The sequence below is a fragment of the Durio zibethinus genome, chromosome 26 (assembly GCF_047325235.1).
Source record: "Durio zibethinus cultivar Kanyao isolate XHJ-2024 chromosome 26, ASM4732523v1, whole genome shotgun sequence".
Taxonomy (NCBI): Eukaryota; Viridiplantae; Streptophyta; class Magnoliopsida; order Malvales; family Malvaceae; genus Durio; species Durio zibethinus.
Window position 1 is genome coordinate 11,602,303 of NC_143187.1, and position 72,089 is coordinate 11,674,391.

At 32.8% G+C, this 72,089-nt stretch overlaps 4 protein-coding genes and 3 pseudogenes across 6 annotated transcripts in view; 1 reads left to right on the top strand and 6 right to left on the bottom strand.

The window, feature by feature from the left end:
• Nucleotides 1-7,979: 7,979 nt before the first annotated feature.
• Nucleotides 7,980-11,870, bottom strand: LOC111275156 (cysteine-rich receptor-like protein kinase 10; annotated as a pseudogene). Its single transcript, XR_016334416.1, has 7 exons — nt 10,980-11,870; nt 9,945-10,082; nt 9,709-9,828; nt 9,396-9,608; nt 8,921-9,158; nt 8,435-8,585; nt 7,980-8,352 (listed from the first exon to the last, which is right to left on the bottom strand). The product of XR_016334416.1 is annotated as a cysteine-rich receptor-like protein kinase 10 (transcript).
• A 3,301-nt stretch (nt 11,871-15,171) lies between these two features.
• On the bottom strand, nt 15,172-16,460 carry LOC111275155 (cysteine-rich receptor-like protein kinase 25; annotated as a pseudogene).
• An 892-nt stretch (nt 16,461-17,352) lies between these two features.
• On the bottom strand, nt 17,353-18,546 carry LOC149511346 (Protein kinase superfamily protein). The gene is made up of 2 exons (XM_089756006.1): nt 18,107-18,546; nt 17,353-17,926 (listed from the first exon to the last, which is right to left on the bottom strand). The coding sequence occupies exons 1-2, from the start codon at nt 18,248-18,250 to the stop codon at nt 17,594-17,596; spliced, it is 477 nt and encodes a 158-aa protein (XP_089612132.1). The 5' UTR covers nt 18,251-18,546; the 3' UTR covers nt 17,353-17,593.
• Nucleotides 18,547-18,562: 16 nt separating this feature from the next.
• On the bottom strand, nt 18,563-21,153 carry LOC111275153 (cysteine-rich receptor-like protein kinase 25; annotated as a pseudogene). The gene is made up of 5 exons (XR_016334415.1): nt 20,072-21,153; nt 19,495-19,632; nt 19,283-19,404; nt 18,924-19,134; nt 18,563-18,800 (listed from the first exon to the last, which is right to left on the bottom strand). The product of XR_016334415.1 is annotated as a cysteine-rich receptor-like protein kinase 25 (transcript).
• Nucleotides 21,154-51,309: 30,156 nt separating this feature from the next.
• Nucleotides 51,310-54,332, bottom strand: LOC111275151 (cysteine-rich receptor-like protein kinase 25). The gene is made up of 7 exons (XM_089755567.1): nt 53,474-54,332; nt 53,246-53,359; nt 52,922-53,127; nt 52,589-52,799; nt 52,236-52,473; nt 51,880-52,030; nt 51,310-51,786 (listed from the first exon to the last, which is right to left on the bottom strand). Exons 1-7 carry the CDS (start codon nt 54,264-54,266, stop codon nt 51,490-51,492), a joined length of 2,010 nt encoding a protein of 669 aa, XP_089611693.1. The 5' UTR covers nt 54,267-54,332; the 3' UTR covers nt 51,310-51,489.
• Nucleotides 54,333-65,753: 11,421 nt separating this feature from the next.
• LOC111275154 (cysteine-rich receptor-like protein kinase 15) lies at nt 65,754-68,857 on the bottom strand. The gene is made up of 7 exons (XM_089755568.1): nt 67,986-68,857; nt 67,555-67,671; nt 67,259-67,449; nt 66,947-67,157; nt 66,625-66,862; nt 66,389-66,539; nt 65,754-66,282 (listed from the first exon to the last, which is right to left on the bottom strand). The coding sequence occupies exons 1-7, from the start codon at nt 68,749-68,751 to the stop codon at nt 65,983-65,985; spliced, it is 1,974 nt and encodes a 657-aa protein (XP_089611694.1). The 5' UTR covers nt 68,752-68,857; the 3' UTR covers nt 65,754-65,982.
• A 2,347-nt stretch (nt 68,858-71,204) lies between these two features.
• LOC111318791 (putative UDP-3-O-acylglucosamine N-acyltransferase 2, mitochondrial) overlaps nt 71,205-72,089 on the top strand; it is a 2,606-nt gene continuing 1,721 nt past the window's right edge. The window contains exons 1-3 of the mRNA XM_022921657.2: nt 71,205-71,440; nt 71,559-71,769; nt 71,894-71,970. Of these exons, the coding sequence (XP_022777392.2) occupies nt 71,290-71,440; nt 71,559-71,769; nt 71,894-71,970 (439 nt within the window). The 5' untranslated portion in view covers nt 71,205-71,289. The remainder of the gene's footprint in view (nt 71,441-71,558; nt 71,770-71,893; nt 71,971-72,089) is intronic.

Genomic DNA, 72,089 nt, shown 5'->3' on the forward strand with positions numbered 1-72,089 from the left:
TATTGGTTATGAATGTTAAAAGCATTTTACAATATGCCCTTAATGCCATCTGCTATAAAAGGATCATGTTGGTATTGGAGAGCCATTGAAGTTGAAAAAACTCTAGTGGAAGACCTTGACAGTACAAACTTTCCATGAAAATAATAATTAACATATCTTGAAAGAAATTCAATACAAATTAAATGTTTAAAAACAACTTGACACATTTGCCAATCGATATTAGCATACTTTACACATGGGCATAAAATTATATTATCTTCACTTGTATTCTTAAATGCAAAATTAAGAAAAATTTTCACTCCATCTCTATACTCTTAACTTAATCTTGACCTTTTTATCAAACTCTTATCCATTTAGTACTTGCTAAATTATTAGACCAGATGTATATAAATAATTTATATGAAAACAAACATGTAACATACTTAAGTTTTCTATGTTTTAAACAAAAAATAATAACAAGACCAGTACTTATAAAAAATAAGAACTCTTTATTGTGAGGTATTTTATCAACTACCTGATATTATGAATGTTAAAATAGAGCTGCTAATGTAGATACTACCTAAAAGAATTTGTAGATGGGGTTGAAATAACGTAAAATAGGTACAAAAAAAACCTAGAAAATGAAAAAAAATGAAAGGGAAAGGGAAGTGGATGATGGATTACAAATGGGTATTTGAAGAAGATGAGTTTTGGAAAAAAAATTGTTTAAACAAAAAAAAAATCGTGAATCGCAAAAGCTGAAGGAATAGTCGAATGAAGTAACAGCTAAAGTAAATAACTAATGAATAGTCAAAATAGGTTCTAAAAGACAATACTCGAATACTAAAAGCTGAAGGAAAGAGAAAGTAAATTATAGTTGGTCTAAAAAAATAGTAAAATAATGAAAATAAAGCTTGAAGTTGGTGATTGGATGCACTAAGTTTGAAGACAATTTTATTGGACCTAATAATTGAAGACGTTCACTAAGAAAAATACCTTCAATACTTTTCTTCTAAATATTTTTTGAATATATTATAGGCACTTTCAATAAAGTCATAGTAGAATTGTTTTAGATTATTAAAGGTACTTACGCCCAAAAAATACCTTCACTAATTTCATCTAATTTTTATGGCGTATTTATTAAAGGCATTTTTTGCATAATACGCCTTTAATAATTCTCTCATTTTTATTTGTGAATATCAGTGAAGGCGATTTTCTACTAAAAACGTCTTCAATAATTTTCTTTTAAAAATTGTTTGAGATTATTAAAGGCATCATCTGTACAAAACGCCTTTAATATTACACTAGGCTAATTTTAAAAGGTTATTGAAGGCATTTATTCTAGAAAAATGCCTTGACTAATTCATTTTATTTTTTGAAAGAATTTATTGAAGACATCTTCTAGTGCAAAACACCTTCAATATTTTACTATTCAAATTTTAAAACGGTTAGTGAAGGCATTTATTTTTGAAAAATGCCTTCACTAATTCCTTTTAATTTATATACATAATTATTGAAAATAATTTTTTTAGAACAAACGCCTTCAATAAGTTCATTTTTAAAATTTTTGAGATTATTAAAGGCGTTTTTTAGTGAAAAACACTTTCAATATACCAATACTCAAATTTTAAGATGGTTAATGAAGGCATTTATTCCAGAAAAATACCTTCAATAATTTCTTTTAAATTTGTAAATAATTATTGAAGGCATTTTTTTAGAACAAACACCTTCAATAATTTTTTTTTAAAATTTTTAAGATTATTAAAGGCGTCTTTCAGTGAAAAGCGTCTTCAATATTTCACTACTCAAATTTTAAGATGGTTAGTAAAGATGTTTATTTTAGAAAAACACCTTCACTGATTCCATTTAATTTATGTACGCAATTATTAAAGGTATTTTTTTAGAACAAACGCCTTCAATAATTTCATTTTAAAAATTTTTGGGATTATTAAAGGCGTCTTCCAATGAAAAAAACCTTCAATATATCAGTACTCAAATTTTAAGACGATTAGAAAAGGCATTTATTCCAAAAAAATGCTTTCAATAATTCCTTATAAATTTTGTACATGATTATTGAAAGGCATTTTTTGAGAACAAACGCCTTCAATAATTTTTCTTTTAAAAATTTTTGAGATTATTAAAGGCATCTTCTAGTGAAAAACGATTTCAATATTCTACTAATCAAATTTTAAGACAATTAGTGAAGGCCTTTATTATAGAAAAACACCTTTACTAATTCGTTTTAATTTTTTACATAATTATTGAAGGTATTTTTTAGAACAAACGCCTTCAATAATTTTCTTTTAAAAATTTTTGAGATTATTAAAGGCATCTTCTAGTGAAAAATCTTCTAGTGAAAAATGCCTTCAATATTTCACTACTCAAAATTTAATACGGTTAGTGAAGACGTTTATTCTAAAAAAAATACATTCACTAATTCATTTTAATTTTTTTACGTAATTATTGAAGGTGTTTTCTGAGAACAAATGCCATTAATAATTTTCTTTTAAAAAGTTTTGAGATTATTAAATGCATCTTTTAGTATAAAATGCCTTTAATAATGTTAAGGGGATTTTTTAAGTTATTTTTTTTAGAAAAACGCCTTCAGTAATTTGTTATAATTTTTTCAAAGAATTTATTAAAGGCATTTTTTTGCATAATATGCCTTCAATAATTTCTTCCATTTTTATCATGGGAATATCATTGAAGGCAGTTTTTTACTAAAAATACCTTCAATAATTTATGTTCAAAATTATCAAAGGCATTTTTTAAGGAAAAACTCCTTTAATAATTTTCTTTCAAAATTATTTTTTGGATCACTAAATTCATCTTTTAGTAAAAAACGCCTTCAATAATCTCTAACTAAAATTTTAAGGGGATTATTGAAGGCATTTTTTCAAAAAAATACCTTTAATAATTTTTATATTCATTCTCCTATCTTGAACATCGAAATCGCAAACTGTTAGTACAGAGAATGATTAAAAGCTGCATTAATCAACCAAACCAAAGACATAAACATATTTCTATCAAACTTTTAGTTTCTTTATCCCTATCATCACCACCAACCTTCAACAAATCAACAGCGTGCACCTCTCTATTTATCGATATGTCTTTATTTTTTTACTGTATTATTTATATTATTTGATCGAGCTATTTTTTTATTGGTTCATTACTATTTACATATGCATAATTTTTTTTTATTAATTTCACTGTAAACATAGTCATCTAAGCACTTTTCATTGTATGTATGCTGTTTTTGTTAACTTTTCTTTAAATATTGTGGTTTACTGAACCTTGTGTGATATTGTTTTGCTAAATGGTATTATATGATATCAGTATGTTGAATGGTATTTTTGAATAGTTTGCTGAAAGATGTGTCTGAGCACATTACTGATTGGTTTACTAAATGGTGTTTCTATACATAGTATGGTATTAGTTGTATTTAATTACATATAGTGTTAAATTTATATGATCATTTTGTGTAATTTCTATAATTATGATCAAAATTGCATGTATTATGGACTCCAAACAACATCATTCTCTTTTTATTGAATGTGCACAAGACACATCTATGGCTAAAAAAGAAAGAGAAAATGCCCAAATAAACAAATTAAAGTGAATGATACAAAAATTCATGTTGACTTCAATCAAAGTGGGCAGCCTGTGTTTGAAGGAGCTGCTAAGTTAGCTACTCATATTAGAGTCATCGTTCGTAATAGGATTTCAATTACGTACATCAATTGGCAATGAGTTCCTGATGATCTAAAGGATGATATATGACAGTCGATTGTAGTATGTTTATTTAATTATTTCGTAAAATTTGTTAAATGATCATTTAATGAAAACTCAATGTGTTCATACTAATTGTGTTAAATTATTTAGGAATGGTTCGACGTCCCAATTGACTGTAAAAAAATTGTATTGCAATCTGCTGGAAAAGCATTCAGAGACTTTAAAAGTAGATAGACAACCCAATATATCTTACCGTTGGCTGATCAAGGTGATGTATTGATTATTCCACTTTCGTCGTATGTAGATGTAATAAGTGTTGAAGATTGGCCAAATTTGTTCGATATCAGCTTGTAGAAGATTTCTCAGTACGTAAACCCATTACCAAAAAAAATTGTTTATAAGTCTTTATGCAATATATCTTTTGATCTTCATTTGTGATTGACGTAATTTTTTTTTGTAGAAAATCAAAGAAAACCAACGAAACATTCAGGCCAAATAACAATATCACCATCGGACAGCGAGAAAGGGATATGTAAATGTGAAGTATGAGCTTATATGTATTCGCATACTTGTTTTATACTTATTAATGAATATTTATGAATATTCATTTCATACATTCTGATTTTTATATTACGATAATTTAAAACGAATTAGCGAGCTCTGACACTAAAGTTTCTAGATGGGATGTCTAGAAATAAGGACATCTACGAAATGATGGATCCTTTGCAGATGAAGCAACCGAAGAAATAGCAAAAAAGATTATATGTATAACTATTTTTTTAATATCATGTATGATTGGTATTGTGGTTGTATGCATGACTATATACTAGGTTGTATAGATTTATTACTACAGCCCATCTTATTATTGTCTTTCAGGATGGTTATGTTACCAAAGTCAAATATGGTGAACTGATAATCCAGTATGGTGAAGATCCATTGTCTTTAGCATTAGGTGCTAAAGAAAGGCCTGATCGGGTTCGTGGGGTTGGTAAATTTATCTTGCCATCAAAGTTTTTTAGTAATCAATCCAAAACCCCACAAATGAGAAATGCACAATATGAAACAATCATTGAGCAACAACAGCAACAAATTGATGACCAAGAATAACACCTCAATGAGCAACAGCAAAGACTAGCTATTTTAAAGGCCATGTTGGCAACAATGCAACATAGCATGCCAGTAGGTCAGTCTGATAGCATCGTCCATGTAGGATAAGCTTCTGTTGCAAGTTAAGCAACGAACTCATCCTCCATTACCACCCATGAAGTATGATTTTGTTTATAAGTTTAATATTAATTTGTTTATTATATTTATTGATTTGGTTTTAATACTTATATTTCATTAAATATTGTAGCAAGATGTTGAGACTTAGAGATTTCCATTGCTCAGGCTACCATGGATGAGTTATCTAATTATTCACTGAAGCATTTATTCAGAGAAAACTTCATAACCATTGAGTCTGAGGAAGGGTTATTTGATAAACCATCATTTTCTTTTATTAGTGTGGAAGAGGTTAAAGAATTTTGTGAACTGGATGGATTATCAGCTGTTGATATTGTTGCTTATATGAGGTTAGCTCATAAATACAAATTTGCACATTCAATATGTATTAATCTATATTACAGTGTAATATTAACTAGCATTGTTGATTGTTATCGTGCAGCTTCTTCTATAGAGAGCTCAAAGGGAGACAATTGGCCAACAGATTTAGATTCGTTGATCATAACTTCATTAATGAGCAGAATGGCACAGTCGCTTATCATGCTAATAATGTGATTGAATGCATGAAAAAATCAGCTGATTATTATTTGCTCCCGTATAATATGCAGTAAGTTATATTTCAATCTTAATTATTTCAACCTTATCCAAATCTGATATAATACGTAATCTAAGTATATCACTATTATTATTTTGCAGTCATCATTGGGTGCTTATTGTGATTGACACTAAATCCTTAACGCCATACTTACTTAATTCAATTAATCCAACGGTGATGCCTAACCCTAATATTCAAACTTTTATAAAGAGGTATTACACTTTATTATATTATATATCTTCTGTTTCTTCATAAGTAATTTTATTTTTGTATTAAGTAATTTTTTTCTTTTCAATTTAAGATAATATCTGCATTCGATAAGAAGACAAAAAAACAAAAATGGGTGTCATTACTGATAAATGTGAAATTTATTCTTTTATGCTGAGTTTATGTAGATAAATATTTCCTAAACTCACTCAATTTAATTTTCAAGTACTTCGTCAACCCAGTAATTCTAAATGTGGATATTATGTCCTTTATTTTATGCAGGAGATAGTTTTATATGATTTTATGACCACACCATTCAAGGTTAGTATAAATTTCATAAACTCGTTATATCTTCAAAAAAATAAAAAGCTAAATTATATTCTCATTTATTAACATTTACTTTTGATATTTTTTTTAGTGGGAGGGTAAAGAAAGCTTCACGGTAGAAGAACTAGATGAAGTCTGTAAAGAATGGCGTGAGTATGTATTATCATTTATCAATGTTGATAAACCTTGAGGTTAGACATTGTTGATTGAATGTAAATATACGAGAAACAAATTGTTATAATGTTTTTAACATGCCATGTTGAAAGAAAAATTTAAGTTTGTAAATTGGGGTGTTGGTTTAATATTATTGGTATACTTAATATAAATACACTATGTGTACTTAATACATTATTGAGTACGATTATTTCATAAAAGTATATTAATATGGCAACATTATCAATTCTAAATTCATATGTGTGATCAATTTATTGAAATACAATAATATTCATTATATAAATTCTAAAATGTAATTCGTAGTATCACATATATAAACCAAATGTTTTTTGAGCATAAATATACAACTGACTTCAAATGTTTTTCAAGCATAAACCTACAACTGACTTGACATATATAATATCAAAAATATTTTTTTGATGAGATTAATGAAGGCATTTTTAGCAAGAAAATGCCTTAAATCATCTCTAACAAAATGTTATTTAAGGCACTTTTAACCAAAATCGCCTTCAATAATACCACCTAAAAATTTATTGTGTGAAATATTAAAGGTGTTTTGGGCAAAAAAAATACCTTCAAGAATTCGTTCGAACTTTTTGGTATGGATTATTGAAAGCGTTTTGAAAAAAAATAAAACCACCTTCAATAATACCAACTAAAAATTAATTGAATGGATTATTGAAGGCGCTTTCGGCCAAAAATGCCTTCAATAATCCATTCCAACTTAATATATTAAAAGCGTTTTTGACCGAAAGCGCCTTCAATAATCCATTCCATATTTTTCATATGGATTATTAAGGGTGTTTTTCTGCTGGACACGCCTTAAATAATCCCTAACAAAATATCATTGAAGACGTTTTTAAAAAAAAAACTGCCTTCAATAATCCGATCATTCAAATTTATCGACTTAAATATTAAAGGTATTTTGAGCCAAAAACACCTTCAAGAATCTGTTCCAACTTTTGTGTATGGATTATTGAAGGTGTTTTTGACAAAAACCACCTTTAATAATCCAAACTAAAAATTTATTGATTGGATTATTGAAGGCGAGTTCGACCAAAAATGCCTTTAAAAATCGGTTCAATATTTTATCATATTGATTATTAAGGGTGTTTTCTCTATCAAAAACGTCTTCAATATTCTCTCCAAAAAATTTTAAAGCAATTGGTGAAGGCATTTGTGCCTAAAAAATGCCTAAAATAATCAATTACAAATAATTTCTACAAAAATCCAAAAAAGGCTAAAAGGAGGGATCAAACTTACCACCTTATGGTTAACATCCATATGATCCTAAAATTTTGATATGATATTTATTGAAGGCATTTTTGACTAAAAATGCCTTTAATAAGCCTGTGAAATTTTTTGGTGGAATTATTAAAGGTGTTTCTTGTAGAAACGCCATCAATAATCGCATACATTTTTTTATGAGTATATAATTATTGAAGGCGTTGTCTGCCAAAAACGCCTTCAATAATTTCCTATCAATTTTTTAATGGGATTATTCAAGCCGTTTTCTGCCAAAAACGCTTTTAGTATTCACTCAAATTTTTAAGACAGGATTATTCAAGGCATTTTAATTGATAAACGCCGCTAATATCAAATCTTGGATGACGTTTATAAATAACAATCATGCTATTTGAATATTTAGTGGCGTTTTGATAATAAACGCTTTAAGTTTTATAAAAACACAGAAGTTAGTAACGTTTATAAGTGAAACGCCACTACAAAACTACTACTAATCTTCCATTTTCTTGTAGCGAAAGCATAACTTACTAGCGAATGGTACATATTTTGTACAATCCAGAGTTTCTCTATCGAGGCTCTAATTCAGAAATTGACACTTCATTGACAGACAGTTGTTAGAGCCCCATTGTTTGTGGACTTTACTAAATTCTGCTACGAAGGAAAGATGCTGGTTTCTGGGGTAGTGGCAAAGAAACAGAGTAGCTGTCAAGCATGAGAACTACTCTTGTCATAGTAAGCCTACTAGCTGGCTCTTCTTGAACACATAATAGGCCTACATGGATACATCTAACAACTTCATTTCTTGAACAATTTTCTCTTAAATTGGAATCCATCAATTCCAAGGGATTTCCATCTCTCCGGTGCTTCCAAGACTGTAGCAATTTGTTAAGCAATGTCACATTTATGCCTTCAACACAACGAATGAAAGGTTGATGAACAAATAAATGTACTCACATAGCTTAGGAGGTCGTTAGCACCCTCTGATTGATAAAAGGAACTATTCTTTTTGCCACTTATAATTTCTAGTATTAAGACCCCAAAGCTAAAAACATCATACTTCACAGAAAACTGTCCATGCATTGCATACTCTGGCGACATATAACCACTACAAACAAGCAAGACAAATTAAGAAACTGAAATAACAGATGAACATTGAATTTCATGTTGCAGTATCTGCTGTTGAAACCAAGTTAATGCTCCATCATAAGATGATCTATACTATGTGATGCACAAATGTAAGCAACAAACCAGTCCAGCTATGTTTCACCAGGTTTTTACGCGAGTCAGAAGTCCAGGCTGAGGTTGGTGGAGGTAGCAAGATCAGACATCTTTATATTGTCTCAATTCCTTATACTATGGAGGTTATGGAAGAAACATAGCGAAAATTATCTATTGATAAATTTTCGGATAGGGGAAACATGATAGGATATTCAGACTTACAATGTTCCAACAATTCTTCTTGTGTTTGCTCGAGTTTGATCCACACCAAAAATTCTTGCCATGCCGAAATCTTAAATTTTTGCGTTCATATCCTCATCCAACAAAATATTGCTAGGTTTGAGATCACGATGGATGATCGTTAGCCTAGAATCTTCATGAAGATAAAGAAGTCCTCTAGCAATCTCTCCAATAATTTTGTATCGTCTTGACCAGTCCAAATTTCCTTGTCTTTCAGGGTCTGTACAACCACCAAGCTTAGATTGAAAGAAGCATGAAAGAAGACAGAACAATTAAGAGAAAATGGGATTGAAATTTTAAATTGAAAAGTTGATGCAAAATGACACTTTTTAAAATATTTTGATTCCTTAGATTTGATATTATTGACTTGGTTTATGAAAATTAAGGTCCATTTCTTGGTCATCAGACATTTTTGTTCCCTAACAGAATAGAAAGTTGAGTGTTCAGATGACCATACCAATTTCGAAACAGTCAAGGCTTTTGTTTGGCATATATTCATAAACGAGTAGTTTTTCTTCTCCATCCAAGCAAAATCCCAGTTGTCTCACAAGATTTCTGTGTTGAAGCTTGGCTAATAGTGCCAACTCATTCTTGAATTCTTCTGCTCCTTGATTAGAGCTCTTAAATAACTTCTTCACTGCTATTTCTTGTCCATTAGATAGTTTACCTTGACATTATATGGAAAAACCAATTCTTCTAATCAGATAAAAACAAGCCGTAGGTGTTTCACACAAAGCTTTTGTAAACATATAATAATTGTGTTTAAACCTTGAAGACCTTACCAAATCCACCTTCACCTATCTTGTTATCAGAAGAGAAATTGTTCACTGCGGCTTCGATTGTGCTCATATTAAATTGCAATGATTCTAAAGCTGTGATTTCCTTCACAACTATAAAATCAAGGGTAGTTCCATTAAAATAAATCATAAATGTCAGTGTTAGAAGACCGCAGTGTCAAATCCTTTGAAGAGTTGGAGGTAATTTACGTGAGAGAAATAGTTTTTACCATTTTCTTCAGGTAATGCGTTGTATTTCTTGCTCGCCCTCCTTCTCAGCAAAATTAGGCCTAACATCAATAGCACCAAACTGATAACTACTGGAGCAACAATGGCGATTATAATTGGTGAAGATCTCTTTCTTTTTCCTGGACACAAAAAATGCCGTAAGAAACAGCCCCAGTTCCTTGAAACCCTTCTTAATTTTAAGTACTTGATTGAAAAAATTTGCACCAACTACTACAGCGAGTTTGCCGCTGTACAGCTTAGAAAATGGATAAATAAAAAGTTAAGGTTATGTTTAGTAGGTATCTTAGGATATTCATTATAAAGTGAAAAAATTATTAAAAAAAACTAAAAAAGAAAAGATAAATAACAAAAAATAAAAAATACAAACACAAACACAAACCAAACTAAGGCTAAAATCACCCTAATGTCCCATAGCTTAAAGCATTGGATAATTGGCGCAACTCATGAAGCTATTTCGACTAACTAGAGCCCAATCTTGACATTTGACAATGGCATGCCAGGATTGAGGCTTTTAAACTTCATCTTAGGCCTAGGATGAGCGACGATTTCAAGTTCCAACCCAATTTGAATCGGTGCTGGGGCTTGCTGGTAGGAAAAGTGCCTAATAATTTGAAGGCTGAAGTAGTAAGTTAGCCTCCATTAGCTGAGACTTTGATTAAGAGTAGGGTATGGGACCATGGATTAAATGATACTATACATAAGAGTCCATAAATTTTGGGCAACATTGGTTTGTGTACTTATTGTATCTATTTGCCTTAAACCGTTATTTAATATTTATAGCGGAAAAGTTTATTATAGCAGAGGAGTTGTCTGGAACCTCACCTAAATTAGGCCCTTATATTGTATCTGTTGGTTCTAACTTCGAAGAAAGAAATTGAAAAATAGAATGAACAATTGAAGCTGTTCTATTTGAAGAATGAAGAATCTTCTAAGTAAATATTTGCTGTGCGCACCCAAAATAATAGAAGAAATTGATTTTGGATAGATTTAAGAAAAAAAATAAAGGAAGATGGGACCTTTATTAGATTTTGGCAAGGAAGGTGAAGGAAGCACTATGGTGGCCGTTCCATTAAGGCGGAAGAACGGAAACTTTTCATATCTGATGTTACAGCTTGCAAGCAAAACTCTTCCACCTTGTTTCCCATCACAGCACATCGGAAGAAAAGCAATGGCACTCTGGAAGCATCTGAAGCAAAGTGCGTCAGTTAAATCGGGGTGCACTGCACTAGGCTGTACAGTGTTTGGAAGCGAGTAAAATTCGCTTCACCAGTTGCAAACTTTTTGCCCGATTGATCATCATAAGCAGCTCGGTTTGCCAAGCTTTTCATTAGGCTTGACAATATCTGATTAAAACGATCTTTGTCCGTGATGCTTACTGAACTGCTATTATCCATCCCGAGTACTTCACGAATGATGGAGAAAATGTTTTGATCAGAGTAACTTACAGTACACTCATCTTCCCAAATCACACTCATTTTTTCCATAACACAGCGTCCAGTTATCTCGTTGCCCGCACTTTCAACGCAGTCTTGACAGAGATTTACTGATATATCGCCTTAGCAAAGAAAAGCACCATAAACCAAATTGGGGTCCTGCCCTGCTGTTGTATTGTAGAATCCATTTTTACTGCTGTTAGTATTTGAAGAAAGAGAGGTTAAAAGGGTTTTGATATTGGCTTGGTAGGTGCTATTGGGAGTGAAGGTAGTAGAATTATCACAACAATGAGAGCCGTATGTTGGTGCTGCTTCGCCATGGCTGCTAAAGTTAAGCAATGTGAAAAGAAGTATGAAAACTAAGGTGGTATCAAGGGAAGCCATACTAGGTGATCACTGATCAATGTGTCTTTAGGGGACACTCCCATGTAAACTGAACGTTTTTTCCTTTTTCTTTTTTTTAAGTGGGTTTGTTCATGTTCTACCTGTTTTTTTTTTTTTTTAATTTTAATTTGATTAAATTCATGACCAGATAAAATGATGAAATGTTGACGAAGACAGTTACAGAGACACTAGGGGGCTTGACCTTTCAACAAGCAACTTTAATTTTTGTGTGGAAAATAAGGGGCATCAAATGATGGAAGGGGACAGGACTGAAGTGCGAAAAAAAATCCAATTTACAAAAGATCGGTAATTTTTGGATTGATTAAAGATGTTAAAAAAAGATTCAAAGTCAATACTCAATTAAACGCATAGCGCATAATTTTCTTTAGGCAAAGTGAGTTTAAAAGATAAATGTACCTTTGTGGCTCATTAATCATGAAACTGATTTTCATTTTGTGGGTGTGTGTGTGTGTTTTTTCTTTTTTAGATACAATTTCTAATGCTATTGTGTATTCGCGTGTGTGTCACTCCTATATTTAATATGACTTTTTAAACACCTTTAAGCGCCAAAGTTTTTTTTTTATTTTAAAAAATAAAAAAATTTATATTTGATAAATAATATATAAATTTTATATATTTTAGTAAATGAGATGATATCATTTTATTAATAAACAAATATTAATTTTTAAAATAAATATATAAAAATTAATATTTTTTAAAAAGCTTAACTCATTAATGAGTTAAGATAATATCATTCAATTCATTGATAATATATAGAATATTGATGCTAACAATATATTAAATATAAATCTGAATAAAAATTATAAGTGAAAATATATTTTGTTAAAAAAAATAACAATTAAGTCAAGATGGGTCTGAAGAAAAAAATATTGATTAGAAATTTGAAAACTAATTCAAAGATTCTAAGACCTTAAAAGAGTTGTTTGGGGTGGTAATACAATGATACTCTAATTCGTACATCATTGCAGGAAAAAATTGTTGGAAATCACCATAGCTTTGATACCACTTGTTGAGAAATCAACACATATGTAGTACCTACATATAAAATAATAAGTTCAAATCAAGAATAAGAACATACAAATATATTTATTTTGGCCCAACTCAAAATGATTTACTCCAAATCCAGTGCACTAATAAATAAATCTTTACAATTGTGAGACTTTTAGAATGAGAAAAGTCTCCAAAAATTCCTTACTCAAAAGTTAACCCAAAATCCAATTATATTATTTTAATAGCCTAATCACTTAACTATTCTCTTGATGTCTAACTATCTGAAATTACTAAATCAAAATCAAAACATCTTATTTATAAGGGCGAAACCCTTTATACATTTACTAAACTCCCGATATGGATACAAGATAAACTCTCAACTCTTATAAATTTACTCAACTTTTGATGTGAGATTATGAGATTCAAAGTAAATCCCAACAAATCTTTCTTTGACTTGAATCTCCAAACACTTCAACAGAATCTACAAAACTAACACACTTACCTTTCTTTTTTTTTTTTCATCACAGGGACCCTAGCAACTGAATCTCCATCAAGCATGTACAAGTGATTTTTTACACTATTCCCTTGTAAAATTACACTACCATTCTTGTACACTTTTAATGAATCATTACTACCATAGTATGTGTAACCCTGAGAAGCTAACTCACCTAAAGCAATCAAATTGTAGCTACAACTTGGTATATACCTTACATGACGAAGTGTCCTAACAACACTATTGTGAGATCTAAAGCGAACACTCCCAATACCTTGAACCTACACCTTTTTTTATTGGCAACCATAATATCCTCATACTTCACGTTTTCCTTTAACTCTACAAAGCAACTCCTATCATTACAGACATAGATTATAGCAGCTGAATCTAAAACTCAACCTTTATCACCTTTCAAAGTCTGAGTCTCATCCATATAAGTCGTCAAAATGACATCATCATTATCATCAAACACAATAGCAGCAGTATCACTCTTTGCTTCATCCAATTTTTTCTCATAATTTACTATTTTAAAAGCAGTCATATTACTTCTCAGCTTCTTACAGCACACTTGAATATATTTTTTTTCATCACAATAATAACATTATATGTCATTATAATCTTTGTCTCTTGACTTGAATCACCCTCTTGATTCATCAATCCTCTTTTGAGTCCTCCCTCAACCAAAACCCTCTACAGCTAGTGTATTCTCCCCAGGTGATGAGTTTTGTGCTCCCATAAACTTTTTGTTCTCACGTAACAGGACAGTCACATCATCCAACTTCAAAGTAGACCTACCCACCAACAAAGTCTGAACTAAAGGCCTATAAGACTTGGGCAAAGATGACAGCAAAATTAAAGTCTTCTCTTCATCTTTTAACTCATCAACAGAAACCACCAGTAATTGAGAAACCAATCTATTAAACTCATTCAGGTGATTATGAAAACTTGTACCTTTTTTTTATCTTCAGAGAATACAGATCTATCTTCAAATATAATCTGTTAGTCAATAACTTTAAAGCATAAATACCCTCAAGCTTATCCTATAAACTCTTCAGAGTACTCTTAATCAACACACTATACTTTATCTCTGAGGCTAGCGTTAATCTAATAGTACTTATAGCTTTCTTCTGAATTCTATTCTAATTTTCATCAGATATTATCTCAAGCTTACTACTCTCTAATCCTGATCCAATCTTTGTTGTACTAACAGATCTTGGATCGTATTTTACCATAACATAAAATTACTATTTCCATCAAATAATGGAATCTCAAACTTAGGCATAGGCATGCTAGACATATCTTTTTCAAACATCTTGAAACACTGCTTCACAATCTCTTGGGCCAATGAACCTTAAATTTCGAACCTCGTTCTTATACCACTTATTGAGGATCACCATAGCTCTGATACCACTTGTTGAAAAATCAACACATACATACAGCATATACACACAAAATAGCAAGCTCAAATTAAAAATAAAAACACACAAATATATTTGTTTCGGCCCAACTCAAAATAGCCTACTTCAAATCCAATCCACTAATAAATAAATTTTTGCAACTGTGAGACTTTTAGAACAAAAAAAGTCTTCAAAAATTTTTTACTCAAAACTTAACCCAAAATCCAATTATACCCTTTTAATAGTCTAATCACTTAGCGATTTTCTTGGTGTCTAACTATTTAAGATTACTAAATCAAAATCAAAACATCTTATTTATAAGGGTAAAATCTCTTATACTTTTACTAAACTCCCAATGTAAGATTACAAGACAAACTCTCAACTCTTATAACTTTACTCAATTTCGATATGAGATTATGAGATTCAAGGTAAATCCCAACAGAAACCAATCCAATACTCCCACAAAAAGAAAAGAAAGGAGATTAAACAAAGGAGTAAATGATGCATTGACTATACTACTTTTATCTATGAAACGGGCCTGGAGGAGGTGGAGGAAGTAGAAGAGGAGATGCAGGCGAGACTGGGGGCCGGGCTGCTTTAGTTTGGTTACTTACTAAGTTATAGAATGGGAAAATATTGTATTGTGCAGTATAGCTAGGGTACAGAGCCCATCCTGATTTTTTTCCCCCGCAACAATTTGGCAAGTCTGCAAGAGCTTTCTGAAGGCACCTATAGCAATCTTCACTGGAAATGCCCGGTGTGCACTGTGCTGGGGTGTAAAGTGTTAGGAACTCTGTAAAAGTTGTCTCTTTCGTCGCAAACTTTTTAGCCCCAAATGTAGCATTTGAAGCCCGATTTGCTATATCTTTCATCAGAGTTGCCAGCAGTCGGTTAAAGCGGTCCTGTTCCATGGCATCAGAATCATACCACATACTTTTTTAGGCCTTTCAGCCATGGAGGAAAAGATAGAGATGTTCGAGTAACGTAGCATACACTCCTCATACCAAATTATAGCCCACGTTAGGTTAGCACAACGTTGAGCTACGTCGGCAGCAGCAAGGCTAATGCAGTCCTGGAAAATTTCAGGGAGGACATCCCCACGGCAGAGAAAGAGACCATAGACCATGTTAGGGTCCTGGCCCGCGGTGGCGTTGTAGAATCCGTCATGTCCCGTGGCGTTGGAGGAGAGATATGAGAAGAGGTTATTGATATTGGCTATTTAGACGCTGCTTCCGGTGGAAGTGGCTGCATTTGAACAAAAGTAGTGCCAGTAATTTGAGAACGCTAAACCGGTGAAGCTAAAGATTGTAAGAAACACAACCACATGACCCATTTTGGTGAAGGAATTAGCCATGATAAATTTTTATTTCCCTTCTCTTTTAATCTTATGGCAATCTAGACAAACTATATAATAGGCAATGAAATTATCTACTGTGACATTCTTTTTTCTTTTTCCTTTTTTTTTTCGAGGAATGAGATATTATGAGTTTAAGTCAAGCAAGAAAGTCTAGCCACCCTTCAACAATAAAAGAGTTGAAATTTTGACAATTGAGAATATCATTTCTTTCTTTTCTTCAATTTTTCTTTTTTTCTTTTTTTTAGGTTAAGGTTATCAAAGAGGTGCCAGCCACACTTAATAGCTAATGGCAAGTTAATTACAATTATTTAAAAGCCGGACCTCCCGTTGAATTCAATAGTGTGAATTCAGATTTTTTTTTTTGGGTGTAACTGATGATCTTATATTTAAAATAAGAAATATAGTTACATATATTAGATAAATCATAAATATTAAATATGGTGAATATATAATAAAAAAAGTATTAAATTGGCTCAATGATTAATTTTTAAGATTTCATAAAGTCAGAAGTTCAAAACTTACAATTTATTTTTTTCTTATTAAAATTATTTAGAGTAATATATTATAATCAATGTTGAATTTTTATTGAATTTTGTTATTATATTTTTAATTTTATTAATTTTTATAAAAAAATTTTATCACTTATAACAAAATCCATTAAATTCAAAGTACATTGATAAAATTCAGTATTTAGCACTACTACACTTCAATTTGACCTTAAGAATAGTACTAACTAAATTGAACTTGGTTTATAGGAGAATTGAGTTCAAAATCCTATGTATTGTTTATTTTAAACCCAATAGGTTTCGGATAAACTGATATATTGCTAAAGCCAATTTGATTTTTATAATAGTGATGAATTAGCATTGCCTCAAAACCTGAGCTAAGAATCTATCAACTCAATTAATGAGCTTAGAAGACAATTTGTTTGGGTTAACCAGAGATTGCGAATGTAAGCTGATTGACATATGAAAGTATTGATTTATAATTCAGTTGATTTTTTTTTTTAATTGTGAATTCAATTATACCTGATCTTTGACTTTTCCAATTACGTTTAGATTGCTTAGTTCCTCTGTCCAATTTGCCCAAGCGCCTCATTCTCCTTTCTAAGCTTATTTAATTTCTAATTTTAATAGTAAATGATTCAAATGTAACTCTCTGTGAATAAAATTTGATATACTTACTATTAAAAAAAAATCAATGTATCAATAGCCTTTTTTTTTTTAATCTCTATGGATCAACACTATTATTATTATCTCATTTTGAAAGGTTTTTTTTTCCTAATATTTCAATTTATAATACTGTAGACAATGATGAAAAAATAATTTAATCTTTTATTTGAATAAAAAACGTAGAATACTAACTTTTAATTTAAGTCCATTTCTAAAAACAAAAGAAAAAAATTTCTTCTGTCCAATTCACGCGTAAAGTGCCTGGATCAAGGACACAAAGTCCGCTACTGAAATATACCAAGAATTCACAACATTGGTAGAAAAGGTCTTATTTCAAATCGGGAGACAGCTATCTTCCTTGAGCATGCATCCATTAACTTACATTACCGAGGGTCTAATTCAGTAATCGTTACTTCATTGATAGACCGTGGCATTGACCGAGTAGTGGATTGATCAGATTCGAGCCCCTTGTTAGGCATCCTTCCCTCTGTTCTGCTGTTTAGGAAAAATGCTGGCTGGTTAGGCAATGGTAGTGTGACAGAGTAACTGTTAAGCATGAGAATAATGGTAGTCATCGTGGGCCTGTCAACTGGATCTTCCTGAACACATAATAATCCGATTTGGATGCATCTAATCACTTCATCTCTAGAGAAAGTATCCTTCAAAATAGGGTCCAACAATTCCAATGGTCTCCCTTCCTTCCAACGTTTCCAAGCCTGCAGTAATTCATCAAGCAAGTTTCAAAATGATGTCTCACCTTTGTTTTTATTTCGTATTTTGTTTTTCTTTTCTCCTTTTTGTTCTGATCCATTTTACCTTCTCTAGGAGGTAAGGATATTTGAACAAACAAGGCCAAAATAATAATAATAAAAGACTATAGGAAGAATTATACTTACGTAGCTAATGAGGTCCTCAGCATCATTTGTTCCATGGAAATTACTGTTCCTTTGGCCACTTAAAATTTCTAGAACTAAAACACCAAAACTATACACATCCGATTTCACAGAAAAATGCCCCTGCATTGCGTATTCTGGAGGCATGTAGCCACTGTAGAACCACTACCAATGTCAGTGTAATGACAAGAAAAAAGATTTTTAGTTTGATCTAATAATTTGTGTGTTAACAACAATCAGATATAGCTTGTTATAACTGATTTAGTGGACGATGGATGTGTTAAGTTATAACATCATGCAGGGCATATGTCACAAGGATTCCTAAATTCCATTAAAAGCAGTGTAGAATCAAAATGACCTTTTATTTCTTAAAGTTATTCAACAAGTAGGATGCAACAACTAATGGTTAAATTGCCTATGAAACTTATGCATACAACAGCTATACATGTTCAAAACTTACTAGGTACCAACAACTCTTCTGGTGGTTCCTTGAGTTTGATCAACTCCAAAAATCCTTGCCATACCAAAATCTGAAATTTTCGGATTCATGTCTCCATCTACAATATATTGCTGGCCTTGAGATCGCGGTGTATAATTCTAAGCCGAGAATCCTCATGAAGATACAGAATTCCTCGAGCAATCCCTACTAATATCTTGTAGCGTCTTGACCAATCCAATTGTCCTTGTTTTGCAGGGTCTGCACAAAAATAAGCATTTTTGTTCACCACAGCAAGTCTAATATGCCTATGCCTCTCTCTTGGCACTCTTAAAAGAAAAATTCAAATTCTCAAAAATTCTTGCAACAGTATGTGACACGTACCAAATAGAAGATAGTCCAGGCTCTTGTTGGGCATAAATTCATATATTAGTATCTTTTCTTCTCCTTCCAAGCAAAATCCTAATAGTCTCACTAGATTTCTGTGTTGAAGCTTGGCTACCAATATGGCCTCATTTTTAAATTCCTCAGTTCCTTGTCCTGAACTTCTTGATAACCTTTTAACAGCTATTTCTTGTTTGTTAGGAAGGGTACCCTAAGCGTGCATAAATAAACAGTCATTAGAATGCGCATTTAGTTCAATTATTCGTATCCAAACATCAAAAGCTTCCGAGAATTTTCTCAAACTGTTTGGACTCTGTTTGAATAAAATGGCTTGCTACATGTAATCGAATACTAACTACCTTGTAAACCTCACCAAAACCGCCTTCACCTAGTTTGTTAGCATGAGAAAACTTGTCTGTAGCAGCTTCAATTGTGCTAAAATCATACTGCAATGACTCTATAGTGGTTATGTCATTCCCAACTTCAGAAACAAATAGCAAAGAGTGTCAAATTTTGTGAAAGACAAGGAAATAAGATTGTTCTGGTTCAAATTATAAATCATGCCCTTTACCATTTTCTCCCTGGATAGCGTTGTACTTCTTCCTTGCTCTCCTGTTTAATAGCCAACAAGCCAAAAAGAAAAGCAAAATGGAGGCAGCAGTTGGAGCAAGAATGGCAATAATTATTCGCCATGACTGTTGGCTTTTCCCTGTAGAAAGCAATAATATGTACCAGTAATATACTATAAGGTCAAAGGTCATACTAATAATAAAAACAAGAGGACCACCCAATGGCCAAAATCAACTAGAGATTTCTCTGCAGTACAATCTCTTGTCCTGCCTTTCGTTTCCTCCTGTCAGGCTTCTGGCTTTAATAAGGGGAAATAAAACTATTCCTCAATATTCAACTAATAAAGAGAAGGGAAACTTAGGCAAGCTATGGAACAAGTTGGAGAGGGAAAGTGGAGGAGAGGATCAGACGGGATAAAGCCTATCAAGTTGGTAGACTGGTGGTTTTGGTTTAACCAGATGAAAGGGCTTCTCTAATTAAATTTTGAAAAGGCTTCTCTAATTAAAATTTTTTTCACTATTTGAACCTTGATTAACTAATAATTAACATAAAAATTATTAATGAACAAGCGAATAAACCTGGAGGTGGAGGACGTGAAGGACTGAGCAAAGGGAGAGGTGGTGGAGCTGCAACTGCTGTTTGATTATAGAACGGGTACAGTTCATATCTGACGTTACAGCTAGGATTCAGCACTCTTCCCCCTTGCCTTCCACTGCAACAATTTGGAAGTCTTGCTATTACTCCTCGCATACATCTATTGCAATCCGTGCTTGACAAGTCAGGTGTACACTGGACAAGGGTGTACAGTGTTTGAAAACTTGAAAAATTTGTCTCTTTAGTCGCAAATTTTTTAGCCCCTGATGGTTCATTTGCGGCCTGGGTTACCGTATCATTCATCATAGCCGCCACTAGCTGGTTGAAACGGTCTTGCTCCGTCACATTCTGCTCGTTATACATGGAAATTCCAGGTGCTTCAGTCACAACGGAAAAGATACGTTCATTTGAGTATCGTAGGAGGCACTCGTCGTACCAAACCACCGCCACTTTTTCAACAGGACAACGTTGGGAGATGTCATTGGCGGCAAAGGTGACACACTCTTGGCAGATGCTGATAGAAACATCTCCGCGGCAGAGATAGATGCCGTATACCATGTCAGGGCTTCTGCCTGAGGTTGTGTTGTAGAAACCGTTTCCACGGGTGCCATTAGACGACAGCGAAGATAAGACGTTATTGCGGTTGGCTTGGTAAGTGCTGTTTATGGTGAAATTGCTGGTGTTTACACAGAAGTGGTAGCGATAAGTAGGCTGAGCGTCAGAAGTAGGGCTAAGCAAGGAAAGTACTATCACTAACAGGTCTATGAAGACTGTGGAGATATGCATTTTTTTGTAATAAAATTTCTCTCTTTCTTTTAGCTTGGATCTTTACACAGGAGAGTTCAGATTTATCAATCGGGATTTTCTTTTCTCATGGAATTTATGATATGGGTAGCTTTAGAAAGGGCAAACGTTTATACCACTGCAGAAGACTTGTTGATCTTTACGAAGAGCATCAAAGTCAAGTCAATTGATTTTTTCGTGGTTTACAAGGAGGATTAGACATTTCAGTGTTTAAATCTAGAAATGTTGGGTCATCAATGAATATTGGATGGGACGGAAGTGAAAGATAAATAACATTCAATGGATGGGAAGGTCTGAAAACACTCTGGTGACTTACCGAGAAGGAAATACTAACATCGTAACCAAAGAAACAAAAGGACGTACTTCTACTTCACTCGGTGAACCTCGTTAGATAATCAATTTGTTGATTGAAGAGTCAAGGGCTAAAGCAAGCGAAAGGGGAATTACTAGTAGAGGTATTTTTTAATCCAAAGGTAAATAACTTTTTTATTAAAATTTATCAATAAATTGTTAAAAATATTTTTTATTTTTGGTTGATTTAACATGATCTACTTAATATGTATAATGTCTATTCAATTTGATAACGTCACTAATTTATCTCATATATCATTTTTTTTATTTATAAATAAAATTATTTAAGTATTATTTAAGGGATCTTACTTTTTTTATACTTTTTTTTATCTTTTACTTTCCTTTTGATTTTTTATAGTTAATATTTGACTTAAACGTTGAAATGCAAACGCAAAGAACAATTTATATTTTTATTCTTAACCATTCTTTTTCTCTCTTGTGATTTTAGGGTTTTATCCTTCAACTCAGAGCTCACTACCAACATTTACTCAAAGCTCACTACCAACATTTAGTGCACCATGTAGGGACTATATATTCTTTAGCCAAACCAAACAATATGCCTCCTAGAAATAGAGTTCCCGAGAAAACAGAGTCAGTTGTCTTAGTTGGAACGAAAAACCACACTAGCCAACATATAAATCATCTTGCACCTCTAGCAAGCTCAACATGGAATAATTTCTAACCCTAAGTAAACAGATACAAGCCTTTAAATAAATGTTCCAAGCCATAACTCTGCCATAAACTTCTAAAGTACCAAATCTAGTCACCTCTAGAAGATAACCAATAGAAAGACAATCAAGCTATGAAGACATTGAGGCTTCCTCAACCTCTCGGGAATAAGTGCTTGCACCACCAGCCAACTTCTACCACTCACACACCTCTTTACTAACCATTACCCAAAAAAGAAAACAACTTGTTCTTGAATCTCTACAGAACAAAGACATTAAAATTCATATACAGGCTATGAAGAAAAAACTGAAAGGGAAAACTGTGGCTTTTGAAGACAAACTAAAATTCTTAGAGACCTCACCTTTTACCAAAAAGATTGATAAGACCATACCCCTAAAGGAATTCAAGATGCTGACTTTGAAAACTTACAATGGTACAATTGATCCCTTTGATCATTTAGAACTTTATACAAGTAAAATGATAATGCATGAAGTAAATGAGATTTTCACGTATAAACGACTAGCAACCACCCTCAAAAGGATAATTCGGTCCTAGTATTGTAGTTAGAGACCAAGGCTTATAACTACTTTCGAAGAGCTCAATCACTCTTTTTTGTCTCAATTTGTAAGCAGCAGAAGAAATAAGAAAACGACTCCAAGCCTTATGTCTAACCATTAAGGTAGAAACGAGTCTCTAAAAGACTACATTACACGTTTTAATGCGAAAACTCTACAAGTGAAAGATCTAAAGCAAATAGTAGTGATGGGCACCATCATTAATGGACTCAATGACAAAAAGTACCATTTGAAGCTTACATTCTCTTTCAAACAGCCAAAGAAATTAGTCGACATGTTATTTATCATGAAAAAAATATATCAATGCTAAAGCTATAATAAAAAATCAAGGTGAAAGAGGTTCATCCTCTTTTCTCGATAAAAAAAAAGGTAAGAAAATCTACAACCCTCTCTCAAGAGAGAGACAATAAGGGTGCCCTAAAGCCCAGAGCATGAGCAGACAATGAAATTATACAATATTAATACCTCTAGAGAAAAGGACTTTATGCAAACAAAAAGGGACCTTGAGCTTAAATGGCCAAAGTTATTGAGGCAGAACACCCGATGAGTCCCTAACAAACGATGTGCACTTCATAAAAATTATGGTCACAACACTAAGACTATGTTGACTTGAAAAATAAAATAAAAAATTTGATCAAAAAAGTTCAACTAGATAGATTTATGGATCAACCAAGATAAGGTTAGGGCAAGTTAGATTACAGGAAGGGAAATAAAAAAAATGCTAGAAAAGAATCAGAATGAAAGATCAGAGGGAACCAATGTGGCAAAGAACAAATGAACCAATAGAAGGAAGATGGTCCAGTTATAGATAATTGGCCTATTGTGAGCATTATTAATGTGGTAATTGGTGGAGGCTCCACCTTAACCAAAAAGAAGTTTGTTTAATGGATAATCATGGTTATTAGGTCCTCAACCAAGAAAGAAAAACATTGAGAAAGCAAGCTAATCCCCTTCAGCTTAGAGGATTTAGAAGGGATTCAATTTCTTTACAATTATATAATAGTGGTCACTATCGTGGTGTACAACCATATGGTGAGAAAAATTCTATTTAATAGTGGAAGTTCAATCAATGTACTGTACTAGTTACCATGTTAAGAATGGATATAAATGAATAAATGTTAAAACCATTCACCACCACTTTAATTGATTTTAAGAATGAGTAAGTTCTAGTAAAAAAAACTATCAGGCCACCGATCACATTGGGCACTGAGTCGAGGAGCAATACCTCAGTTGTTAAACTTATGGTAATAGATGCACCATCAACTTTAACTTGATATTAGGCTAACTTACCCAGTCTGTTATGCGGCTAATTGGCTCAACTCTTCATTTAAAAATCAAATTTTTGATGCCAAATGAGATTTGAGAGATCAAAAAAGACCAGTTTACAATATGATAATGTTATGTAATAATAATGAAAGGTAAACTGGAAAGTAAACTCAATGTTTGACCAAAATTAAAAAACTATAGAAGATAGATTTGATCAATGTGAATGTCAAATAAGTGAAAAAACAAAGCAAGAAAACATTGGTAAGGACCTACATGAAACTGAAGAAATAAAAGAAGCATGCTCTTAAGCCATTCTAAGCTTCTAAGCTTCATAATTGTATATACTATCAACTTTTATAAATTTTGAGCAAATATATAAAAGTCAAGCTCCTAAGCCGGTTTATATACATACATGACAAACAAGATCAAGCTATTAAGCTAGCAAACATGCATAGTTATGAAACAGGACTGAGCTCTTAAGTCGATTAAAGAATATTTGAAATGAAATTTTACATTTGATCAAGTTCTTCTTTTTTGCTAAATTATTTCACTAATAATCAACTAACTATCAAGTTGAGATTTATCTTTCTCGTAGGAAATAATCTTGACCTAACCAAAATAAAAAAATCACTGATCAATAACTAAAAATTGATGACAACTAACCTGAACTGGTATAAGACCTCGTCTCTGTACCAGTATGAGAGAATAATTCTAAAAAGCATAAGCAAATTGGGGTAAAGCTTCACTAAAAAGAACAACCAATTCCACTATTAAGAAACAATGCCAACCAATTTGCATGGACTCTATCCTATATACTGAGTATAGATCTTAAGGTGATGGTCCATCAACTACAAACTAATTTAAACATAAAACTAATTCAACAAAAAAAAAAAACTTTCGTCAAAGAAGCATTAGTTGGGAGGCTTATTGTTAAAACCAGGCTATATCAAGAAGGCATACTAGCCTGATCCGATTGCCAACATGGTCATAGGAAAAAAACACAGTGGAAAATGAAAATTGTACATCAGCTTTACCGATCTCAACAAAACTTATCCAAAAGACAACTTTTCCCTTTTCAATATAGATCGGCTAGTAGATGATAGCATTGAACACAATGCCAATTAGATCAAAATGTTGAAAGAAGATAAAAAAAATAATCTTTATAAAAAAAATGTCTATATTATTTTAAAGTCATGCCCTTTGACCTGAAAAAGGTAAGAACAACCTACCAAAATCTGGTTAATAAGATTTTTAAAGACTAGATTGGTAGAAATGTAGAAGTATATGTGGATGATGTGATAGTGAAAAGTAAAAGCTCGGTTGAACACTTGAAAGATCTGAAGGAAACCTTCAATACCCTGAAAAAATATAATATAAGACTAAATCAAAGCAAACATACTTTTAATATCACGTCTGAAAAGTTCTTTAATTATGTGATCAATAAGAAGGGGATTGAGACAAACCAAGTCCAAGCTATTATAGACATGAAAGCACTAACTTCAGTCAAAGAGGTGCAAAGGAATATGTACTTTGAACAAATTTAAGTCTAGGTCAACAAAATAATACCTATCATTCTTTAAATCTTTAGGAATATCTCAGATTTCATATAGGCACCACAGTGTCAAAAAGCTTTTAAAGAACTTAAACAATTTCTTTCTTCCCCACCTATTTTATTAAAGTCAAGGTCTGATGAAACGTTTTACCTATACCTCACTATAATCGATTAGGCCATCAACTTGGTTCTAATCAAAGAAGAAAAAAAAAGATCAAAGCCAGTGTATTTTGTAAGTAAAATATTGATAGGATCCTAAATGAATTATGTCAAAATAAAAAAACTAGCCTATACGGTTGGCACATCGATTAAAAACTCAAATTGTACTTTTAAGCCCACATAATTAATGTCTTAACTGTCCAACCACTTAGGCAAATTTTGCATAAATCAAAATTATTTGGTAGACTTATCAACTGAATGGTTAAACTTAGTAAATGTGACCTACATATACTCTCAAATTTGGTCCTAAAATCACAAGTGTTGTAGATTATGTCATCAAATACACCTTACGCCAAACGACGAATGACCCAAAAAGGTTGATGAAATCAAAAAGAAAAAAATGAAAAAACTTTTTTTGACAGGTAACTACTTGCCAAAGAAATGGAGTTGGCCTAACTTTGATCAATCCGAAAAACTTATAATTCCAATATGCCATAAAGTTTATATTTAAAACCTTAAATAACAAAGCTGAATATCATGCCATAATAATCGGCCTAAGATTGGCAATTGAGCTAAATGTGAAAAATATTATTGTATACAATGACTCACAGCTAGTGGTTCGTCAAATAAATGAAAAGTTCGAAACTAGAGAAAAAGGAATAAGGAAATGCCTAGAAAAAGTGCTAACTCACTTGGCCACATTCTTTAAAGTTGAGGCCAAAAAACATACTAACCGATTCATTGTCTAAATTAGCTTTAGGGTTGACAACAAAAAACTCAACTTAGATTCTAGTGGAAGAACTAGTACAGAAAAGCATAAAAAAAATTGGTTAGTCAGATTAAAGAGAAACAATCATGAATGACTTCAATTAAAGCATTTATGACAATGGAAAAACTACTCGATGATAAGATTTGAATTAAAACTCTAATGAGAAAAGCTCATCGATATACCATAATTAATGAAAAACTGTATAGGAGATATTTTAGTTTATTTTACCTAATATATGTAGATGAGAAAAAAACAAATTACATACTTCAGGAAATACACGAAAGAACTTATGGCAACCATTTCGAACCTTGATCACTTGTTTATAAATACTAAAACATGGCTATTACTAGCTAACTATCAGAAAAGATACGACCAACTTGGTGAAAAAATGTCATAAATGTTAAGGTTTACGCACATACAACACCTCTCATCCACTAAATTAGTCTTCATCATCAGCCTTTAGCTTTTCATATAGTGAAAAATAGATGTTTTTGGCTTAGTCACCTCGACCACAAGGTAAAAAAGGTTTGTAATAGTAACAATTGATTATTTCACAAAATGGCTTAAAGCTACGATCCTAGTCATTATTATAGAAGCATAAGTTAAAAAGTTTGTTTAGAAGAACATAGTATGTAGATTTGGTTTACCTTGACCATCATAATGGACAATAAGAAACAATTTACTAACCTAAAGTTCAATGAATGGTGTACCAATATCCACATTGACCTAAGGTTAACCTCAATCACCCACCACCAATCTAATAGGTAGGTTAAGATAGCCAACAAAACTATACTAAAAGTTCTTAAGAAGATGTTAGATAAAGCTAAAGGCAAATAGGTCAACAAGTTACTTGGTGTGTTATTGGCCATCAGAACTATCACTAAAGTCCTTATTAGAGAGACACCATTTCATCTAGCATTTAGAAAAGAAGCTATAGTACCTATGGAGATCGACTTTTTGAGCTTATGAGTTAAGCTCAAATCTAAAAAAAGAAACAAAGAAGCCTTTAGGCCAATTTAGATTTGGCTAAAGAACAAAAAGATATAGTTTTGATTAGAATAGTAACCTTTTGAAAAAAGGTAGCTAACTTTATAATAAGAAAGTTTGATGTAAAATTATAAAGAAGAAGATTAGGTACTTTAAAAGGTAAAAACCTCAAGAATATATGACTAAGATGAAAAGTTAGCCCTAAACTAAGAGGGCCCCTAAATTGTTAAAAAGGTCATCCACGACTAGACCTACAAATTGTAAGAAATAAAAGGCAATCTTATTCAAAGGACATGGAATGCAGACAATCTTAAATTTTATTATTAGTAAAAGATGTAGAATCAAGCTCATACTTGTAATTTTGAAAAATACTTGTTGAATAAAAGTTTTGACCATTAACTATGTTTAGTATATTATAAAAGTTCAGAGTTCGAGCAATGTGCCATGACCAAAAATTGAGAACAGGCTATTCGACCTAATACTTTGCTAAATTTTTTATCTAATTTTTTAAAAATGAATCTTAATGAATACATTCCTAAATCGAGCTGATACTTGAATAGGTTAATCTCATTGTTTTATCTGAGTTGAGACTTAAATAATTATTTTGATCATATCCTTGAAATAAACTATTGGGTAAAAAAGGTAAAGGCAGAGCTTAAACTTCAAGCGAAAAATACTTGTAGTCACGACAAAATTATAGTCGAGTGATTACAAAAAATAAATCAACAAAAGTTTTGTCAAGTGATTCTTCACATCATATGATATGACAAAAGTTTAATAGAATGATCTGATCAGAGGTTTCTACGAAAAATTCAATCTTTCACTTGAACAAAAAATCAACAAAGAGAAACAAAAGTAAAAAAACTCTTTATTCTTTTTTTTCTTTCCTTCATAGTAGAGCAGCCCATTCCTTTCCTCTTTCTTCTTTAGTCACAGGCCCAATAGTAGTGTTAAGCTTAGCATCCAATATGGCATTCTTATACTCATCCTCATCATCACCACTCTTTTCATTATCTTCATTACCTGGCCTTAGTGGTAGTTTGTACCTCATGTTATTCATACTGATGTCAGAGACATCAATATCAAAATAGAGAAACTTCACATTATCTAGTGCCAAATCAAACATCTCAATGACATTTTTTGCAACAAAAATGGTATACAGGTCATAGTAAGTTTTAGACACCATAAAATTATTCACCACTTGCTCTCTGACCTCTTTTCTTGGCCTTCTTCTTAACTTCAAGCTCTGACCTTAACCTTGCAATCTTAGCTTGGGCTTCATCAATCTTCTACTCAGATTACTATTGAAGAGACTCAACTTAGGCCTTTTGAAGCTGTGCCTCTTTCAGTCGAGTAAAAAATCATCACATTCTTTTTGTTCAAACTTTTAGGCTTACAACTTGGCAATGCTATCATTGCTTTTATAAAGGTCTTGAGCATGCCTCTTCAAGTTATGCTAAGTCTTGAACAAACATTGATTGGCCAACTGAAAAAGATAGGTTGAAAGACTTTCAGACATTAAAAAAAAAAAAAAAAACTAAGCTCAAACTTAAGCAAATTATAAAGTGCATAAAGCAAGGTAAAAATCAAGCTAAAAGGCATTCCTTAATTGGGGATTGGAACTTTCATGAATTTTTTTACATTTTTGAGGTCTTCAATGGTTTTTTTTGTTAGAGTCATACACTAAGCTACTAGAGAAACACTTTGAGTTAGGTAAAATAGGCTAAAGTTTAGGCACTATTATGAGAGAAAGGCTTTGGTCTTTTATTTTTTCAGATGAAGGGACTCTCAACCTACTGTTACCTTTTATTTCCACATGCCCTTAATAGCAGTAGTGGCTTGAGCTAACAAACAAGTAAGTCTATTATTTTAATGCCCCTTCAAATAAACTTCAAGCTAAATGACTATTTTTTACCTTACTTTGGCCTTGGTGCATGTATGAACTAAGTAAAGTCAATCTTCTTTAAAGGTTTGGTGGTGTCAGACATATCTGTAAAATGAGTTAAGTGTTAGAAAAAATTTACAAAAATAAATGCTTTGTGCGATTACCTCAAACTTATCATAATACTTGGTCTTTTTGACTACACCAAGAAAGGTTAGCTCAACATTGATAACTAATTCTCCCTTATGAGTGAACTCCATAATCTTATCTCAAACAATCAGGTTGGTTATTGTCAAAAGAACAAGATCTTCATCAAAAAATACTAGGCTCATTTATTATCTCTTACACCCAGGGCTTCTCCTAATCATCTATCTTCTTAATGCAAAGAAAAAGCAACTTTCAGCTCTTTATTAAACTCAGACAATCTAAGAAGATTTTCTTACTTAGTTGAACTAGAACAAAAAACCAACTCTCATTATGGAGGTGCTTCTTAACTATAAAAAAATTTTTAAATAAAGGGAAAGTTGGAAGAATATCTAAGTTTATATAAAGAATAATGAAAGCTATTATGTACAAAAAAAAAAATTGAAGTGAACTAAGTAATAGTCAAATTGTAGGAATTAAAATATTCAACAACAAAAGAATGTAAAAGAAACCTTAGATTAGCCACTATAGAGTTCAAATACACCCAGATGTGGTGATCTTGTAGAGAAAAAGTAACTCGATCCTTGGTGGTCGATGCCAACAAACTATATCCCATCTTTGAAAGGTTAAATTTGACCATACAAAATCAAAAGTAATGAACAGAGCACATGTTAGGACATTTTAGGATTGGCCCTGCCCTTCAAGCTCTTTATCACATCCTTAGAGATTAAACCTAAACTACAAGGGGTGTTAAAAAGAATTTGGGCTAAGTCCTCTAAATCCAAGAAAACCTTTTTTTTTTTTCACCTCCCTCCTTAGCTTGGTAAGAACTTTTTTTCCATTCATCATTGGAACCCTCATTACCTCAAAATCTTCTTCACAAGACATAGATTCTGATGAAGTAAGATTTTAAGTTCGAACAATAACGAAAACCACCACGATGTTGAAAGAAAAAAAAGAGTAAAGAGACTCCTTAGACAAAGAAGAGGGATCAAGGATAAAAATTAAGATCAGTTTAAGAGGTTGGTGGGAAGAGGTCAAAAAAATAAAATAAGGCTTAAAATGAAGAGGAAAAATAGAAAAAAAAAAGAATATATGTCGAAAAAGTTGAACTAATCTCAAACATAGTAGTTGAAGGGTTTTCAAGCTCAAAGTTAATTGCAACCACAAACTCATCTATCCTATCATAGACCCGCTCTCCCCTAATGTAAGTGTCATAGGCTTTGACCTAAGACTTAAAATCCTTGTGGTCTTAGGCTTAGAATCACCTTTTTTCTAGCCTAAGTTAACCTAAAACACAAGTGTATAGGCACTAAAACAACTAAAAAGACAGAATGTACAAGTTTAAGAGAAATAGCAAAACAAGAGATTGCTAGAATATGTTTTGTATTACTGAGGTAAAAATGTGTGAAGATGTATACAAAGGAGGATAGGGCAACCCTTTATTTATAGTTGAAACCCCAACTACACGTATGGCTAAATCCTTGGAATTAAGGAATTATAATCAATCAAGGATTACACAAATTACATCAATTTAGGATTTTGTTTCTTGATTTTTAGGGCCAACCAAATCCACTAGAAGACTCTTGCTGATCATTGCACTTCTAAAAGATCTTGTCATGCATTTTTTTTTTTGGGCCTTCTTAGATGTGGTACGGGTATCATGTGGGCCTTGCCTTGATCATGTGACCTGGCCTGCATACTATACGAGCAGTCTAAACTCTTCTCTAATGCTCCTAATGTGCAAGCCTCAACCTCAAGTGCTCGTGCTAGTGAGCCTAGCATGCTTGCCTAAGGCATGACATTCTTCTCTACCTGATTACGTAACACCTTTGTTGAATCCTCTGTATGGTACTACTTGATCTGGTTATGGAACTGTCATAAGTCTTTTACTGGCTTTCAACTCACCTCACTATCTAGAAGTATTTTTCAATGCACCAAGTACTCTTACCTTAGTTGGTAGTTTTTCTACCTCACTTTTCAATCAGCAATGATGCTGTGGACTTCTCTATCATATGAGGCCTTAGCTCTTAATGGCATACACTTTGACTCTGTCCATCTTGGATCTCTCTCATCCTCATGAAATGACCTAAGCATGCTATCATGAAACACCAAGTGTACCTTAACTTAGATGGTATATCTAGTTTGTAGGCAACCTTGCTTACCCTTTTGAATACTTGAAAAAGTCTTTCGTACCTTCAAACTGGGCCTTTATGCAGCCCCCTATGGTGTACAATGGGATGTAGCTTTACCAATACCAAGTCTTTTACTTGGAATTGCACATCTCGCCTATTCTGGTCTAACCACTTCTTTGACCTCTTTGCCACCTTGTGTAGACAGACTCTAGCCAAGTTAGCTTACTCCTACCAAGCCTTGGCAAATTTGTATGCTACTGGATTCGACTCTGTATAACCTGTAGCAATCAAACTAGGTGTTAGCGATTGTTATCTTGTCACTATCTCAAATGGATTTCGATTCGTTGCTTCGATCTTTTGTAAGTTGTAAGAAAATTGGGTGACATTTAATAGCTTTGACCAATCCCTTTACGTGGCATTCACATAGTGCCTAATGTAAACCTCCAATAACCCATTCACATGCTCAGTTTACCTGTTGATCTGTGGACACATATTGGTAAAAAAGTTCAAGTTTGACCCCAATAGCTTGAACAACTCAGTCCAGAACCTGCCTGTAAAACTTTTATCATGATCACTAACAATGGTCCTTGGTACTCCCAATACTTCACCATGTTCTTCAAGAACAATCGAGCTACCTTTTTAGTTGGGCACTTATTGGTTGCTAAAATAAAGATTTCATACTTGGAAAACCTGTCCACCACTACCATGATGCTTCTGAACCCCTTTACTTTAGGTGGACTGACAATAAAATCTAGATAGGCGTTCTCTCATGATCATTTTGTCACTACCAATGGCTTTAAAAAATCACTTGGTTTCTTGAGCTCTATTTTATCTTGCTAGCACACAAGACAAGTCTTCACATAGGCCTCTACATTGTCCCTCTTATAGGGCCAGTAGTATCGGTCCTCTAGCAACGTCAAGGTATGGCTCACTTCTAGGTATCCAACCCATCTTAAATCATGGCATTCTTGTAAAACTTTTTTACAGAGCTTCCCATGCTATGACACAAATAGCCTACTACTCTTAGTGTATAACAACCTATCCTGTAATCAAAATCGTCTGGTCTTACCTTATTAGGCTTACTCAATCTGTGCCTTACCTGTAGGATCGTGCGTAAATCTCTTCTTGATGCATGGCACCAAAGACCCCTCTGGTTAGTAAGGTTTACCTTTTTGCTCAAGGTATCAGCCATCATGTTCTTTCACCCTAGCTTGTACTCCATGCTAAAGTTAAATTTCGTAAAAAAAATCCTACCATCTTGTCTGCTTGAAGGAGAGCTTCTTTTGTAACTAGAAGTAGTTGGTTGCCACATTGTCCGTTCTAACCATAAATTTTGACCCTAACAGGTAATGGCGTTAAGTGTGCAAGTAATGCACCACTATTGTCATCTCCTTCTCCTGGATCATTTACTTGCACTTAATCTCATTGAGCTTTTTGTTCTCAAACATAACTGGATGTCCTCCTTACATTAACATGCCCCCTATTACGTAGTCTGATACGTTCGTATACACCTCATACAGCTTGGCATAGTCTGGCAAAGCTAAGACTGGTTTTTTTATCATAACTTGCTTTAATCGATCAAAAGCCTTCTGGCACCCTGTACTCTACTTCTATGCTCTCTATTTCTTAAGCAAGTCAGTCAATGGCATGGCTATGGCTAAATGGCCTTTAATGAAGTGCTTGTAATAGTTGACCAGCCTAAAGAATGACCTTAACTCAGTGACCTTAGCTGGTAGTTTTCACTCTAGGATGGCATGCACCTTACATTTATTTATGTGTATCCTACCACCTCCCACTATGTGAACTATGAATGGGATCTCCTACTGGGTAAATAAGCATTTCTCTTTCTTGACATACAACTTGTGTGCCTGTAGCACCTTGAACACCTACTTCAAGTGGTCTACATGCTCTCTCAATATCTGGCTATAGATCATAATGTCATCCAAATAAACCATAATAAATCGATCAAAAAATGACTAAAGTACCTTATTCATAAAGGTGCAGAATGTTGCTGGGGTATTCATGAGTCTGAATGGCATTACCAAAAACTTATACGAACCATACCGAGTGACATACGCTATTTTAGGTGCATCTCCTTCTATGATCCTGACCTGGTAGTAGCTTAATCTCAAATCCAGCTTGGTAAACCACCTTGCGCTCTCAAGTTGGTCGAACAAGCTCAAAATTAATGGGATATGATACTTGTTCTTAATGGTCAATTTGTTCAAAGCTCAGTAGTCTATACAAAACCATAAAAACCCCCATTATGCTTGTGTTGGAACAACACTGATGCATCATATAATACTTTTGATGGTCTAATAAAGCCAACATCAATTAACTCCTTAAGTTGCTTCTTTAACTCTTCCAACTCTGGTAGGGACATTTGGTAAGAAGCTCTAGCTGGTGGCTTGGCCTTGGGCATCAGGTCAATTTTATGGTCCACCTCCCTTTTAGGTGGTAGCTTGCTAAGCAGCTTTGTGGGCATCGCATCGTTAAAAGACTCCAGCACCTTTAGCACTTTCAAGAGGGTATCAATCTCTCTCTTCTTTGGCTCTTCATACTTTAAGACTGCCAAGAAGGTGTCTTCATCTCTGCTCACCACCTTGGTAAATTGAATGGCTGAACCACCCTCAACCTAACTCTAGACCTTCACTTTAATGGTAAAAGCATTGACACTGTGCATCCAAGATGCAAATACAATTAGCAACAAGCACAAAGAGGGCATTAATCCTAACAAGAAAATCTAATCCAATCATAAACTCATAGTCATCCAGAGGTATTACCTTAATGGTTTCATTACCTTTCGAATCTCTAAGCTATAACTCCACTCCTCGTGCAATTTTAATGGTTGGCACTTCTTAAGAGTTCACTATCTTAATGGTACCAGTTTTTTTTTTTTTTTGCACCTATAGTTTGAGCTTTTAGGCTCCATCACCTGAAACAAATAAGTGTAAGACACTTATGTCCATTAGTACACTCACCTTCTTACCCATAACCATCAGATCTACAAACATCAAGCCCTTTGACTTGTAGCTCCCCTTACTCTAGATAGCATTGAGCACTAATAACCCAAGCTTTGCTACCCCTACCTCGGCTCCTCGTCAGATTCCTTGTCAATAGTAGCCAGCTTACCCTTCTGTAGGCAATTATGTATTATGTGGCCTTTTCTATATAGGTAGCATGTGAATGGCTCTCGATCACCTTTTGCCTTTCACTTTCCTACTAGTGGCTTTTTCTTGCCATCTTTGTCCGAATAGTCTCAGTCTCTATTCTTGGATTGTCGATCATAGTCTCTATTTTTAAACTACTTTTCTTGATCCCTCTTATCCTTACCCTTTCCTTTGGGCTTGGAAGACTCGAACTTGTTCAATAGTTTGAACTCCACCAAGGACTTAATAGTAGTCATAGCTTTAGCCAAGTCATGAACTCTTCGCTTTTGGAGCTCATGCTTCACCCACGACTTTAACCTATCCATGAAGGCAAACAGCCCTTCCATCTCGCTCAGATCTGAGATCTGCAGTATCAATTTAAAAAAATTTTGGGTGTAGTCCCTTATCTCTCCTTGTTAGGTGAGCTTGCATAACTTCACCCGTGCTTCATCATTGGTATATTATGGGTAAGACAACTCCTTGAACTCTTTTTGAAACTCTGTCCAGGTTTTAATCATGGCCCCCTTATGCCTCATATTATCACAATTGTGCATTCACCATAATAAGGCATCATCAGTGAGACACATTAATGCGATGCTTACCTTGGTGGCCTCATCTTGTATACCCATGGCCCGAAAGTATTGTTCCATGCCCTATAGGTAGTTATGTACTTCTTTGGCCACCCTAGTCCCCTTGAACTCTTTGGGCTTAGGGATCTCCACATAAGTTTTAGATGCACCAACAAACATGCCATTCCCAATGGCAATCTTGCACAAAACAAGCTCACTATTGAGCTCCTCGATCTCTTTGTGCATGGCCTCAATGCCATTGTACATAGTCTCCACTTGAGCTTTCAAGGTCTCTTTTCCTTTAGGTGATCACGTCCAAGCCTTGATTGAGGGTAGCTTGCAACTCACCCTTAAACTCCTCTTCGATGGAGTCTAGCATTTCAACGTGAGTCTCCACATCATCAAGCTTCTCTTTCAAAATGCCTATGGTCACTTTCACCTTGGATAGCCTCTCATCCATAATAGATCAGATGTCTCTCAAACTGGCCTTCTTACCCCTTCTGTGCTCTTACTTTTAGACTTTTGGTTGTTGGCTAGCAACATCGTTTTGGGATGCCATCTTTTCAACTATGATCTAACCTGCACACATACAAATACGTAGAATCGAAACTGCTCTGATACCAACTATCACGGGCTCTGACCTTTAGAATCTGTGCAACCTTAAGCTTGAAATCACCTTCTTCTAGCCTAAGTCAATCTAAAACACAAGCATGCAGACACTAGAACAACTAAAGGGATAGAATATGTAAGTTTGAGAGAAACAAGAAAATAAAATATTGTTGGAATATGCTTTGTATTACTAAGGCAAAAGTGTATGAAGATGTGTACAAAAGAGGGTGGGGCAACCCTTTATTTATAGTTGAGGTCCACAGCTATATTTATGACTAAATCCCTAGAATCAAGAATTACAATCAATCAAGGATTACACAGACTACATTAATTCAGGATTCTGCTTTTGATTTTTAGGGTCAACAAGATCCACCAGAAGGCTCCTACTGATTCTGTGTGCTTCTAGAAGATCTCATTATGCACTTTCCCTCTCGGGCTTTCCTAGATGTGGTACAAGCATCATGCAGGCCTGGCCTTGACCACGCGACCTGACTTGCATGTTGTGTGGATGGTCTAGACTCCTCTTTAAGGTCTTACGCACAAACCCCTATCAATGCTCTTAGTGCACGAGCCTAAATCTCAGGTGCTTATACTGGTGTGCCTAGCACGGCCACCCAGGACGTGACACAAGCACTATTTTTAACTCTTTTTTATCTTTTTTCGTCATTAAGTTCAACCAAAAAGTAGATTTAGAGTCAGCCTTCTCTGTGAAAAAAGAAAGGACTAAGTCATCCATCACTCGACATCCAAACTGACCTCCCCTTGGTTCATCATATAACTTCTAGCACCACTCTCCCTAGAATAAAAAAAAAGACATGATAAGAGATAAAGGAAAAAGAAACATACCAAGAAAAAAAGATCGACTAAAAGAAGCTAAAAAATTTTAAGTCGATTAAATCAAGTTGGTCTAAAAGCATGAAGACTGTAAAGTAAAAAATAAAAAACTTAGAGGGCCTTTTATATAGCCAACATAGAAATCAAATTAACACTCTAGATCATGCCACATATCCCAGATTGAACCGAAAATGACCTCTTGCAATCCTAGCTTTGGGTTTTTACTATCCAATTTTTCTTTTCTAATTAAATGTAATTTTTAAACAGTAAAAGAATAAATCTATCATTCTACTTATTTAGATTGATTGATAACTCAGGCCAGACTGGCCAAAAAGGTCAAACACCAAGTCAACCCTGTGCTAAATAAGAAGATCCAATTCTAACACTAAGAAAAAAAAACACAAGTCTCACATCGATCCACACCACGTCAGACACATAAATCACGTTGGCAATTACTCATAAGCTCATTTGGTCCAACCTTAGCCTACCTTGACACTGGGTCACTCACCTAGTTAACCACAAGACAAATCAACTAAGTGTATAATTCAAAACTCACGCTTAAGGCCAAGCTCAGCATCATCGAGCACCATCAGGTCGGCATGTACCAAATTAACCAAGTCTACATGTTACAGTCTGATACTCAGATTACTCTATGAAGGGATAAAATATTAGGGATATTTTTGTGTCCAAAGGACAAACTAGTCATCTCTCTTATTAAAGATTATCAATGGACAACCAATAGCATTTTTACTTTTGAACTTATCTGACACTACCACGTTAGCTCGACGACATAACCAATCAACCCCACAAACCCTTCACCATTCATTTATAAATAGAGTCATCCAAGTACTATCTAGGGAATCCTACTTTTCTGTTACTTTCTTTACTTTTTATTTTCTTTTCGATTTTCTATAATCAATCTTTGACTTGAGCATTAAAATGCAAATATAAAAAATACTCTCTATCTTTACTCTTAACCACTCTCTTTTTCTCTTGTAATTTCAAAATTTTATCTCTCAACTCAAAACTCTATACCAACAATAACATAGTTATGTATTCGGATCGTACGGAAGCACTTGCTTTGTTTTCCTCGTACACATCATAAAAGAAACAAATTTATCAGTCTAGAAAAAAAAATTTTCTCTTTTGTTTACGCGCAGAAGCCATTTTAATCGGTCGCGTTCGCATACCATGCTAGTCCAGTTTGTTGAAAAACATATAAGGAAGACATTTCATGCAAAAGCCATTTTTAATCGGTCGCGTTCCAATACCACGCTAGTCAAGTTTGTTGAAAAACCTGTAACGAAGACAATTTCATGGATAGGGATGGTATCTGAAGCTCTGTCACATAGCAATCAGGTATTTGGTATGCACCGGTACGTGTGATATGGTTGGTACATAAGTTAGATATTTCCTGATTGGTTTTATGCATTGTCAATAATATAATTATTAGATCATGAATAATATTTTTTATGTTTTTATTTATAAAAAAAAAACAAATATATTCCTTAAAATCTTTTCATCAATTTAATTTATTTTTTATTTTCAATATTAATTCTAAATAATTATTTTTCATAAAATATATGATTTTAAACTCAAAACTCTTTAATATTGTAGCTGGACCTCAAAATATAAAAAGCCGAAAGCTTAACAATATAGTTGCTTTTTGATCGAATCGAGCCGAGTCGGAGTGGCCTCAATTTATCAGTTTGAGTCGTCTGTACTAGGCAAGCCCAAACAATAATAAATTGACCAAATTTTCTTAACTACCGCCTGGCATGGACTGCAAAATAAAAAAGATTGCGTTGATCTGCCTGAGACAGCTGTGCATCTCCCAAAATCAATCGTAAACTAGTTTTAAATCCGTGTAACAAAAATAAATCAATTATAATTTTATTACATATAATATTATTTAAAATTATTTAATACGTAGAATTTAATTTTTTATTATAAATTTATAAATTCGCGAGATACACGTTAATTATCTTCTTGCATCTTTAATCTATGAAAATAGATTACATATATTTTCAAATGATCTTTATTAATAAATCCAATTTCTATCAAGAAATACAATTATAAGACAACATATTAAAATGTTATTCTAAATTTGCAATCATTGAAATTATACTCCATGTAGAAACATTTACATCTTTCTATCAACCAAAATGAAAAGAAAACTTAAAACAAAATCATTGAACAGATGCAATAGATAGAACAAACAAAAAACAATTGGTTTTATACATAAATTTTTTTATTAAAATTGCATTTTGCAATTCTATACCCATATAAAGGTAGGTCACTCAATATCTTTCATTTCTCTTTTTTAATTTCTTCTTCTTCTTAGTCTTGAATTTCTTTTTAATATTTTTTCAATTTAAGGTAAAATAAAATACATGAGAGGAGATTAATGAATAAAAAAGCACATAAATATGATACTAAGAAAATGATTGAAATATATGATTTTAATTTTCCATGCTTATTTTTTTAATTGAAAATGTAGCATATAAGCTTACCTTTATATAGAGAGCTTTATCATTGCTTTTTCTACTGCCCATGCTTTGGAATAAATTCTTTTCATTTTAATTGAGAAAAGAAAGAAAGAAAACATATATAATATTCATGGGATTTGAATCTCTTCAATGGTTTAAGCCTTCTCCTTATGCATTGAAGAAGAATTATAACAAAAAAAATCCAAAAATATTATGACTATCAAAGAACAATCAAGATCAATGTAAAAATGAATTACAAAACCCATGCATAACAATGAAATATGAAGCTTGTAAAATAAAATAATTCAATTCACAATTACATTAACTTATATTAAATAGAGATGAGAATAAAAATTATTATATTAGTTAATTGAAAAACATATTTATTTTATTTGAATCAAATATGGTTATATCAATTAACAAAAAATCATTTTTTACGTTGAAATGTAGAAAAATAATACTGTTAATTATACTTTGATTATATTTTCTTAAAAAAATAAATGTAATTAATTTAGTTAAAATCAAATAAGAATTAAATTATCATATGATAAAGGTAAACATTCAATTAAAACTCTAAAGAAATTGTAAACATGTGATAAAGGTAATCATTCAATTAAAACTCTAAAGAAATTGTAAACATTCATATTAAACTTTCATTTTTATTATATAATAAAAGTAAAAATATAAAAACTAATCAAAGCACTCCTAATTTAAAAAATAAATTATTAGAAATATAATAAGTGAATTGGAGGGGCGGAGCTTATTTAAATATAAAGCGGTTAAATGTTGAATTTAAGACTAAACCTTTGGATGATTATTTATTTCATGATTAAATATATTATTTTAAATGAATAAAAATTAAATATTATTGACTTGTAAAAATTTAGGATCTTTTTAAACAAAAATAAGACTGGGAAAGATACACATCGTTATAAAGCATGGAAAGTTTAATATAATAATGATTTAGCTTTTTTTTTTCCCTAATTTAGATATCCGTATGTGTTTTCTATTCAAAGTAACTATCCCTAGAAGTTGCATGATGGAATCTACTTCGTATAAAGACTTTCTTCCACAATTTCATCTATAAACTGTATAAAAACCAGAAAAAATTACAACCTCAGATTGAATTATATACCATTAAGATTTGGAAAATTTAACGATGCAATTATCATCTTCAAAACTTCCCGATCGATTGGACCACATCTTCCTTAGAAAAAAAATAATCCACCTCAACACAATTTAGTTCCATTGCAACCAGTTCGTGCTACGATCATCTCCATCACTTTCCTTTTAACAAAAAAAAAAAAACTATTCTCCATTGACTGGAGCACAAGCAAAAAACAGATCTCCCAGAAATTATATTCTATTTTGTCTCAATGGGAACAATAGACAAGATTGCTTTTTTCCAGTCAAAAACCCAGTTAGAATTTCTTACTTTTCTTCTTCAATAAATCTTTTGTTTGCCATTTTCAATAAAATCACACCAAGTCAGAGTGTTTGATTGCCAAGAAAATCATATCCAATCACAGCCTATTAGGCATGTTGGCCTTTTTGTGGAGAAACTAATTGAATCCAATGTCAATGATTATTTCTCAAGCAGAATATCTAGATGCTACCATTGACTACTGCACAAAATCCATTTGAAGGAAGGAAAGAGATCAAGAACAAGTTTTGGCAGAAAGGTAAGAGTTTGAAGAGGGATGCTGGGTAGCAGTGATAATGAAAATTATAGTCATATTGGTGGCGATAATTTGGGTTTTGGCCAACTAGATGCAAAAAATATTTGGTTTCAACCAAGTTTTGAAGGATAAACTATTCCTCTAGTTCCTTTCTCTTCGACTTGTTAAGAAAGAGTGTTTTTTTGTGCCTGGTGATTTTTTCCAAGAAAATCACGGTTGACAAGCAACGACCAGACGTGATTGACGATTCTGACTCTGGATTTTGGGTTGTCATGATAGATATTACGAAGATTTGAAGAATTAGGGAAAGAGGATATGAGGGAGAACCGATAGAACGTAAAAATTTAAAATTTTTCACTAAACTTTTTTACTTTTTATGAGTTTAGCAGCAAATTTTGACTTTTTTTGTCAAATCAGCTGTCAAATTTGACTTTTTATCAATTTAACGACGCGTGTGTGGTTTATAACTTTATTTTTGTTCAAAAAATTCTAAAATGTTATAATTCAATGTTTAATCTTTATTTGAATACAAAAATATATTTAATTTTAAATTAAGTAACCATCCAAACATTTAATTTTAAATTAAATATTTAGTCATACAAAGCAAATGCAATTAGAGAATAGCCTCTCATGTAGTTTAAAATATCAAGACACCCTATTTAACGTAGAGATTTTGAGTAGAGCATAATCGATAGGGAAGCTTTATGTAAGTTACAATTACAAATTAATTTAGGCATAATGTACATAAAAAATTTAGTATAATTTATGCAAACCAATTATAATGGGTTTTTTTTTTTTTTCAAAAAAAATCAACTTGTTTATGATTTTGTTTTGAAAAGTCCATGCTCCATGCTCCATAATTCAAGATTTAAAATTTTATATTGGAAATTAATTGTTCTAGAAAACTAATATATTCATATGATCATAAACAACAATTAGATCATATACCAATTAGAAGACATAGAAAAATATTCACCATTAATGAGCTTTTTTTCTTAAATTTTGATTTTTTGTATTAGTTGTCAAATTAATTATAATTCACTTTTAAAAAGTAAGGATATTAGATATTCAAAACAAATAAATGTAATTAATTTAATCAAAATAAATTATTTTTAAATTAAAAATATATTAAATTAAATAAAATACATTAATTAATGGACACATAATTTTAACGCACACTATTCACATGTCAAAAAAGGTAAATTATCCACATAGAATAATAATAATAATTATTATTATTAAAGACTTTGATTTTTAAATATTTATAAAAGATTAAATCCTGTACTTTGATTTAGACAATACTATATCCAAACTTCCGTGTTGGCAGTTTTTTTTTTAATTGAGTAGAAAATTAACAAACTTTAGTTAAACTTGTAAAATAAATAATTAAAAAATATTATAAATTACATCAATGATATTATACATAAATACATGTGTATTTGATGTCAAGTAATCAATATTATTTAATACTTTTAACAGAGAAAATGGAATTCAAACTCCATTTTTTGGAGTAAAGGATGCATATATTTTATCATTGGGATAAAATGATTATTTCTTAAGTTAATTTTCTCATTTAAAAAAATATATAAAAGATGCAGATTAATATTGAGCTCAAAGTGTTTATACTTGATCTTTTTCCTAAATTTAAAAAAAAAAAAAAAAAAAAAAAAACAAAACACTTGTAAAAGATAACTAATATTAAAGCATTCTTAAGTAGATTGGTTGGCCTAACTAACGTTAAAAGTAATAAAAGTAAAAACAATGACAACAAATGGACCGATAAGCAATCTAAAAAAAATAGGCCGATAAGCCTAAAAATCTATCAGGCCCAACTCAAGTTATTCATCCTATAAACTCTTATCTTTTTTGCATTCCTCGTTCATGGATTCTCTATTTCTCAAAGAATTAAAATTAAGTTAAAAATTCAAATTTATTTTTTAAAAAATTTAATAAATTTTAAAAATAAAAAATTATTTTCTATTAAAAATATTAGTTTACTCATTAATCATAATAACAAAATATTATTTTTCAAAACTGTATTTTTTAAAATATTAAAATATTTTTTATTTTTCCTTTTTTTATATATTTTATAAAATAGGTTTTATAAAAAAAAGGAAAAAAAAGAAAAAACAATTAAAGAAAAAAAAGATTTTTATATATTTCAAATATATTTTATAACATATTATAATTTAAATATTTTTTATTTTTACTATGATATGATTTATCAATAAAATAATATTTTTAACGAAAAATAAATTTTTAAAAAATTAAAATTAAGTTACAATTTCTAAAAATATTTTAAAAATTCTATATCATTTGTAAAAAATTGAAGTAAAAATTTCTATATCGATTTAAAAAAATTAAATTAAAACTCCATATCATTTTAAAATATTATGTAAAAAATTTCATATTGTTTTAAAAAAATTAATTTATTAATTTATTCAAAATTTTATTTTCTATCTAATAATTTAGTTTGAATCTTTTTTTTTTGGTTAAAAACATTATATTCATATAAGATAAAAACATAATTTAAAATAATTTTATTTTTTTCTTTCCTTTTATAAAACATTCTTTATAAAATATATTTGAAAAAGAAAAAATAAAAGATATTTAATATTTTGAAAAAAAATTTTGATATAAAATGATATTTTTTATTATGATTTATGTGTAAAATAATATTTTTAATAGAACATATATTTTTTTCTTTTTTAAAATGATATTGAATTTTTTAAAAAAGAAATTTGAAAATTTTAACTTAATTTTAATTTTTAAAATATATTTTCTACTAAAAACAAAAAATTTAACTAATAAATTATATTAAAAATATAAAAATATAATTTTGAATTAAATATCTTATAAAATATATAAAAAATTTATAAAATTTTGAAAAAATTTCATCTTTAGTCTTTAAACTTTGAGAGAATTTTATTTTATCTCTCCTTTGTCATATCAAATATTAACTGATTTCATTATTTGGTGTCAATTGATATTTATCATTAATTTAGACGATTCCATATACAAGAGGACAATTTTGAGCAATTAAATATCTAATTAGAATTTTTTAAAGATTAAGAATCAAAATAAAATTTGGATCAAAATTTAAGAATTACATATATTATTAACTCTGAAAAAATACACATAAATCTTGAAAAAAACGAACCAACACTTCCACTTGTCTCCCTTTATCTGTTTTTACAACAAAACTTACCGTTGGGTTCAAGCAGAATCCATATTATTCTTAATAACTCTATGCTTTGTCCCCTTTTTTCCATTTCTTGAATTCTAACTTTTTTTTTTTATACTTAGAAAATAGAACCACAAATTAAAAGAATCTAAACATATTCTAACTATTATGACTCAACTTTCTCATTTTTTTTCTATTTATACTTGAAAAAAAAAAAAAGAAAAACTAAAAAGAGATAACGGCAAAGAATTTGAAAGAGAAGTCTCTACTTTCAAATAATCTATACATCAAAGTCTCAAAGGTTCCCACTATTTCTGCTTTAATCTCATCTCAATGCTTTAAAAAAGATTAAAAAAAAAATTGAAGGTGTTAAACATCAAATGCAAAAATGAGTAAGGAAAGCCAAAAAGGAAATATGCAAAAATCGACCTACGTAGTCCAAATCTATTGACAGATCATAAAGTTGTTGGAAAATCTGAACTGGTGAAAACAAAAAGCGACAGTAAAGAAGTAAAATGGTTAAATTTCTCATATGAGCTGAATGGGATGAAGAAGATGAAGCTGTAACAGAGTACCTGCACAACTTGATAAGAAAAATGAAAAGAGAGATAGGAATTTTTTATATTGTATATTCCTCAAATGACTTCAGTCACTCCAATGCATCATATATCACAGAATAATGTCTCGGTAAAAAACCAACGACCCTTTTGTAATTAGCACCTCTGTAACTAATCCCATATTAATTGACTTAACAAATATTTAAAATAGATTTATGTTTATTGGACTGAACTTGAATAATACCCAATTTAGCCTAAAGTACTCCAATACTCTAACAACCTGTAACATATACCCTCCCTTGAAAAGATTCTTGTTCTTAAGGATCAAAAGAAGGATATTTCTTCTGTAGATTATAGAAGAATTCCCAGGTGGCATCTTCAGGAAAGTAATTACTCCATTGCACCAGCACTTCAGTGACCAACCTACCTCTTCTCTTGTTCATACGCTTGTCCAGAATTGTTACAGGTCCTTTAGCTATGACTCCATTAGCATCCAGTAAGGGTAACTGTGCTTGTGTTGGTTCTTTTCCCACATGCTTCATAAGTTGTGACACATGGAAAACTGGATGAATACAAAAATCTGTTGGTAACTCCAATCTGTAAGCCACAAGTCCCACTTTATCCAACACCTTGAAAGGTCCAAAAAACTTGGCTGCAAGCTTAAGACAAGATCTATTAACAACAGATTTCTGCCTAAAAGGCTAAAGTTCAACGTACACCCAATCACCAATATTAAACTTTCTGTCAACCTGTTGCTTTATTCTATTCCTAGCTCGAGTCAAATAAATTTCAAGAGCTGGATTGCTGCTTTTCCTACCTGCAAACTCCTATCAACCTCTCCTACCTTAGAATCACTAGGAATATAGGGCATATGAGTTGGTGTAGGTTGTCCATAGACAACCTCATCGGGTGTGGATTGGATAGCAGTGTGCGGTTGGTATTGTACCACCATTCTGCTAGCGGCACCCATTCAGCCCAATCCTTGGTCTTTCACTAGACATACACCGAAGGTAGGTTTCTAAGCATCTGTTAACCACTTCAGACTGCCCATCAGTTTGAGGATGGTAGGCAATCAACATTTTCAGCTTAGTACCAAGCAGTTTGAATAATTCATTCCCAAACAAACTAGTGAAAATCTTGTCTTTGTCTGAAACAATGCTGTTTAAAGCTCCATGCAGTTTATAAACATTATCTAAATAGGCTTGTGCCACCGTAAGAGCAGAGTAGGGATGAGAAAGAGTGATAAAATAAGCATATTTGCTCAGTTGATCCGCAAATACCATGATGACTTCCTTACCAAAGGATTTAGGTAATTCTTCGATGAAGTCCATTGAGACATCTGTTCAAATTTTATCTGGAACTGGTAATGGTTGCAACAACCCAGGCATGGCAGCTATATCATATTTGTATTGTTGACAAATAGAACATTGTCGCACAAACAACCTAATTTCCTAATTCATGCCCTTCCAATAGACCATACTAGCCATCCTTTTCATTGCAGTCTCCACACCTAAATGCCCATCAGAGACTGAATTGTGAAAATAATTTAATAACTCTTGTCTAAGTCCAATATTAGACCCTACTACCAACTTCCCCTTTCGTCTTAATTGGCCATTCTGCCATGTATACTTGGCAAAAAGGTTCTGATAATGCAAAATTTTATGAATCAGCTTAATAATTGCAGAATCTTCAACCCAAAAGTGCTTAATTCTGTCAATTATTTCATTCTCAATAACTGAAACCGCACATAACATTGGCTGTTGTCTTCTAGATAAAGCGTCAGCTGCTGAGTTAGAAGACTTTTTTCTGAAGATCAATTCATAGTCGTAACCCATCATCTTATCAATCCATAGCTGCTGTGCAGGGATATTGGTCTTCTGATCCAGAAAAAATTTAAGATTTTGATGATCAGTTTTAATCTGAAAATGCCTACTAGTTAAGTAAGAATTCCACTTTTTAACAGCTACTAATGCAGCTAACATCTCTTTCTCGTAGATTGGTAAGAGCTGATGTTTGAGAGATAAAGCCTTACTAAAGAATGCTATAGGTTTACCTTTTTGACTTAACACCGCCCCAATGCTCAATTTAGATGCATCAAACTTAACGATAAAAGTTGAGTTAAAATCAGGTAAATCCAACACAGGAGCAGAAATCATTGCTTGTTTGAGTGCTGCAAAGGCCTTCGTAGCTTCTACATTCCAAGAAAATCCATTCTTTTTCAACATCTCTGTTAATGGTTTATCAATTGAACTGTACCCCTTAATAAACCTTTTGTAGTAGCCTGTTAAGCCAATAAATCCTCTTAACTCCTTAACATAGCTAGGAATGGGCCATTTTAAGACACATGCTATTTTCTTGTCGTCTATAGCCACACCTTGCTGACTAATAATATGCCCCAAATATTCCACTTGAGCTGTAGCAAACACACATTTAGATAATTTGACAAATAATTGATTCTACACCAATACCTTAAAAACTTGCTGTAAATGCAACAAATGACTTTCCTATCTAGCAGAGTATATGAGAATATCATCAAAGAAGGCAAGCACAAATCTTCTAAGATAAGGCTGAAAGATGTTGTTCATAAGACTCTGAAAAGTGGAAGGGGCATTAGTGAGGCCAAAAAGCATTACCAGAAATTTGTGGTGCCCATGATGGGTTCTAAATGCAGTCTTGTAGATATCTTCATCATCCATTCGAATCTGGTGATAACCGAATCCAACTTAGAAAACCAACAAGCTTCAATCAACTCATCCAAAAGTTCTTCAACGAAAGGAATAGGAAACTTATCCTTTATGGTGAATTTGTTTAATTGCCCATAATCCACACATAAAAGCCATGAACCATCTTTTTTTTTAACAACACCACTGGAGAAGCAAAGGAGCAGGTGCTTTCTCTGATAAAACCAGATTCTTTCATTTCAGCCACCAACCTCTCAATTGTAGTTTTTTGAATGGCAGGATATCTATAGGGTCTGATTTTAATGCCTAACGATTCATCTTTCAGTCATATTTTATTATCTTAAGCTCTCTTTGGGGTTATTTTCTTAGGTATCTCAAATAACCTTGAGAACCTGGATAACAACCTCTGCAACTCTACTGGTAACTCATAATTCTTCTAGCTTCTAGCTGAAACTAATAATGATTGTGGTGTTTGCAACCTTGCCAACTTCATTACACAAGTGCTGGTAGAGCTTAACTTTATTTTAGCTAGTTGCTTCTTCGTAGCCATTGTCAACCTGCCTTCAATTATCCTTTACAGTTAGTAATTATTGCATATCATTGTGAATTGCATAGCTAAATTGGCAAAGTCCCACACAATAGGACCTAAATTTTGTAGCCATTGCACTCCCAACAATATATAACACCCCATCAGTGAAAGTCAAAGAAAGTCTGTGCATTGCCACAAACCTTGAGCTTCCCATTGCACCCTCTTACAGACTTGTTTCACGATTAACTGATCGCCATTAGCCACTGTAATTGGCATGCCTGCAACAGAAGACACTTTACAGCCTAATCTCTTGGACATAGTTTGATCAAGGAAATTGTGAGTGCTTCCAGGATCAATTAGAATGACTAGCTCTTGATTTTTAATTTTTCCTTGAATCCTCATAGTTTATGGCCGAGCTGTTCCACTCAAGGCATGTAAAAATATTATGGGTCTATGCAATCCTTCACTGTCTTCGTTGCTATCTTCAAACAACTCCAAACAATAAGAGAACTCCTTCGGTTCTTTGGTTGGTTCTATACTCTTATCAACCAATAACTGGTACAATTAAGATCTCATACACCTATGCCCCGCAGTAAACTTCACACCACATGCACAATCCTTTTTTTCCTTCTATCATCCCTTTCTTCCTTTGTAAGAAGCTTGTTGTTCTTTGGTGGATTAGGGTCTGACTTCATATTAGGGGTTTTATAGGTCACGTCAGTGTTTGGTGTTTTCTGGGGTTGAGTGTAAGTTAGTTAAGAAAGGGCTTTTAGGTGTAGGTAACAGTAGTTTTGAAGTGTTTGGGGTGATATTTTGTAAGGGTGGAGCTGTTAAGGGATTTTTCTAGGGAGTGAATATTTTTTTAGGTAAATTGAATGTTAGAGATTGCATTTGCTTGGCCAGTTTATATGCATGGGTTAAAGTCTTCGGATAAAACATCCTTGACAGGTTTCGATATTTCAGGGTTAAGGTTGCTAATGAAAATACTGAGGGCATGCTCATCAGACAGTGGTACCATATTCAAAAGGCTCTCAAACTCCTCATAATAGTCCTCTTCAGTATGAATTTGTTTTAAACTAGCAAGCTCAAACATAGGATCTGAAAATTCATTTTCACCAAACCTGGATCTCATCTCCATAACATATTGATTCTATGGAATTTCAGTAATCTCACGTTTATTCTTTATGAACTTCTGGTGCCACTGAAAAGCTTTACCTTCCAAGTACATCATAACAACTCTAACCCTATCCTATTCCTTTGTCTGATCAGCCTCAAAGAACTGTTCTATTTTGAGCAACCATCCTTGAAAATCAATCCCATCAAATCGTGGACATTCCACTTTCGAGAAATTAGTGTGGACTCCAGCCACTAGAGGTTAACCAATAGAAGGCGTCATCAGCTTCATTCCACTTTCAGTATCTGTTTCTGTCCTGCAGCATAAGAACCAGCCTTACCAAATACACTGGTTTCACCCCCTTTTGATGATCCATCCAATTGCGACATTATTTCCTTGAACATTTCCTTTCTATCAGCTTCCAGTTTCTCGATCTTCTCGAGCCCGACATGTATTTCCATTCTAAGCTCTTCTTTCAACTAAGTATTGGAATGGCCTAGTTTCAGCTTTAACTTCTCAAGCTCCTTCTGCAACGTAGTTACATCTTTCTGTAAACGAATAGTTACGCCGTTCGCCATGCCAGAACCAGTAGCTCTGATACCAAATGATATGAGCTGAATGGAATGAAGAAGATAAAGCCGCAACAAAGTATCAGCACAACTTGATAAGAGAAAGGAGAAGAAGAATCGAGAGAAAGAAATAGGAATTTTCTATATTGTACATTCCTCAACTGACTTCAGTTACTCCAATACATCATATATCACAGAATAATGTCTCAGTAAAAAACTAACGACCCCCTTATAATTAGCACCTCTGTAACTAGTCCTATGACTTAACAAATATTTAAAATGGATTTATGTTTATTGAACTAAACTTCAATAATACCCAATTAGCCCAAGTAGTCCAATACTCTAACAACCTGTAAAAATTTCAAATGGTTTGAAGCAAAAGAAGCGAAGTTTTTTGGATTTGAAATCATAGGTTTTAAATTTAGATCTAGACTTTTTCAGTTTGATTTTGAAACATATAACTTCATAGATGTAAATGAGAAATCAAGAAGAGCTTGAAGGTACATTTTATGAAAACCCATTGTCGATAAGTGGCAACCGATTACAAAAAAAAAAAAGGTGGCCTGATTTTCTTTTGAGAGGATAGTGACAGAGTGAAGGATTTTAGAGAAAGAAACAAAGATGTAAAGTGAAAAAAACAGTTTGAGGTTTTTGTATTGCACCTAAGCGGTGCGTTTAGGTCAGAAAAGAAAGAAGGAAACTTGAAGAGAAAAAAAGTGATGATATGGCAAGTCTTATAAAGAATCAAAATAGGTAAAATTAGAATACTGGATGGATGATGCCTGCCTTGTAACCTGATTTTGATGTATTCCTTTGGCTAGGAGGTAGGTATAGGATTCGAAGCCCCCAGAACCGCAGGTTTAGCCTTCCCTTGAGGGGAAGGGCGAGACAAAAAAACCAGTTCAAAGTCCGCTGGTTAATTCTGGTCTTAAATCAATCTAATTAGCTATTTTTCCTCCAATTCCATTGGTCATTACTGTTCTCCTATGGTAGGCAAGACAATTAGCGAGACACTGCTGGCTTGTATAATAATCTTTGAATGTCAAATATATCATCAATCATATATTTAAATCCTAAAGCCAAACAGCTAACCAAAAATAACTAAAATATGCTTACCAAATAGGCAAATAAGTACCTAATCACTTGTTTTCTCATACCCTGTGCTTTCCTCTCTGCGGGTATAGTATAAACTAGAACAGGAATTTCTATTCACTACCAAAGAATATATTCCCATTTCCTGTCCCTCTATTGTTAATTAAAACAGTGGTTGTCACGAATAATCAAACCTTACCCGATTTCATTAGATATAGTTAGACTTCTTTTAAAAGTATAGCACATTTTTTTTTTTTCTTCAGATCTTTTGCTGTGTTTAAAAAGTCAATCTGGTGCCTTTAGTCATAGGGGAAATGTTACTGTAACACCCTAAATTTATTTTGGGATATTATTCTATTATTATATATAAGTAAAATTTTAAATTTAATATTTGTGAATAGTTTTTTTTTTTTTTAAATAAAATCGTGAGATTTTTAATCAAAATCGATAATATTTTACAGGTTAGATATTGATTTTCACAAATAACATTAAAATAGTCATTAATATAACAAAAATTTAATACAGTTAATTTTAAAATTTGAAAGAGTTAAGTATTAAACAGTAAAAATTACTTCTAAAATCTTAACGTTTGATGTTATCTTGACTTTGTAATTTTGTATATGTATTATATTGGGTTTGACGAAAATGTTATGTTTTAATAAAAAAATTTGACACACCACAATCTTAGTAAGTGTGTTTTGAGAATCTTTTATATATAAGTGAAGATTTAAACTCAAATTTATAAAGTATTTTTTGTGAAATAAAATCATAAAATTTTTTGATTAAAACAGATAATATCTTTTAGTTAAGTGTAGATTTCCACTGTTGCTCTTCTCCTTGGAAAAAAAAAAAAAAATTCTATATGTAGATGTAGACATGGTTGCTTTAGCAATCGGCATTCGAGGTCCCAAATTTATCATTTTATTCAAAACCTTAAAGATGAAAACACTAGTATTGAATTTCCAGATGAATTTAACATCATAGGCAGAAAGCAAGAAACCTTTAGTTCAAGAAAATATTGAATTTCTGGCATCACTGGACTTCCAATGGTCAATCATCTAGGTGCAATACTTGAATTCGTTAAACCATTGACAGAGCAACTTCTAGTGAGCGTTTGATGATGCTCAGCAAATCTTCCCACAGAGAAGGGAGGTTGTTGAGGTTGGGCTAGTGTCACAGTTTCACCTTTTAACATTACGACAACAGATGACATGGTAGGCCTCTCAAATGCATCTTCTTGAACACACAACAGTCCAATATGGATGAATCTTAAAAATTCATCTGGCAATCCATCGGTTAGTAATGGGTCCATCAATTCCAGAGCATTCCCTTCATTCCATAGATGCCATGCCTGCATCATGATTTAATGTGATTAACAATGTTTGGCAGCACTGCTAGCAAATTGAAGAGAAATGCTAGTAATTTCAGCTGAATAAGAAGTTACATATGCTACGAGGTTGGGGGCCCGTTTTGATTGATGAAAGCCTGCATTCCTCCTGCCAGTAATTATCTCAAGCAAGAGTACTCCAAAGCTAAAAACATCGGACTTAATCGAATATAACCCCTCCATGGCATACTCTGGAGCCATGTATCCACTATTGCACAAAACGACTAGATTTTAGAAAGGTATCAATATGCTTGAAAAACGAATATTGAGCAGATCAGGCTTGTGCTTTGACCTAATTAATTAAAAATTATGATCTTTACACTGGAATATATGAAATGTTAAAGCATTTATCTTGACAATCTTACTAACTAAAATTTTGAGGAAATGAATTGAAATTAAAAAGAGAGGCTTACTAGGTTCCGACTATCCTTGCTGTATTAGCTTCACCTTCTGCTCCCGCAAAGATTCTAGCCATTCCAAAATCTGAGATTTTTGGATTCATGTCAAAATCTAGCAAGACATTACTAGCTTTTAAGTCCCTATGTATGATCCTAAGCCGTGAATCCTCATGTAGATAAAGAATTCCCCTTGCGATTCCATTAATAATGCTAAGACGTTTGCTCCAAGTGAGTTGTGCACGTTTCTTTGGATCTAATGAAAAAGAAAAAAAGTTTCAGGCAAACACTTTTGAGTAATTTTCAGATATTATTTAGATTGAAGGGATCAAACTAAAAAGCTCAAACCCTATGTAGAGTTAAGAACAGACCAAAGAGGACAACTTCAAGGCTGTTGTTGGGCATAAATTCATAAACAAGCAACTTTTCCTGTTGATCCACACAGAAACCCAGAAGCCTGACAAGGTTTTTGTGCTGAAGTTTCAAAATCAGTAGGACTTCATTTGTGAACTCCAGAGTACCCTGTTCAGACAAGCTTGAAAGCCTTTTGACAGCTACTTCCTTTCCACCAGGTAGTACACCCTAAAATGAACAAACTTTGTTCTCTTTAAATTGGAGAAGAGCAGGCATATTGCATAATTTAATTGTTGAATTGGACATCAATAATGACGCTTCGTTAAGTATTGGATAGAAATTTCTCTTACCTTGTAAACAGGTCCAAAACCACCTTGTCCAAGCAGATTTGTATTAGAGAAGTTATAAGTAGCTGAGTTTATGGTTGCCAAATCAAAAGAAGCGTCGTGAACTTTTAGCTCATCCAAACCTTCAAAATACTGTTCTTGGAAATCTTTGTTATGAGGGTCGCCAATATTGTGCAGTTGAACTTGATTTCTCGGAACTTCGTCCTTCCCTGGGACATGAAAACAAAAGAATAATAAAGAATAATAGTTAGCGTATAAAGGCTTCAAAAGTGAAAAGAAAAAAGGAATATATGGATTTCAGAGTATATTTCTGATTGCCATGGTTACCTTTTCGATTTCCTTTCATTGCAACACTGTATAGAGTGGAAACCAGTAGCATTACCACCAAAAACGCTGATCCTATTGTAAGAACTACAATCACCCATATTTTCCTTCCACCGCCTGCATTTGAGAGCAAAGAGTGGTACAACTTTCTGGGAATTTCCTTTTTTTTTTTTTTTGTTAAAAAAAAAGGGTCATGTAAACAATTCTTAAAATTGAAATGAACTAGCATACCTGCTGATGTCGGTTGATTTTTTGCAGGAACAGAGGATTCATTGGCGCCTTCATAGAAGGCGTATAACTCATACCGAAGATAGCAACTGCGACTAAGTAATCGTGCCCCACGAGAACCATAGCATATAGATGAAACATCTTTTATGGCAGCCTCAAGGCATTTGTTACAGTCATCTGGGGATAAGTCCAGGGTGCACTGCACCAGAGCATACACGATGTCATCTGTCGCAAATGGTTCTTCTCCAGTAGCATACATATTTGCTGAAGAATTAAAGGCTGCTATTTTGGTAAGATTTCGCAGCTTGTCATCCACAGTAGACTGAAAGTGTACTGGATCAGACATATTAAGAACATTATCTTTGCCAATGTTGTCTGCAACATTCAATTGGCCAAAAAAGTTAGTATTTGAGTAGCGCAATTGGCAAACTTCCTCCCATACGACTGCTTCTGTTCTGCTAGGACAAAGATTCATGATAGCCTGGGAAGCAGCGGTGGTGCAGTCTTGGCAGTTTTCGTTTGTAACATAGTCGAGGCACATGTACTGAGCATAAACTCTATCCGTGCCATTCCCGTAAGAGATATTGTTGTATTTGGAGACAGAAGCGTTTAAGGGTAGTAAAGAAAGGAGATTGTTGAGATTAGTTTGAAATGAACTATTTAATGAATTATTGATAGTATTGTTTGAACAAAGTGGGTAGGGAGGATCAGCAAGAGCAAGATCTTGAAGACCAAACAGAAAAGAACAAAGCAAAATCAAATTAATAGTTTGTGAAAAACTCCTTGAATCATCCATATCTTGTCTTACCAGACGTCTCTACAACACTGCAAGATTGGCTCAACTGCAGCTTAACCTAAAGGCAAACCTTAAATATTACTGTGAATTAGAAATCCTGACGGGCAATTACTTCCAAGCAATTTCAGGGAAGAACTTTCAAGTGAAAATCATCTATAGTAGTATATGAATTTCTTAATTAGCGTTTACTGATAAAACTATGTTCTATAGTAGTATATGAATTTCTTAATTAGCGTTTACTGATAAAACTATGTAAAAATGCAATAAATTAACACAAATGAAAAAATAATTAAAAGGTAGTACTTATACAATGACAGTGACATTTTGAGGTAGAAGTCAATGCAAGGGTGGTTGGATGTTTGCTAACAAGCAAACGGAAAATTCAAGGAAAAAGAAGGGAGAATCACTGAATCTAGCTAGAACTTTGGGCAGATAGACAGAAGGCTGGTAAAGTCGTCTACAATTGCTTTGTTCCAGGAAGGTGGTTTCAGCCCTCTCGGCGGTTTAAAGCCTGACGATGCACTGGTTCCCTTGACCTGATCAGAACGTTCAATCAGAGGGCTGCGCGTTTACCGGTATCAATGTCGTGCATTGGTTTCAATGTGCAATCTACGTCATAATTTTCTTAAATCAAATAGGGAAAATTTTAACTTCTTACAAAACGTATTTTGCAAAGGAATAAAAAATTTTTTAGATAAAATTTGTGAATTTTTTCTTAAAAATGATTTAATAAAAATTTTAATAAAAAATATAAATCGATAAATTGATAGAGTTCAATGTAGAGATCAATTAAAAAATTGTTTAAAATATTATTTATAATTTAAATTTAATCGATAGTTATTCAATAATAAAAATTTTATCAATATTTTTATTAAAAATATCTAAATAAAAATATATATCAAAATTTATTACAATTTTTTCATATTTTGTATCCTTAATCTATATAACGAAAATTTTCAATCTATCGATTTTTATTTTTATTTTTATTTAATCGTTTTTAATATGAAACTTTACGTACTTCACTTAAGAAACTATTAGGGGTATTTAGCGATTAAGAGGGCATAGTAGTTTTTTTTTTATATTAAAAGCCTTCAACAGAAAATCAAAGATAATTTTGATATTTACATAACTTGATATATCAAGTTAATCTAACATTCTTAGTGCAACATCAGCTCGATAGTGTCTTTATTGTCCCCTAATGGCCCCCTATCGCTTATTTATAAATATGAAAGTCCAAGCACCATGAAAATAACACATACCACTCCATCTTCTCCCTATTATTCTTCTTTCGATCTCATTCTTTTTGACGTGCATGTCGAAGTACAAATGCAGGAAACATTTTTTATCTTTGGCTCTAACCGTCCTTTTTTTCTATCTTTTTATGAATATCCTAAGATCAAAACTCGACACAAACATTTGGTGTGCCAAGTAGGGGACCTTTCCATAAAACCTTAAAGGAAAGAGAGATGGCCATCCTAGCTGGAACAGAAACACACAACAACTAGCACTTATAACAACCTCACCCACCACAGACAAGCCCAACCATGGAACAATTTCAAGCTTTGATCGAGTAGATACAAGCATTTAAATAGATATTTCAAACTATAACCCTGCCACAAGGTTCGAAGGTGCCCGATCTAATCACACCTATATAAGGAACCACAATAAGACAACCAAGCTATGAGGAGCTAGAAGCCTCCTTAGCCTTTAGAGAAGAAGAGCACATCACCCCAACTCATCATTACCGCAGCCACAATTCAACACATGCTACAACCCAAAAATCCAAACAAACAAACCTTGAACACTAACCAAACAAAGACTTGGATGCATGATAGGGAGAAAAAGCTAAAAAAGAAATCAGTGGCATTTGAGGATAAGCTCAAGTTCCTGGAAACCTCGCTCTTTATAAAAAAAAATCAATAGAGCCATGCCCTTTAAGGGATTTAAAATGCCATCCTTGAAAAACTATGATGGTACTTCTATCCCTTCAATTATTTGAAACTTTATAAAACTAATATGATGATGTATGAAGTAGATGAGGCTCTAATGTGCAAAGGCCTAGCTACCACATTGAAAGGTGCAGCTCTATCCTAGTATAACAGCTTGGAACCGAGGTTAATCACGATGTTCAAAATGCTTAACCATTCTTTTTTGTCTAAGTTTGTAAGTAGTTAAATAGTGAAAAAGATGACTCTAAGTTTAATGTCTATCCACCAAGGTCGGAATGAAACTTTGAAGAGTTATGTCACACGTTTTAATGTGGAAGCTCTATACGTTGAAGACCTAAAATAAACAGTCTCTGTAGCCCCTTGACAAGTAGACTCAATGACATATAGTACCACCTGAAGCTAACATTATCATTAGAACCACCTAAAACTCTAGTCAATGTTTTATTGATAGCTGAAAAATATATAAATATTGAAAGTATAATAAAAAACAACCAAAGAGAGAGAGGCTCATCCCTCATCCTCAGTCATAAGAAAGGCAGGGATTTTTACAATCTTCCCTCAAAAGAGAAATGACATAAGGCTAGAAACCTCAGTGAAAAAATGAATTACATTATATTGAATAGCTTTTAAGAGAGGATTTTGATGCAAATTGAGAGAAATCTTGAACTCAAATGACTAAATCCATTAATACAGAATACGAGAAGAGATCTAACCAAGCGATGCATTTTTCATAGAGATATGGCTACAATATTGAAGATTGTGTCGACGTAAAAAATAAAATTGAAACTCTAATAAAATGATGTCAGTTGATGAGATTTTAGAATAACGAAGACAAGGCCAACCTAGAGCGGATTACAGACAATATCAAAGAGAGCACATTTGGGATAAAAAAAGGCCAAAAAATGAAAAAAAAAAAGATCACAAAGATAAGCTGAGATAAGGAGAAGGTCAAACTAATAGTAATAGGTCGATCGCTTGAGTGATTGATGTGATCACCAGAGGCAGTTTCACCTCGGTCAAATGAAAGTTCAATCCAGACATGGTTATAGTAGTAGGCACCTCAACGAAAAAAGAAAAAAATTGGAAAGATGAGTTGTTTTTCAGCCTAAAAGATTTTGAAGGAATCCAACACATACGTGATGATGCCATGGTGATCATGGCCATAGTGTATAACTATGTAGTTAAGAGAATCCTATTTAATAATAAAAGCTCGACCGATGTCATGTATTACAACATGATGAAGAAAATGAGAATTGGTAACTATCCGTTGTAGCCGATCACCACAACATTAGTAGGATTCAGAAATGAACAAGTGCCTATGAAAAGAACAATCAAACTATCGATCTCCTTGGGGATAGAACTAAGGACAACCACCTTAGTTATAAAATTTATGGTGATAGACGTCCCATTAACTTACAACATGATATTAGGTCAACTTAGTCAATCTGTTACGTGGCTTATAGGCTCAACTCCCTATTTGAAAGTAAAATTTCTAACACCCAATGGGGTTAGAAAGGTTAAAGGAGACCAATCCATGGCATGTCAATGTTATGTTATGATAATGAAATAAAGGACTGAGAAGCAGACTCACAATTTGGTCGAGAATAGAAACACTAAGGAAAGGCAAACAGTAAAAGTCAACAAGAAGTAAAAAACCACAAGCAAAAACATAAAACGTAAAATCGACTTAACAAAAGCATGCTTTTAAGCTGCTTTGAGCTATTAAGCTCTAACAAAAAGCAAACTTTTGTTCTATATTTTAAAGTAACTCCAAATACGATCAAGCTTTTAAGCCAATATGAACAATTACATATCATTTGGATCGAGCTAACAGGTTGGTCAAAATACAATATGAAATGAAAAATACATACCAATTTCACTACATAAATATTTAACAAGTTATCTATAATATATTGATCACCATATCGAGATTTGTTTTCACAATAAATGGTTTTGACCTAATAGAATAAAAAAAATAATTGATTAAAGACTGGACTCGGATGAAAATTGACTTGAACTGGCTTAAGATCTCGTAACAATTTCATTTTGGGATAGCATCTTTGAAAAATAGATACAGATCAGAACTAAATTTTTAAATAAGGATTAGTTAATTCAACTCTTAAAAGATAATGTCGACCTATTTACTAGGACACCATTCAATATGCTTGGTATTAATACCGAAGTGATGGTCTATAGGCTGCATACTAACCCTGAGGTAAAATCAGTTTGACAAAAAAAAATCTTTGCCCTAAAAAGATAAAAGGCTATTGAAGAGAAGATCGATAGATTATTGTAAGCAGGCTTTATTAGGGAGGTTTACTACCCTGCATGAATAGGTAACGTGGTTATGGTTAAAAAGCACAGATGTGCATCAATTTTATCAATCTGAACAAGGCATGCCCAAAAGATAGCTTTCTTCTACCTAGCATAGATTGGCCAGTGGATGATATTGTTGAGCATGACCTCATTAGTTTTATTGATCCCTATTTTGATTACGATCAAATTAAAATATTAAAAGATGATGAGGAAAAAATAACCTTTATTATTGAGAAAAGCCTTTATTGTTACAAGATGATGTCTTTCAAACTAAAAAATGTAGATGTGACCTACTAAAGGATAAGCTATTTAGAAATCAAATCGACATAATATAAAAATATATATGTACAACATGATAGTCAAAAGCAAGAACTTGATTGAGCACTTTGAAGACCTTAAAGAGATGTTCAATACCTTAAAAAAGTACAATATAAGGCTCAACCCTAAAAATATACCTTTGGGGTCACGTCAGTTAAGTTTCTTGATTACATGATCAATAAAAGAAGCATAGAAGTGAACCTAAAAAAGGTTTAAGCAATCTTACACATAAAAACACCGACTTCGATGAAAAAAGTACAAAGGTTAATTGATAAAATAGCAATCCTGAGTCAATTAATGTCCAGGTTGACAAAATGATGTATGCTATTCTTCAAATTTTTTAGAAATGTCTTTAACTTTAATAGATCCCTCAATGTCAAAAAACTTATAAAGAACTCATAGAGTTATTATTCTCTCTACCCATTTTGTCTAAGCTGAGGTTTTTTGAACCCTTATACCTATACTTGGCCACTATGAACTAAGCCATCAACTTGGATTTGCTCCAAAAAGAGGAGGAAAAGAAAAAATCAATGTATTTTATGAGCAAAGTATTACCAAGGCTAGAAATTAATTATAGTGGTATAAAAAAGTTAGCTTATGCAATTGTCACTTAGGTCAGAAAACTCAGGTCATATTTTCAAGCCTATTTAATCACGTATTAATCAACCAACCATTAAAGTAGGTCTTACAAAAATTAAAAATGTTAAGGAGATTAATCAAATAGGTAGTAAAAATTAGTAAATTTGACCTACACATTCTACCTGGTTACTCTTAAAATTTCAAGTGCTAGCAGACTTTGTCATAGAGTTCAGCTTGATACAAGTTGAAAGATAACCCGAGAAAAAAGAGAAAACCTCAAACTTCAAGAATTTAAAGCTTTATGTTGATGGTTTAACCACGAACCATAGTGAAAAGGGTCAACTTTATTTTGATCAAAATGAAAGGATTGCAATACCTATATGCTTTGATATTTAAATTCAAGACATCCAACAATAAAAGTAGAATATAAAGCACTGATAGTTGGCTTGAGGTTGGCAACCAAGCTCAATATTCAATATATAACTGCATAGAGTGATTCCCAACTAATGGTCGATAAATAAATAGAGAATTTAGAGCTTGAGAAAATAGAATTCAAAAATATTTGGATTAAGTGCTGCTCTTAGTGGCTGACTTCAAAAAGGTTAAGATAAAAAGAATATTGAAGTAAAAAAATTCACTAGAAAATTCATTATCTAAGTTGACTTTAGGAATAATAATAAAAAGTTCAGACCGAATCTTAGTAGAAAAGCTGACACACAAAAGTACTAAGGATAAACTAGTAAGATAGATCACAAAAAAAAAAAAAAAACTTAAATGATGTTAGTCAAGGCATACTTGACAACGAAAACATTACCCGAAGAAAGAATTCGAACTAAAGCATTGATGAGGAAAGCTCATCGATACATGATGATTAAGAAAAAATATATACAAGATCATTTAGTCTATGTTATCTAAGATGTGTTAAGGAAAAAGCAAACTATGTCCTGCAAGAAATCCATTAAAAAATATATGGAACCCATCTCGGACCTCGACTATTAGGTTATAAAGTACTTAAGCAAGGCTACTATTGACCCACTATTAAAAGGAAGGCAACTAAACTAGTAAAGAGATGTGATAAATATTATAGGTTTACTCACGTGCAACATCTCCCCTCTATCGAGCCACCCTTATCATCAGCTTATGGCCCTTTATGCAGTGAAAAATAACGTTTTTAGACCATTCACCCCAGCCACAGGCCAAAAAAAACTTGTCTTAATAGCAGTAGATTACTTCATGAAATGGCTTGAAGTTAAAGACTTAGCCATTATTACAGAGGCCCAAATCGAGAAATTTGTGTGAAAAAATATAGTCTGTAGATTTGGGTTACTTCAATTTAAATAATAGACAATGACAAACAATTTGAAAACCCAAGGTTCAAGGAATGGTATTCAAACCTCCATATCAATCTCAGGTTCATGTCGGTTGCCCACCCTCAGTCTAATAGATAAGTTAAAACTACGAACAAGATAATATTAGAAACTCTAAAAAAGAGACTTAACACAGCAAAAAAAATGGGTCAATAAGCTACTAGAGGTGCTATAAGCCCTGAAGACAATCACGAAGTTACTAATAGGTGAAACCTCATTTCACCTGTCATTTGAAAAAGAGGCCATGATACCTATTGAGATTGGTTTTCCAAGCTTAAGAGTTGAATTAAGGTTAGAAGAAGGAAATAAAAAAGCACTTAAGGCCAATTTAAACCTCGTTCAAGAATAAAATGACATAACCATAACACGGATAGTAGCTTATCAACAAAAAGTAGCAAGTTATTATAATAAAATGGTCTAACATAAGCATATTAAAAGAATGACCTGGTACTTAGAAAAGTTAAAGCTTTAAGAGTAGATGATCGAGGTAGCAAATTATCTCCGACCTGGAAAAGATCATATATAGTTAAAGAGATTGTCCATGACGTGACCTATAAACTATAGGATATGAATAGCAGAGTCATCCCAAGGACGTAAAATGTAAATAATTTAAAATTTTACTTTTAATAACTTGGTCTAAACTGAGCTCACACTTATATATTATACTTGAATACAAAAATCAAATTATGCTCAATGAGCTTACTCCTAATCGATCCAACAAAGTTCAACCTAGAACTTAGATGAATTCTTAAGTTAATTTAATTTAAATGATTATGTAATCCTCAATTCAGTTAACCAAGCTCAAATTTCTTTGATTAATCATGCTTAAACTTGTGCAAATAAAGAAAAAAGTATAATAGAACTGAGTTGAAGCTTAGACTGAATTGAATAAAAATTTTTATTTCATTTTCTATTAAGTACAAAAGTTATTTGTCAAGTGGGTTAGTAAAATCTGAGGTCACTATAAAAACCAACCTCATACATCAACCAAACAATTATAAAAGTTAAAAAAAATACATGTTAGTGACATAAGTAGCAGCAGTAACAGGAGTAGCACCCTCATCAGTAGGAGTAACAGCAATAACCTCACCTTCCCTAACCTTTTCCACCTTATCCTTGACACCCAAAGCAACCTCAAGCTCAGTGTCTGTGGCTTCATCATCATCTTTCTTTTCTTCTTCTTCTTTCTTAAATTGATTTATAAAAGGTCATGATCTACTATTATTGATATCAATATTAGAGATGTAAAGGTTGAGGGCAGAGAATTTAAATTATAACTCATTTTTGGCCAACTGAAAAACACTCAGCATATTTTTTTTGGAGAACTCTACTTTTATTTGAAGGCATTCATTGGAGGCCCTAAACTCTTCAATGATCTTCTTCTTCAGATTTTTTTTTCTTTCTCTTTAGCCTCTAGCTTAGACCTCAGCCTTGCTATCTAGACTTGAACATCATTGAGCTTAAGCTCGGCTTGCTCTTTCATTGACTCAACTGAGGCTTTATCAACTAAGATAGCCTACAGCTTTGCTATTAGCTCATCATTCATATTTTTCTGCTTAGCTTCTTTTTTAGGAGATACACTGAGGCTAAACCTGATATTACTTAAAGTATCCAAGCTTTTCTTGTGCTCTTCATCCAAGACAACCATATCCTTCTCAACCTTAAGTACATTGGCCATAGCGATGTAAGTGTGGTAAAAGGCCTGGTTTATGTTTTTTAAATGTTGAAGTGGAATTTTTGTTGGACTGCATCAAACAAACTTAGACTTAGCAAAATGAAAAATAATAAAAAAACTAAGTTGAAGTCAATTTGTGTTTACCAAAAGAAAGAACCACGACTTTAAAAAATTTCTTTGCCATGGTCAGGTTAATGTTAGGGTCATTAGTAGAAATGTACTCCAAGCTTGTACAGATCTTCTCCATGCTAGGCTTTAACACCCTAGTCTTGAGATTCTCTAAAGTAGAAGAGAAAACCTTCACCCTAGGTTTTTTTACAAGAAAAAGTGTTACTGTTGATGTTGAAGAAAGATCTCGACTAACCATAGCTTTTGTTTTTTGAGCTGCGAAAAAATGGTGCAGTGAAGGGTTGAAAACCTTATGCCTTTAATAAGATGGGGTCCTGAGCTGAATTTTTTTTTAGCCCTTCTTGGGCCTCGAGGCATACTAGTACAAATTAAAGTCAAAGTTGTCATTGGTAGCCATTTTTGTAAAATCGAGCTAACAACTGGATAAAATCAATTTAAAATACAATCCTATGAGATTACCATAAACTTATCCCAGTACTTTATCTAGTTTATTACTTTAAGGATGTCAGCATGTGAGCATCAATAACGAGATTTCTTCTACAAGTGCACTCAATTATTTTATCCTGATATATATATTTAGGATGAAAAGAGCAACTAATGAGTTCACAAAAGCATCAGGCACACTTTTTATTTCCTAGGCCTCAAACTCGATAGTGACCTCGATCTCAGGTTTGTCATCTTTATTTATTTTTTATTTTTGAAAACAAGAGAATAATAGCTTTTAGTTCTTTATTGAGCTCGGACAATCGATAAATAGTTTCTTATTGGGTCGAGCTATTACATAATACCACTTCCTATCACTAAGGTTCATTTTAATAAAAAAGAAAACTCCTTGAATAGATGGAGAAAAGAAAAGATGTACAGATATTGATAAATAATGATAAAAATAACTATGTACTGTATAAAGTTGGGGCTAAGCTAGGTAATAGTTAAATTATAAAAATTAAAAATTAAAACAAATAAAAAATGAAATGAAAACCTCATACTGGCTATAAAAGAATCCTAATACACATAGAGCCAATGTGGCTCTAGTTTATTAATGACTTGGTCTGAGGAGTTTGGCATTATTATATTGTACCTTTCTTTAGAAAAAAAAAGTATCTTCAGAGCATGGATGTGATAGGCCGAACATATGTTAGGATAGTCTTCAAGATTTGTTCTGTTTTTTAGTTCGTTATCACATCTTTAGGGATCATGCCAAAGTCACAGAGAGTATGTATGAGGATTTTCTCTAGTTTATCTTTCTCCGTAATATTCCTCTCCTCATCATCACTTTCTCTAATTGAGGTACTCCTTTCTTTTTGTTCCTTTTTGAAACATTCCTCATAAGAATCTTTCTAGTAAGAAGACTTTAACTCGTGAGAAATACCAAGATTTTAAGGTGGAACTATAGCTGAGAGTAACTCAACTCTAAAAAAAAATGACAAATTGGAAACCCCTTAAGAGAAGAAGAGATCTCGATAAGAATTGACTATGGTGGAATGGAAGTGACAATGAGAGCATCGATAGGGAGAAGAGTAAAAGTAAAAGAAAATTGATGAGATCGAACCCCAAAAGTTAGAACAACCAAAGATGAAAGAAAGTTGACCATAGAAAATGAATCGACCTGAGAGATAAGGAAAAGTGGTAGATTTTGTAAGTCAAAATCTATTTAAGCACACCGTTTCGCTATGTGTAGAATCTGTTCTCCCCTTGTCTGAGCATTTTTTTCGTTTTGTTGCTGCCTTTCCTTGGACATCAAGTTAAACCAATAAGTTATCCTCTCATAATTATGGCCCTCATGATTGATGGAATTAGATCATCGTTTTACTTCAGCTGACCCCTTTAGGTTTTATCTTGTAACTCTTGACCTCCTCAAAACTTACACTAGAAGACATCATTAAAAATACACATTAAAGAAAATGTAGAAAAACTTTAAAGCCAAAAAATTTTTAAGGTTAAAAAATCCAAATCAGATTGAGAGCAAAGAAAGTAGAAAAGTAAAAAACTAAAGCCCCAATAACCCTTTATATAACCCCATAGTAGATCAAATGAACAGCACAGATCATGCCACACATCAGATTGATGACGGATAGACTTTTTTTATCTTTTCTATCCAATTTTTTTCATTCAAACTACCTCTCTCTTCATTTAATGTCATCAGACCAATCAGACCAGACAAACCCCAGGTCAGATCGACCACACTAGACAAACTCTAGCTCAGAGCGGCCAAACTGAACAATTCCTTAGAATAGACCAAATGCCAAGCTTGTTGCTAGAGTTCAAAGTAAATACCCAAATTCAAACTCCTAAAATAAAACACAAGTCTCACGTTGATCAAACGAACTTCATTAGTAACCTCAAATCATTCCAAATGATTAACACCTTAGCTACCTTCAAGCCGGTCATGCACTCAACACCGAGACATATGTGCAAAATCATACCTTTACTAGATTAGACAATGACTCTAGGCTATTTATCTCTCGATAACGATTTCCTCTATGACATTAGCTCCGAAAAATGATGTTTCATGTCATTTTCCTCCATTTACCTGATCTACGTGAAATGTACTGATCATATGTCGGGTAGTCTAATATTCAAACTACTAGATAAAATATTAGGGACATTCAATAGTCAAAAGGGCATAGTACTTTTTTTTTCATGTTAGAAGCTTTTAGCAAACAATCAAGGGTAATTTTGGCATTTACAATAACCTGACATGTCAGGTCAACCTGACATTCTCAGTGCCATGTTAGTTTGGTATTATCCTTATTGTCCCCTAGTCTTCTATCACTTTTTTATAAATATAAAGGTCCAAGTACCATAAGGGTAACACACACCACTCCATCTTCTCTTTATTATTCTCTTTTCAGCTTCATTCTTTCTGATTTACACGTCGGAGTGCAAATGAAAAAAACATTCCTTGCCTTTGCTTGTAACCGCCCTTCTCTTCTATCTTTCCATAAATACTCTAAGACTAGAGCTCGGCACAAACAGAAACTTTATTTAAGTCTTTGACTTTATAAGGAAAACTATAAAAAAGTTCAAATTTCGTTTTTTTTTCTTTTGAGAAGTGAAGTTATAAAGTGAAATAAATATCGTGCATTAATGTATTAAAAGGGTTTAAACATTATAGATCAAGCAAAAATCCAAAAGTAATAATGGAAGAAGCCTCTAATTAAATCTACTTTAAATCACGTTCATAACTTCAAAATGATTTTGGAGGATTTCTAATTACATTTAATCATGCCCCCGCTAACTGAGCAATCTCATCATTATGCTTGTTACATTTGAGTTGAACAAAGGGAACAGAAATTTTGAACTTTCGAACATTTCTCCTATCAAGGAGAACTTTCGGTAGTTATATTAAATTCAATTTGTTACGCTGGTCATGGTCAAAATATTCAGCGGGCTGAGATATCAGATATTGTCATCTGGTTTATTGATGGATCTGTTGTTGAAGACTGATCGATTGGATTCAATCTGCCAACATAAAATGCAGGTCTTTTTGGTTCAGGAAGAGCAACGGTATCACTTCCTAAGATAGCCACTATATCAGACATGGTGGGTCTGTCTGCTGGATCTTCCTGCACGCATAAAAGCCCGATATGTGTGCACCTCTTGATTTCTGGATTTGAGCATGATTCCATCAAACAAGGGTCCACTAGTTCCAGTTCTTTTCCTTCTTTCCACATTCGCCAGGCCTGCCATTGAATTCACATAAATAAAAATTTAGACAGAATACAGTATTTCACTGATGGAAGGGATACTTTAATTTAACTTCGATGACAAATTACAGGAAATACATACATATGCAAGAAGTGTCTGGGCATGTTCCGTTTGGCAAAAGCCACTATTCTTTTTCCCGGAAAGAATCTCTAGCACTATCACGCCAAAGCTGAAAACATCTGATTTCACTGAAAATAATCCCTCCATCGCATATTCTGGAGCCATGTATCCACTGTTCCATGGAAAGTATCATCAAATTTTCTCTTTTAGCAATTGTCAAGAATAATTAAAGATGCAAGGAAAAATTGCATACTCACAATGTTCCCACAACTCTTTTAGTGTTAGCTGAGTTCTGATTTTCACAAAAAATTCTTGCCATGCCAAAATCTGATATTTTGGCAACCATGTCTTGATCCAACAATACATTGCTGGGTTTTAGATCTCTGTGAATGATTTTAAGTCGGGAGTCCTCGTGAAGATAAAGAAGTCCTCTAGCGATTGCATTAATAATGTCATACCATGTCTTCCAATCAAGTTGTGAGCGTTTCTCCGAATCTGAAATTAAAAATTAAAGATCATTTAATAAACAAAAAGATTCCAAGAGTTCTATTCTATAGAGGAAGAATAAAGAGTGCATACCAAAGATGAAGAAATCAAGGCTTTTGTTTGGCATAAGCTCGTATATGAGCAGCTTTTCCTCACCTTCTATTCCACATCCCACTAGCCTTACAAGGTTCCTATGTTGAAGTTTTGCAATTAATATGACTTCATTCTTCAATTCTTCTAAGCCTTGCCATGATCTCCTTGACAGCCTTTTAACTGCCACTTCCTTCCCATTCGGTAGGACACCCTTGTAGGGTTGAATTTTACAAATTCAGACATCAGACATAAATCCAGGCGACAAAGTTCTAATGAACTTAGAAGAAAAAGGCAGTCATAACTCTTAGGTACCTTGTAAACTGTACCAAAGCCACCTTGTCCGAGCCTGTTGGACTCTGAGAAATTATCTGTAGCTGCCATTATAGTAGCTAAATTAAGGAAGGGAAACTCTTGACAAGTTACCAACTCGCCTTCTTGTGTAATGATTACTTCTTTTGAGCTTGCCAATTCATATAACAATACATGCTGGCTTCTTTCCTCATCTGCGAAAGAAATAAAGTCTAGCCCTTATTTCGCTCCTTTTTCTTTACTGAAAACAATATAATATGATAAAGATAAGATGGTTGGCAATTTATGCAGCATTTTACCGTTTTGTGTCCCTTTCTTCCTTCGATAATAGACAACACTAGAGCCAATGAGAAGAGCAAGAACCAATGCTGTTGCACATATAACTACCGTAATCATCCCGCTGCTCCATTTATCCCCTATTTTCAGGGCAAATATTTGGTTAGAATCCAATTTCAGCACTCAGTTTGGAATGATTGAAAAGCAGTGGTAAAAGTTTCTTTTAGGTGGAAACTTTGAATCTTGTTGTAAAAGGCGGTACTAAATTTTTCTTTCTTTTATTTTTCCTTGTGTGATTGAAGATATTAATTTCCAACTTTATGAGCTTTATGACAAATAGTAGCAAGAACAAAGGAGCTATTCAACAGATGCAGTTTCACTTCATCCTACTTAAAACTAATTTCAAAGAGTAAATGTTTCCGGTAGAAAGAAATTAAATGATTTTTATGATTACCTGTAGATAATGGGTATATTAATGGAGAACTTGAGGCATTATAGAAGTGGTACAATTGGAATCTCACGTTACAATTCCTGCTGAGAACAGTTCCGCCTGTACGAGAATTGCAGCAGCCGTGAAGATCTTTAAGGGCTGAATCTAAACAATTTCGACAATTACTGCCAGAAATGTCCCTGGTGCACTGAACAAGACCATATATTGTTTCCTTCTTATTAAACTTCACTTCTCCAAATCCAAACATGAGCTTGGAAACAGATGCTGCATCCGTTGAGATGCTATTCATTAAAAACGTTAATACATCATCGAAATTACCAGGATGTGATATATTTTTCTCCTGATTGTTTGAGTATGGGTACTTTCCAGTATAAACCATCAAAGAACTGTTCTGAAATGAGTACTGAACCTGACAGAGATCGTACCAGACAATAGCTTCTTCAGTTTTGCACAGGTTCAGGATTTCTTGGCTAGCATTTTTTATGCAATTTTGGCATAACATAGTGGTGACATCTCCTCGGCAAAGCGCTCGAGCGTAGACTTGATCAGCACCATCTCTAATCGAGGTGCTATAGAAGCCTGTACCTGAAGTATTGGAAGGTAATGACTCAAGAATCCGCTTAAGGTTGTTTTCAAATGTGCTGTTACTTGTGTAGTTGTTTGAATTGTCTGAGCAAAATGTGTAAAGAAGATTTGGAAAAACTTCGATAAAACACATGAACAGGCTCAAGATTAACGAAAGCAAAGCTGAAAGTGCATAATTGCCCATTTTTTTTCTTTCCTGGGAGTATGTTTCTCTGCATTATATTTTAGCTTAAGAACTGCAAATATGGAAATTGACTTAATTAAAAAAGTCTTTAATCGCTGCAGGACATTTCCTTGTGGTCACAAATTTTAGATACGGTTAAACTAATGAACATCAGACGGAAATTTCCACTTACCAAAGCTGGAAATTCAGGAAGGATTCAGTAGTTTTAATAAAGTCAGACTAAACCTGACAATCACTCCTATAATTATATATATATATATTTGTACTTGTCATGTTTGATATATAATATTATAAAATGATAAGATAAGATAATATTATGAATATGATTAAATTAAATAATAGTATCTTATTTCGTGTTTGATGTATGGAATGATTAGGATAAGATAATTTCTTTTTTTTATCAAAATTATACTTCTTTAAAGTTTATATAATTTAAATTATTGATAAAATTTTTAAATATATAATAAAACATATAAATTTAATTTTATGAAGTAAAAATAATCCTCTTCACTTGAAAAGAATTGAATGATCTTATGTCAAAAGAATATTAATTCTCATTTCAATCTCTATCTTTTTTTTTTAAATACAAATCAAATATAATATAAAATTATTAGCATTCTATCATATCAATAATCTTATGCATTAAACATGATGTAAATGTCTTTATTTAGTTAGATGTCATTCATATGGATTGACTTTTAATGGTCAGTCGTAATAGCATGTCTTAATGGTGATTTCCACAATATATATTTTATTTTCATTATAGGACGTTTCAAGCTTATCTGAGGGAATTCTATAATAACTTCCCCCTAATTGTAATTAAAATAGTTGTAACAGATAGCAAAGCAATTATAAATAAAATGATACATTCTAGGGAAATGATAGTAATGGCCGGTTGGTTTTTTGTTTGACCCAGGACCGTCCATGGTTGTTGTCCAGGCAACTGCGTTTGTTTACAAGAGAAGGAAGCTCATCAATTGGATGAGCAGAAGAATTAAAAATGATCGGTCGAGGCTTGTATGAATGAGTATGACCATTCCACAATAACGGATGGATAAATAATGAGATTCTGGGAAATATGTGCAGAAAAATTTTATGGCAAAGAAGGTGGCTTAGCTTAACTGTAGGTACTGGTTGCTATGGTTTTCTTGAGTAGGCTTAGGATTTCATGTAAATTAATGGATATTCAAATTTACAAGGCTGGAACTGACCTGTGGCACCACATTACTGTTGGCTAAGCAACTGGAAATTTTAGTTAACATAGTAATTGACCCCATGTACTATATGAATTTTGTCTTAAACCTCATAAGCTCTAATACTAAACTAATAATCAGTATAGCCGAACCCGATTTTGGATTAACCAGGATCCCTTTTGCATTTGGCTTTGATTTTGAGTTCCCCAAGATTACCATCATTACATGACTATAATAAATTCTGAATTATAAGATGTTGCCGAGGAATTAATTTATGCTTTGGATAGCCAAAAGAATGAAACTTGGGAGTTGGAAGAAAAGGTTAATATTTGGTCATTTTATCAAACTTTGCCAGCTGATTACTCTTTTAGACAATTCATATCTGTATTCAGAGTACGTAAAATGGAATCACGCCAGTAAACATTAATATTCAACAAAGGCAACGGGACCATTGATGGGTCTAGAGAAGAGCATATTTCAACTTATTCAGGGGAAAAAAAGTCGTACTAATTGTGTAATTGTCATTGCTTAGGCAATCAAATTTGTAGAATAGTCCCGATCCCCCAGTCGGCCATTCCACCACTTGTTGGACTGGTTTGTAATGAAGACAATATATTCCTTTGGGGATATCATAAAAATCCCAATAAGTCAAAATCTAACACTTCAATTTCGATGTAAACAGGTATCCATGACCAATAAATTAGCATATTCTGAACTAAATAAATGAATAAACGCTTGTATTCTTGTATACTCAATGCTTCGAATTCTATGAGCAAATACAAGCACTTGCGGTTTGTTTTACCAAAACTAAAAAATTAAAAAAAAAAAAAAAAAAAAACCTTCTCCTTTTTTCTTTTTCTTCAAGTTAAGTAATTAAAAAATGATTAAATTAACTGATTGACTTAATAATAGTAAATTCGAATTCAAAAGTTAATGAATAATACTACTTTTAATATGATAGCATAGTTGACATAAAAAACATACTAATTACTTTTAAGTTAATCTGAATTTAACTTATTTTTTAATAATCTCCAATTGATCTAAATTTTTTAATCTTCCCTCTAAAAATAACCATTAGAAATTTAGAGCATCATCACTCCAAGAATATAAAGAATAATAAATAACAAAAAAGAGTAAAATTGGAATTGGACTGTCCATAATCCAGATAATTATCGGGGCCCATTAATTTCATAATTACGACTGACATACTAATGGACCCAAAGCTGATTAAAGGCCCACTTAAAGTTGGAGCTATGCCCAAAGAAAGGAGGAAAACATTACCATTTTCATCTCTTTTCCAGTTCTCCCATTAAGCGTCACAGTGACTGGATGTCACCTGGTCGTTATGGCAGTTACTCTGAAAAGATTATCTTCCATTGCCCCTTTCGTATTCAAAATCTTTCCTCTTTCCACTCCTTCACGTTTTTCCACACTCTATAATTTCTCGGTATCCTCAATTAATCAAACCACACTCCACATAAGACCGGTTAATCCCGGTCAGTTTCTAGAACAGCTCAGTTGTTTGCTAAAATGTCTCAATGGACCTATTAGTCAAAATACTTACCAACGAACTTTGGTTTTTTTTTTTTTTTCATGCTTTGTTTTTTAAGATAGAAAACGGAGCTGAGGTTGATGATGCTCAAGAGTTTTTAAAGTGGCAAAATGGTGGTGGGCATTTTCACAAGTCATCTTGCATTGATCCAACTGTGCTTATCGAGATCGGTGCCATAGTTCATTCGAAATCCGTTTTGGGTGCAAATGTTCATGTTGGGTCAGGGACTGTTATTGGACCTTGTGTGACAATCGGTCAATTTACAAAGATTGGGTAAATCAGTCAATATTTATCTGCAAAATGCACATGCAGACCCGTTGTTAACTTTAGTGTTTCGCTTTAATTTTGTATTTATGACATCTTTTGATTCATGATTGATTTGTTAAATTTTCTCCAGGTACAATGCTGCACTCAGTAACTGCACTGTAGGTGATTCATGTGTGATCCACAGTGGAGTTTGCATTGGTCAAGATGGTAAGGCCAGATGCCTGGATTTTATATCAGCTAATGAAAGTTAGAGGAGGCATTGGATTCATTTACCTTTTGATGGTGTTCCACTATCAAAATGTTTACTTATATCCCCTTAATCTCCC

What these genes read in the sequence shown, in the direction of transcription:
- LOC149511346 (XM_089756006.1), bottom strand. Translation starts at nt 18,250, where the DNA reads ATGCCTCCAGAATACGCAATGCAGGGGCATTTTTCTGTGAAATCGGAT. An exon ending in CTGAGGACCTCATTAGCTAC is followed by an intron (nt 17,927 to 18,106) that starts GTAAGTATAATT and finishes GAATTACTGCAG; the next exon opens with GCTTGGAAACGTTGGAAGGA.
- LOC111275151 (XM_089755567.1), bottom strand. Translation starts at nt 54,266, where the DNA reads ATGGATGATTCAAGGAGTTTTTCACAAACTATTAATTTGATTTTGCTT. An exon ending in AAATCAACCGACATCAGCAG is followed by an intron (nt 53,360 to 53,473) that starts GTATGCTAGTTC and finishes TCTCAAATGCAG; the next exon opens with GCGGTGGAAGGAAAATATGG. An exon ending in CCTTGAAGTTGTCCTCTTTG is followed by an intron (nt 52,474 to 52,588) that starts GTCTGTTCTTAA and finishes CTTTTTCATTAG; the next exon opens with ATCCAAAGAAACGTGCACAA.
- LOC111275154 (XM_089755568.1), bottom strand. Translation starts at nt 68,751, where the DNA reads ATGGGCAATTATGCACTTTCAGCTTTGCTTTCGTTAATCTTGAGCCTG. An exon ending in GAAGAAAGGGACACAAAACG is followed by an intron (nt 67,450 to 67,554) that starts GTAAAATGCTGC and finishes TTTCTTTCGCAG; the next exon opens with ATGAGGAAAGAAGCCAGCAT. An exon ending in AAAAGAGTTGTGGGAACATT is followed by an intron (nt 66,540 to 66,624) that starts GTGAGTATGCAA and finishes TCCATGGAACAG; the next exon opens with TGGATACATGGCTCCAGAAT.